The 72,089-nt window shown below is 35.3% G+C and overlaps 5 protein-coding genes across 9 annotated transcripts; all 5 read left to right on the top strand.

The window, feature by feature from the left end:
- The first annotated feature begins 20,097 nt into the window (after positions 1 to 20,097).
- On the top strand, positions 20,098 to 37,433 carry LOC113698636 (putative late blight resistance protein homolog R1A-3). 5 transcript variants are annotated; one of them, XM_027218516.2, is made up of 7 exons: positions 20,098 to 20,426; positions 23,568 to 23,714; positions 23,802 to 23,842; positions 28,104 to 32,056; positions 36,233 to 36,649; positions 36,898 to 37,045; positions 37,172 to 37,433. In XM_027218516.2, exon 4 carries the CDS (start codon positions 28,109 to 28,111, stop codon positions 31,928 to 31,930), a length of 3,822 nt encoding a protein of 1,273 aa, XP_027074317.2. In that variant the 5' UTR covers positions 20,098 to 20,426; positions 23,568 to 23,714; positions 23,802 to 23,842; positions 28,104 to 28,108; the 3' UTR covers positions 31,931 to 32,056; positions 36,233 to 36,649; positions 36,898 to 37,045; positions 37,172 to 37,433. The 5 variants fall into 5 exon arrangements, with proteins under 5 accessions (XP_027074317.2, XP_027074316.2, XP_071912700.1 ...); XM_027218515.2 differs by having other exon boundaries at positions 37,146 to 37,433; XM_072056599.1 differs by having other exon boundaries at positions 36,898 to 37,433.
- Positions 37,434 to 41,171: 3,738 nt separating this feature from the next.
- Positions 41,172 to 41,699, top strand: LOC140010616 (uncharacterized). The gene has a single exon (XM_072057920.1). It carries the CDS (start codon positions 41,172 to 41,174, stop codon positions 41,697 to 41,699), a length of 528 nt encoding a protein of 175 aa, XP_071914021.1.
- A 1,896-nt stretch (positions 41,700 to 43,595) lies between these two features.
- Positions 43,596 to 44,465, top strand: LOC140010615 (uncharacterized). The gene has a single exon (XM_072057919.1). The coding sequence runs from the start codon at positions 43,596 to 43,598 to the stop codon at positions 44,463 to 44,465; it is 870 nt and encodes a 289-aa protein (XP_071914020.1).
- Positions 44,466 to 51,638: 7,173 nt separating this feature from the next.
- On the top strand, positions 51,639 to 52,940 carry LOC140010614 (uncharacterized). Its single transcript, XM_072057918.1, has one exon. It carries the CDS (start codon positions 51,639 to 51,641, stop codon positions 52,938 to 52,940), a length of 1,302 nt encoding a protein of 433 aa, XP_071914019.1.
- Positions 52,941 to 53,277: 337 nt separating this feature from the next.
- On the top strand, positions 53,278 to 53,847 carry LOC113699770 (putative late blight resistance protein homolog R1A-3). The gene is made up of 2 exons (XM_027220117.1): positions 53,278 to 53,638; positions 53,750 to 53,847. Exons 1-2 carry the CDS (start codon positions 53,278 to 53,280, stop codon positions 53,845 to 53,847), a joined length of 459 nt encoding a protein of 152 aa, XP_027075918.1.
- Positions 53,848 to 72,089: the final 18,242 nt, after the last annotated feature.

The raw sequence follows: 72,089 nt of genomic DNA, 5'->3' as shown, positions 1-72,089 counted from the left end.
CAATGTTTAGGCGTACCTGCTCGTGTAATCAGTCCTAGTGGGACTTGAACCTTATCCAATGGCATAGCTTAAATCGTATCATTCCCCTCCTCTTGAAAGCAATTTGCCCACAAATTGAAGCATGAATGATGATAAGAAAAGTTACATGCCGTCGAGTCAATTTTGTTATGATTACCACAAGTTTCATCCAATGCATAACCCACTTGCTAAGCTGGAAAGTAAACCTTGTTGAACTTTGAATCTCACGAACCAGTTTCAATGTATGCCCAACTTGATCGCTTATGATCATGAGGTAAGGATCCTCAAAGTGATGCGATGTAGATCCTATGAAATCAGACTCCTCAAACTTGAATAAGCTTGCAAAGTATGGAAGCTGACTTGGTGAAGTTGGAGCTTCAAGTGGACTAGGTACAAGATGAGCATAGGTATTGTAGTGACCATTGAAGACCTCGCTCCTTTTGTAAACTCGTGGAACGTGGTCGATTCTAATGTCTTGAGGGTACACATAGTTTGATCCTCCAAAGACGTGAACAGCGTTGAAATCATCCGATTCCATGAATGGGAACCAAATTGATCTAACTCCTAGAAGACAAACTCCATGGAAACTCGCAAATTGTACAAGTGACTTTGGGATAGAACATTGTAAGATCAAAGCGATTGCACTTTGCTTAACCTGCACAAAACAAGGAACACTAGACAGAGCAATGTTAAGGTGGCAATAAACCCCCTCACTCTCATTTTTGTTGAAACTTAAAATCTCAGTCAATACTTTGGATGTTTCAATCTCTTTCTCATGCTCAATAGCTGTCTTTTTCCTCTCATTATTTTCAACCTCTTTCTCCTTTTCAACTCCCTCGGATTTTACCTCATCAGTCACAATTTCCTCATCTAGCTCTTTTTTCATACTATAATGCTCATGCTCACTTTTCATGTATGCTAGATCAGTACAAAGTTGGTCATAAATAAGTGGTACAAGTGCAGAACGACGACCATTAAATAAGAAGGAATACTTATTAGTATGTCCATCATATTTAACTTCTCGCCTCAACATCCACGCCTTGCCCAGCAACACATGTGTCATTTGAATTGGGACTACATCACACAACACCTCATCCACATACTTGCCAATTTGAATAGGTACAAGTGTGTGCTTAGTAACCCAAACATCACCATGAGCACTCGGCAACTTATACGGTTGAAGATGATCAATAGTTGGAAGATTTAATTTGTGAACCATGATAGCGCTTGCAAGATTGATTTCACAACTCTTATCAATGGCCAAGCTGCATGTTTTATCTTTGACACCACAACGAGTATAAAACCAATCATGCAACTGAGATTTGACGATATCCAATTGCTCATCTACACCACGTAATGCTACTTCTTTGACTCCCTTAGGATCAAGAAGAAGATGTTGTAAGCTAGCTTTTAAATGCCTCGTATTCGCCATGATGTATGAGGAAACCTGCAAAAAATTAGTGAAACAAAAGATATTTTTCCTCGCCACACAAGCTCACATGTTTACACTCGTCACTCGTGTATCACTCAAGTGTTTAAAACACTCTAATTTTCTCAAGGTTCTGCTTGCTCTCGTGTTTGAACACTCTAATGAACTCACCAAGGTATTTTCAAGGCTCCTCGGTCAACTCCTCGAACAAGTTAGAACTCCTTCTAGTGTTGATCGACTTACCAACCAGGGTCACAAGATTGTAGCACTTTGAACGAAAAAAAAAAATAAAAGATGAAGGGACTGACCACGACTCAAAGAATGACTCAAAGTTGAATTTTAAGGATCCTAGACAAAACTCTATCCAAAACTGGAATTTTGAGCTGCTGGTTGCTGCATTTGTGGTCAGTGTTTTGGTAGGTAAATGGACACTTAGAGGATTCAGAATGACACTTAAAACTGACCTAATGATGCACGAAAATTTTCAGAATTAATGATTGGACAGAAATCCCCAATGGTTGCAAAGATGGAATCCGAATGGAAGATGAATTTGTGTTGCGGTAGGATTGTTTTGGAAACCCAAGGCTGGCTTTTCTTCCTTAATCCTTTGGAAATGAGGATTAGTCTTCCTATTTACTGGTTCCCATGAATTCTAAGGTCAAGTTCAAGATTGGAATTGATTTGGTTGTTTTTGGGGACAAGGGTGAAAAATTTGACTTGAACAGGTTGGAAATTTTGACTTGAATAGGCTGAATGTTCTTAGTCAAGAAAGAAGATTGTTATGGTGAAGACAAGGATTTTGGCAGCTGGAATTTTGCAGCCTTGTTGTTTACCAAGATTTGGTTCCCAAAACCCAGAAACTTCAAGATTCTTTCAAGAATTCAAGATGTTAATTTCCAGAATTCAAAAAAACACGAAATTGAAGATGATTTCCTCCCCAAACAATCCAAGATTTCACGATTTGATCAAGACAGATTTTGGTTGTCTTCAAGAATCCCAACTAAAGTTCCAAGAACTTCAAGATTGTGGTTTTAAACAATCAGGAACTTCAAAAAAAACCCAAGTTTTGATCAAGACAGATTTCCAGGAATTTTTGTAAGGTTAGCCAGCTATTTTTTTTTTTTTTTTTTTTTGTATGTAAACAAGAACACAAGGTAATAACTAGATAGGACTCTAAAACCCTTGCTACAAACTGATTTTTTTTTCGGATGAACAGTAACCTCGAATGATCAAATAGAACAAAAGATTGGAATTGAATGGATATAACAGGATAGAAACAAGACTCAAACAAAGAATCAAGAATAAGACACAAAAAGAAAGGCTGGACCAAACAAGGCTAACCACGGCAATTAACAACTAGACACAAGTTCATGTCGTAACAAATCTGGAAAAATAACGCAAGAACACGAAGTAACAAATCTGGAAATTGCGGATAGCAACTTAGAACACGAAAACAGAATTTTCGACAACTTGACTCGAAAAGCAAATAAAAAAAAGGATATAACGTGATACCTCTTAATTAGCTCTGATACCAACTGATACGAACGTCGCCAACCTTGTGACGAAACCCGTAAAAGATTAGATTCAGGATCGACAAGAGGACACCAAGTTTGAAGCGGATGACCTCAACCCGTTAATCACGTGGTTAACGAACCTTGGTATAATGGTAGAAGACGCCACAACCTAGTGCGATTCTAGATTGATAAGTCACGAACACCTAGAGAAATTCTAAGGTATGCAAGAAGCTTTGGAGAAACCAAGAAAACTCTCAAAATCTGATTTATTGATTGAATGCCTAAACCATTGGAAGTGTGGGCTATTTATAGCCTTACATAGAGATGAACAACTAAATGTGGAACTAGTCTAGAGTTGTGGTCTTGACTAAGACTAACAATTGTAGGCTTGACTATTTCCATAAGACTAAGAATTGTGGGCTTGATCAAACCTTATGAGGTCATCCCTTAGGTAAACAACCTTATGAGGTCATTGCTTAGGTAAATAACCTTATGAGATCATCGCTTAGGTAAATAAAGCAAGGCTATGGACCATTAAGCCCTTATTACAATGACTTAACTAAAACAGCAAATGTGACTAGAGAAGGGTCACACATGGTTCTCTTTGGCGTGCACTACATGGATGACTTTCATTCCTTCATGCTCAAGCCCCTCCATGACCTTGGGAACAATTTCTTGGCCTTGTATCTCATGAACAAGTCCTTGGAGTTCCTCCCTCATCTTCTTAGCTCGTGCTCGAGTTACGGGTCCTAGGGGAACTCGAATAGTTCGCAATGGTGTCTCTTGGTTCGTATCAAAGTAGGGTTTCACTTTTCGTTTTCAAGTTGGAGCAAGTTAGGGTTTTCACGTGTATCCGTAGTGTAATTATCCGGTACGGAGCGAGGATCAAATTTGATAGGTAAAAGTGACTTTTGGATGAGGAAATACTATATGACTAGAAGTGATAATAATAAGTTAGTGATTATAAGCTAAAAACCCTAGTATACGCGATTTAAGAGAAATCGCGTCAAACCGACGGGTATCGATCACTACCGATTGAACCCACCACTTGACCACTACTTCCTTACCACCACATACCCTTGATATTTTTACAAAATATCCCCCTCTCATACTCATCCTTATGGTCGAAATTTGTGGCCAAAAATGCAAGGGAGAGAGAGAAAAATTTGCATGGCTTTGGTGGTGACAAGTGTCACTACCCTATGGCTCTTTGATTAATTTTTTTTCCTTGTTCTTTTATCCCTCATTTTAGCTCATTTTCCTTCATTTCTTTCTGTCTTGGCCGAGTTTAAGGGAGAGAGAGAGAGCAAGAGAGAAAAAACTTTCAATCCATCTTGAATCCAACCATTTGAGTGAAGGAAACAAGATTCTAAACCGATTAACTTGTGAGTTGTGAACTTGGGAAGCTAAGGGAACCAAAAATTTCAAGAGGAGGTGAAGTATTACTCTTGCAAGCCCTTTTGTTGAGGTATAAGGTCTGACCCATGGCTTTGGTTCTTTTATTTTTGTTTAAGATGTTATATAACTCATGTTTTGGTTAGATTAGTGGCTATACAAGTTGTTGTGATGATTTTGGGGTGATGTATGTAAGCTAGGGTTTGACTGATTTCCTTCTTATACTTGTTGTAGGAGTGGTATAAGATGTATATAGGCTTGTATAAGAGGTTGTGGTAGTGATTGAATCAAGAAATGAAGAGATTGCCCTTGAAATCCCAAAATTCCAGATTTCTGGAATTGTATGCTTCAATTCTGTCCGGTTTCAGTACCCTATGTTAGAGATCGAATTAGGCTTAGTATAAAACATGAAAGTTGTAGAGAATAATGTTTTATAGTTGCGTACAAAATTTCATCCCAATCGGAGCAACGTAACCTGTGAAAAGATCAAAATACCCTCACTGCCCTAGGATGCATCCAGTGATCCGTTTTAGACAGTTCATCCAATTGACCGTGTCTATTCACTATGATCCGTGCTGATTTAGCCATTTACAAAACATGAAAGTTTTAGTACTCTGTCTTAGCTTTTTAACTCCTCTAAGAATGCCTTAAACGGACTTTGGTAGCCTGAGATATGGCCATTTAAAGGTAGTATGGTTAACTGACCGGTTAGTTGGGATTTGGTTCTGTGAATTGGAAATTTGACTAGGTTACACTGGAATTTGGACTAAGTAGTTTTCATCAAAATTGTAGGCCTTTGTGTTAGATTCGAAACGGTATAAGTTTCATCCCAATTCGATAAACGTAGCTTCGGTTGTGACCGTTACGGAAAAACACATCAAATCTGTCTTTTGTTAAATTTCATTTCCGCACTTGTTATTAGCTTAATTTTTGTCCTTGTATTGTCTTGAGCCTTTTGAACGACTACTGAAATGAATGAATTGGTGTTGTGGGTGACTTTGGGATTGGCTGAGGAAAATAATGAAGTCATAAATGGTTGGAAAATTTGGTAAACACAAAGGGCGTGCTGCCCAAATTTACGCTCGAGAACTAGAGAACTATACTTGCAACTTGAGTAAGGGTTAAGAGTGAATATCACTTGAACCATCTAGGATATTTGCATCTTCTTTTACCGAGGTGTATAAGTAAGGACTTGGCCGAACTTATACCGTTGAGAAATAAAATAATGACTGCTCGGAGTACGTTTCTTTGTCACTTCGACTTAAATGGAGATTTCAAAGTTTTACGAGCAAGCATAAGTTTTACAAATATTTTACTCATAACCTTTGGTTTAAATGTACTCTTTTCACTTCCAAAACTATACTTATACTTTGTACTAGTAGTTATTTGGATTTTCTTTGGTCCACTTAAACTTTGGAGGGATTTAACTGTAATATTTTCTCTTGGCTATTATTAGGGTTTCTTGGCGATTGAGAGTGTTATCCGGGAGGATACTTTGGACATTATTTTGCTTAAATAGGTGAGTGTTCTATATACGTTTTGTTTCTATGACTATGTGGATTGTTGTGACTATGTGATTATTTATGAATATTTGATTAAATGTTAATTGTTTTCTATGATTTCTAAAATGAACTTTTGTTAGGTGAGTGTGTACTTTATCGCACTCGACCTAAATAAATATGAAATTTTCGGTGATTAAATGTTGAAATACTAGTTGCGCATGAATGTAAGCTTTTTGACTGAATTGGGCCCTTGCCCTTGTTACTGATCAACTCGAGCCAAAAGCGGACTCGGTCGGGCGATTTGGTGACCTGGGTGAACGTTTGGTATACTCGAGTATTACCTCGTTGTCGAGTGGAGTCCGGCCAGCGTCCGGATGGGGGTGAAAAGCCTGGCCAACGTCCAGGAGGAGGTGAATGAGAATGAACAAACGAACGTAAAAAACGACGGGTTTTACTTCCAAAAATGCATTTTTTAAATAATTGGAGGAATAAGGGAATGAATGGGGAACGAACGAACGAATTGCTCCTTGTGAGCCTGTATCCTTTTAATGAATGTATTATCATTACTTTATATTGGACATGTTTTCTGGATTATTTGTTATTACATGATTAATGTCCTTGTTTAATTATTTGTTTCTGTGTATAGAATCTCGCTGAGCTTTTATCTCATTCCTTTAGTTTTGTTTTCCTTAGTAGGGAAAGGCGAGCAAGGACGAGAGCCCGTATAGACTAGCTTGGTCTAGCTCTTGGTTTTTTTTTTTGTAATGGTTCTCGCCCTAGTGCTTGGCACGGGCTGGTTGTATGGTGAATTGAAAACTTTTGTATATTCGACGGTTGTATTTCCTTTTGAGATAACAAGGTATATAAGTTTCGCTTAAGTTTTGGATTGTTGTTATGTTATTCTTATGGTTGTATTCCGGATTTGATTGAAGTGAACGACTGAGTCCCGGCGAGAGCTGGGCAGGCGGTCCGCCGAACCCTTTGGTTCGCCTTAGGAGGAGGTGGGGTTGTCACATAGGAAGACCATTAATATTGCATCAGAGATCTAAGGACTTCTAAATCTGCCAGGCAGCACAACAAATATAAATTTAAACCAAAACAAAAAAGCTCTTTAGAGATTGATAGATGCAAAAGACCCAACAGTGGTGACTAAAATTTTTAGAAAACTTTAAAGAAAAGTTGCATTTGTCGATGAAATAAAATAGCTACACTTATAGATAATAGCCATACAAGTTTTGAAAATGTGATTATTATAGATTGCCTACATCATCTTAAGATCAAGGTCCTTTAAGTCCTCGTTGTCAATGAAGTTGCATGCTGTGGCAAGAAAACAGTGCAGCAGTGAAGCGGTGCAGCAATGATTTAAGTCCTTTAAGTCCTCTACATGTTGCAAGAAAACAGCAGTGCAGCAGATCATGATTTAAATCCTCACTCTCTATGAAGTTGCATGCTTTTCAAGGATTTTTCTTTTGATATAAAACTTTTCTGGTCCTTTAAGTCCAGGTTCACTAGATTACCTCTACCACCTACAAAAATGGCAAGATAGAAGCAGCCAAATATGCCACATGGATACTGGTTTGAATGTCTTGGCGACAACGACAACAACAACAACATGCCTACACATAGTATTATATGTTTAAAGGACAAAAGACGAACTCTAATGACATTGCACATAGACACTAGTTGTTAATGAAGATTATAATAGCAGTAACATGTTTTTGGACAAATTGACAAGCTTTAATATAATTAGAAAGCAGGATCAATGTAGCCTGAACTCAATTATTGAAGAGGAAGCAATGATCGAAACAATGGAGTTTAACTTAAACAGATCAGTAGATGAGCGATTAATGAAGGTTGGGCTGATGCCTTAAGGTGGTCCCCTCAATCCTCATTCATTGTTAATTTTGAAGATAATGATATCAAAATGTTAATCATGCCCGCAAGACATCCTTCATTGTCGATGCTAAATCAGTACTGATGAACTTCCACTTCCAATACTAATATATAACAAATTTACATATAAAAGCTTTGATGAAGAAATGGCAGCTTGCCACTCGGGCTGGGCCCTAGCTTAGGTACTTCTCACCTTATACTTCAGAATCAGAGTTCATTACAGATGGAGACAGGCATCTGTTTCTGAATTGTAATTCATTTATTAGTATCAGACTGCATTATTAAGGCAAATTTTTTTCATTAAAAGTAGTGGATGGTAGTGATTTTTGTTTGGATAGCTTGGAATCTTATATCACAAACCACGCTGATAAACCTGTGTCTCAACTTCCAACTATAATGTTTAAAATGTTTTGTATTGTTTAAATGGATTTTTTTTTGGAATACAATATATAAGGGGAACTTCAATGCAGGACCCTTAAGATCATTTCTCGCTGGTGTACAGTCATTTATTGGCCTAGCAACCTGAACTTGTAAGAGAATGCTGAACTGTGAAATTCATGAACTATAACATGGCAGTGGGTTAACTATGGGGATAATAGCAGAGATCAACTCGAGTTATTACTGATATGAGCAGGATTAATTGACATACATACAGCATGATTAAATATAGCCCACCATTTCACTAATCAAAATCTTAGTGAAAGCTAATGAACATTCAAAGTGGGTCTGGACGCAAACGTATGGTTGCAAGGGATAGCTTGCTAGAGACCCTCCCTTCCAAGATTCAACTCAAGATTCAGCTCACAACCCTCCCTTGCCCTTCATTTCACTCTCACAACTCAACATTTAGCTCACACGACCAACGTTGGACAGAAAATATAAAAAATAGATGGAAAATATTGAGATTATTTACCTATGCAGTAACAACCTTAGGATTTTTTTTTCCTCAAGATTCATCTTTGAACTCTAGCTTTTCCCCAAAATTCATGGACTGATTTCCATGCTCTTGCTAGCAAGCAACTATGACGAACTAGGGATTTTTGCTATCTGCTACTCTACTAAGGCTGCCCAAATCCTTTGGCTAGCTCAATTTAGGGATGAAAATGGTGGCTTAAAGTAATTTTCTCCATAATTTCAGCAAGATCACAGTGGAGAGAAGGAGAAAATAATGGTCTCCGAAGGCAAAGAAAGAGGGAAATAAGTTTTGTCTGAAATTTGGCTAAGTGTTGTTGAGTGTTGTTCTTCCAAATCTAGGGCTGCAAACGAGTCGAGCCGAGTCGAGGTTTGAGCTAATCGAGCCGAGTCTCGACTAAATTTTACCAAGCTCGAGCTCGAGCTCGACGAGCTGGCAATTTTCGAGCTCGAGCTCGACTCGAATCAAGTCGAGCCGAGCTCGAGCTCGAAAAAAAAAATTTATTTTTAAAAAAAATAAATAAAATAATATTTTTTTCTGAATAAATAATAAAATATTAAGGATATATACGTAATTTCACTATGAAAATAAAAAATAAAAAATATATATAATATACGTAATTTTATTATTAAATTATATATATATATATATATATATATATATATATATATATATATATATACTCAAGCTTGCGAGCCGGCTCGCGAGCTAACGAGCTTAATATTCTGAGCTCGAGTTCGAGCTCGACTCGAGCTGCTCGCGAGCGGCTCGATTCGTTTGCAACCCTATCCAAATCAACTTCAAATGACGTCGTTTCTGCTTCTTTTAAAACCTTGTCTCTAGTCCTTCAATTTTCAGCTTCCCAACTATTGCACACTAAAAAGTAACGCCTTCTCTCTCTCTTTTTCTTTATAAAAGTAATGCCTTCTCCCTCTTTTTCTTTTTCTTTTCCCAATTGTTTATTATTTTGAGCTTTTTTAGCTCACAAGTTGTATTAAAACTTTATTTTTTGTATTAAAACTTTGGACTATCAAAATTTAGTGTTTTTGGATATTTTTTTTTACTAACATGTTTTTTAGGATCTCTACAAAAAATAATGTTCAAAATCTAAAAGGCTTATTGAAAATATGTTTATGATTCAAAAAAAGATCTTTTAATGCAAATATTTTTGGTATCAATTTAATAATTTTATCGGTTATGCACAAATTGTGGTCTGACAAGACCTAACAATCTGTTTACTTGATCAAATAACCAAAATAGTTTGCTAATACATACATGAAACACTAAATGTATTTGGTACAAGCACCGATTCATAAACCATAAATAATTTGACTATTGTAAATTCTAATTAATAATAAAATCCAGTCAGTAATGGTCAAGATTTTTACTTAATTTCATATTAAATTTTATTATTCTTTGCCATTATTTTCACACTATATTAATCAGCAATTTCCCATATGTTGTCAAGAGAACTAAATAATGAATCCATGATATTTTTTAACTTTATAACAAGTTATTAGCCAAGTTTGGAACAATTAAAAAATAGGTATATATTTTTTATTACAATACCTTCCTCATTTTGGCAATGATAAACGCAGCCTAAAGTGTAAAGCATCGGGTGCCATAATAGAATTAATGAAATCAATTTATCACATATGAAGCAAAATTGCAAAAGATAAGGTGTCATGGTAGAGTTAATGAGATTTTTTTATCACATACGAGGCTAAAATGTAAAAGTCAAGGTGTCATAACATAATTAATAAAATTTATTTACAACATATGGGCCATATTGAAAAAATTAGGGTGACATATGGGGCTAAAATATAACAGTTAGGGTGTCATAGTAGAATTAATAACATTTAATTACAACATACGGGTCATATAGAAAAAATTAGGGTGGCATATGGGGCTAAAATGTAACAATTAGGGTGTCATAGTAGAATTGATAAAATTTATTTAGGATATGGGCCATATTGAAAAAATTAGGATGGCATATAGGGCTAAAATGTAAAAGTTAGGGTATCATAATAGAATTAAAATAATTTATTTACAACATATGGGTCGTATTAAAAAAATTAGGGTGGCATAGTAGAATTAATGAAAGTGAGTTAGGAACAAGCACTTTAGATAGTGACGACTAATTGTTGTCACTAATTCTGAACCAGCAACCCTATTGTGACGACATAGTAAGTTGTCACTATAGCGCACATTTCAATGACAACTCTTTCCCAAGTCGTCACAAAGCGAACCTAAATTGCAAAAGATAGTGTGTCATGGTACCGTTAATGAGATTAGTTACCACATACGGGTTTCAAATGTAAAAGTTTTAGAATTAATAAAATTTATTTACAATATATGGGTCATATTAAAAAAATTAGGGTGGCATAGTAAAATTAGTGAAAGTGAGTTAGGAGCAAACACTTTGGACAATGATGACTAGTTGTTGTCACTAATTCTTAATAGGCAACCATTTTGTGATGACATTTTAAATTGTCATTGTAAGACCTATTTCAGTGGCAACCAATTTTCTGGTCATCACAATGGTAATCTCCTGTCACACTAGCTAGTTGCGCGCCATTCATATTGTGACGACTTATCCCGTGTTGCCATTGTTAACGAGTGTGCTCACGGTCAACTATGACAACATCAAACGTCGTCACTGAATTTTCTCAGTTGTAACAAGTTTCTTTGTTATCACTGAGAATGTTGTCACAAAAGATCAAATTTCTTGTAGTGAGGTTCATTTTCAAATGCAAGTCCAATTTACATCACCTAACCATTGTTGGCATAACCATTGTTGACATTTTCAACTATCAAGTAAGCAGGACATAAATTTCTTGGAGGTTGAAGCCCTCCTCTCTATGCTTGTTAGGCAAGAACTAGTTACTAGTCTTTAGCAAAAGTAACAAGGAAAATAAAAAGGATATGTAGATTATAAAAAAAAAAATTCTTGAAAAGATGCACTCTGTAAATCTCACAAAAATCCCAAGATTTGGAGAACAAGCCAATATATTGTTAATGGAACTCAAGATTCAGAGTTACAGCAATTGATAACAATAAAAAGAGAAGGCAGAAAAGCTCATCAGCCAACAAATTAGTTTTAATAGAAATAAGTAGATCGGACTACAACTCATTAGTTTTTGTAGAAATAGGTAGATTGGAACATGTCAATATAGTTGACAGTACAAGGTTTGCTTTGGGAAACAAAAAAAATTTGATGCAGAACGGTTTCATATTTTCATCTTGTAATGCCACCTAAATGTATGGTAGACGAAGCAAAGGCATCTGAAGTAGTCAAAGAAAGCAGAATCAAGAATTGAAGAAAAACGATAGAAGACTCAAATTTACTACCAAACGGGTTAAAGTTTAAATTTTTTTAAAATTTTTTTTAAAAGAGGAGGGATGCAATTTAAGAAGCGGTGAGGAACAAAGGCATTTAAACCTTGGACCTCTATTTCTGGGAGATTTGAAGTTTGATAAAGTTTGTTTACAACACATGAAATGCGATTCAGATTTTGTGTAGCATCACGTAGAATCTTTTTTGTGGTTAAGGTTTATTTATCCAATAATTCGTGAAATTGGAGGAAAAGGATTGAAGAAACGAAGAAAGTGACAAAATTGGCTGTGCTTCTTTTTTCTTTTTGTCAAAATGTCAGTTGTATTTGTATTAACATCATAATCAGCTTTACTTATCATTTACAAAAGAGGGGTAACTACCCCATCAATGTTCTGTGCCTCTCTTGCAAGCCAAAGGGGGAATCATTTTCCCACTTTACCTCTCTGCTCAGTTTGATGGCAAAGCTTGCCAAGCTGGTGCTAACACTATTAGAGTTCTTACAAGCAAAGACAAACTGGCAGCTCCAAAAGGCTTCCGGTAGTTACCAAATGTCCCTAAGTATTAAAGATAAAAATGATTCATCATCTATCCTACTATTAGACACTACTAGTCTCTAACAGTCTGCAAATATCACCTATTGCAGCCCATCTTTTTTCTATTCCTAACAATAAGCCTGCTCTAATTGACATGGCTGTGTTTCTGCTACATATTCTAATTGAACCAGATTTCCACAAATTTCTGTGCAAAAAATAAAAAATAAAAAAAGCACCAGATGCATACCATGCACTAATGACTTTCTCTATGTTTGAATAGAGTATTATTTGAAATATTATTTAAAATAATTATTGTAACACTTTTTGTTATGTAATACATATAAAATAAAAGCATAATTAGATATATAAAAAAATGGATTGAAAAATGTGTTTATAATACAAGTCAAATATTATGTGATATAATTTAATAATCGAAACACTCTTGATAGAGTGATTCCTTGATGAGAAACACAGTTTAGACCAAAAACGCAAGTTGCCTTGGTCTTGGTAGTCGGTACTTGTTTGCCACAATGGTACTTGCTGGGAAAGCGTACTTTTATTTATTGAACTTTTTATTATTACTATAATGCACCTTATCTTTTGTGACACAAAAAAAAATGATTAAAAAAGAGTTTAACCTGTAGTATTGGGCTTTTGGCTATTGTTAGATGAGAGACTTGTAATCTAATTTCTAATACAGTTGGACCGTAATCAACTCTTGCTTCAAAAAGGACAAAAGAAAAATAATTCTTATGGTTGAGGACGCAGTTTTCAGTAATTGAAGCCATCCACTCTATGGTTGTTAAGCAAGATTTACAAGAACTAATTACTATTTTTAAAATTATAAAGGATAATAAAAAAGGCTCCATTACAAGCTGTAATGTGAATTTTTTAGTATCAGTTAAATTATGTAAAGTATGACAACGTTAGGCATTAATTTAACCAATGAACAATTATCTCAAGCTACAAGCGATTTGAGTCAAGAGATCACGAATTAGAGTCATCAGAAGGTAAGTGAAGAATCACTATTGATACTCTTTTTAAAAAACAAAGTTTATCCCAAAACAAATTAAAGATTTCAAAAAATAGAAGCAAGTAGATCATACTAGAACTCACTACTTTCTATAGAAAGGATTTTTACTAAATATTTTAAAACACTTGGACCTCAGAATCAACTTTTTGCTTGACCAAAAAGAAAAAAACACGAAAATCTTTGTACCAAAATGCCCTTTTTGTGTTAAGCTAATCCTTTTTTTTTTTTTTTCCAAAGTTCAAACACTAATTTCCTTTCTACATTTATAGTTTGTACAAAAATGCCCTTTTTGTGTTAAGCTAATCCTTTTTTTTTTTTTTCCAAAGTTCAAACACTAATTTCCTTTCTACATTTATAGTTTGTACAAAGATCATATTCAAATTGTTAAGTACAATCAATGCATTGAGTCGGAAAACACAGAAATTTCACTCAAAATGGCTAAACATATGCATCTTCTTTTTAATTTTTTTAATAAGAAAATAAAATTAAACAAATAACAGGAACAGGAAATTTTTGTGTATTTACCCAAATGCAAAATAAAAAAAAGCATAAACTAATTCATTAGATTACAAAGAAAAGATAAATTAGTTTTGTGTGCCATGGTGCCTAGGATAAGTAGTGCATATCGCCATAAGATATATATAGTAGCATTTCTTCATAAAAATTGTTAATCTAATCGAACCAAATGGCTTACACAAATCACTGGAAAGTGATTGCTCTAAGTTACAAAGCCTTTTAACATAAGAACTTCAATCACAAGATCCTGAGCATGAGAACTTCAATAACAGGAATTATGCAATAGGAAGTTTTCAATGAACAAAATAAAAGAAAAAGCTGCATAAACCCAAGGAAAAGACGCTGGCAAATCAACAAAGTTATTAGCAAAATAGCTGTACTTTACTGACAAGGGGGTAAAATTACAGACTAATTGTTGGCAAGATAAACGATCCCAGGAAGCAGCGTCAATTGGTCTTCTCTGCTGTAAAAGCAAATAGAGAAGAAGGCAGCGTCACATGGCCTTCTCTGCTGTAAAATTAAAGAGACAAAACACAAAAGTTTACAGGCTCATTTTCAGATGCAATCCAATTTCCATCACCTAACCCTTTTTGATATTTTCAACCATCAAGTAAGCTGGACATTATTTTTCTTTCAACATCATATTGAAGAAAAGATAAAAGGCTATATCAAGAAAAGATAAAAGGCCTAAATTGATGGAATAGATTATCAAAAATCTCTCAAAAAGATGCATTCAGTAGATGTCACACGAGTTGGCCGAGATGATAGTGTTGGTGTCATGCCTCCCTACTAACCCGATTTTCATCCTCTCTTGGGACATCCGCCAATCACATAGGACTTGTCCAAAGTGTGTTACCCCTCCATGTGGTTGGTAGACTATTGCACGTAATAGGGTTTATCCGAAGCGTATTTTCAGATAGTGGCTGCAGGGTTCCTTGTCAAAAAAAAAAAAAAAAAAAAAAAAACCTGTGTATTGTTAATGGAACTCAAAATTCAGAGCTATAGCAGCTGGTAACAATAAAAAGAGAAGTTAAAGAAGCTCATTAGCAGATAAATTCGTTTTACAGAAATAGGTAGATTGGACTAAAACTCATTAGCTTTTGTTAAAAAGATTTTAATTAAAAAAATTAAAACACTTTGACTTCAAAATCAACTCTGTCTAAACACCACCACCCGAACCCCCCCCCCCCCAATAAAAGTTCAAACTTCGTACATTGTCGTTGTCAAATGCAAATGCAAAAGAATTTTTTGGATAAAAAGGCTATGTTAATTCAATCAATTGATAACGACAATTTACATTATCAAATGCAAATGCAACTTCCTTCAGATAATCATTGTCGTTATTTTCAACTATCAAGGAATTAGTTGGAGTGCTGGACACTAATTTTCTTTAGGCATCATTTTGAAGATGATGTTGAAGCTATCTGCTCTGTGCTTGTTAAGCAAGAACCAGTTACAAGTCCTTCGTCAAATTAATGGGGAAATAGAAAGGCTATGTTAATTCAAGCCAAAAAGAAAAAAAAGCCTAAATTAATTCAATTGGTTACCAAAATTTTCTCAAAAGGATGCATTCTATAATTGTCATGAAATTTGCTAGGGGACTTTTCGAAAAGTTTATACCTCTTCCCTCTTTTTCTAAAGAAATATTTGGATATTTCAGTATAGTTAAAAGTACGATATTTGGCTTAATTATTACTGCTTGTGGGAATACCCTACCTTCCTCTTCCCTGCCTCCCAAAACACCATAGGCAAAAATTATGCAACAAGTAGGCATAACCACGTTGTCTTTCAGCATAGAAACTATCCTATTAATTTTTAGAAATTTAAAATAATCGATCTACCACTGTACATATAAATATGAAATTGATCTACATTTTAAAGTGTTTTAACACAAAAAAATACAAGGGCAGAATATGAGATTCAATTAATAGTGGAACATGAATTTCTTCTTCAACTAAAAGATGATTCATGAGAACGATGCAAGTCAAATTACACATTTAGTTTGAACACCGGAAACCATGATCAGGTGCTTGTGATTAATAAAGTTTGTGATATACAAGAATTTGTTGATTAAATATGCCTTGTAATACAAGTAACATATATTGTATTATACTATGAAGCTTAGTTTTCTTAATTTTTGCTGCCTCGTTCTTTTGTTCTGTGAAAGGCCTTTTGTTTAATTTTCATCATCAATAATTATTTGCGGACTGCAAATGGTAATTTTTGTGTAGGTTGAAGTTAATTTTTCGCTTGTATTACGAAACATACATGGTTAGAAATTAAAAGATATATAGAAACATATATAAACCTTAGAGTTCTTGATTAATCAATTGTTAATAATGGTTACAATAGCTTAGAGGGAAAATACACTTTACCCTCCCCAATGGTTAGCAATTTTTCACATAACCCCTTTGTGATTTTAAAAACTATATATAATTCTCTCATAGTTTGAACTAAAATATCAAAGTGACAGAAATGATTTTCTGTAACGGAACCCACTGAAATATCGAGATTATCCTTGTCTAAAAATTAAAATGACTAAAGTGACCAAAATATATAAATATAATATGCATGACACTTTTAACTCCTTATACTTTTGTGTTTTACTATATAACTCCCTTATAATTTGGTGCTTTACCATATAACTCCGTTATGATTTTTAAAATATATACATAACCCCCCTATACTTAATAAATAATTTCCACCATTATATGAGGGCACTTTTGGCATTTTAATTGACTCTATTATAGGATGCAAATTCTGTCATTTTGACATTTTAATGCAAATCATGACGGGGTTATATATAATTTTTGAAACTGTAGGGGAGGCATACAAAAATATGCTAAACCACAAGAGGGTAAAGTATATTTTACCCTAACTTAGAAGTATCAAGAGGAAATGAAGGAAAAAGTAATACAGAGACAAATAAATAAAAGAGAAAATGGGAGGGATAGATTATATATAATACAAATTGTAGATAAAATGCCTATAAAATTTGATAGCGGGCAAAATGCATATAGGATCATAGTTCATGGAGGTAAACTGCATACTGATGTTTTGTGATTGTCAGTAATGAGAGTCAAACTGAATTTTGACTAATGCATGGGGCAAGGTGGTTAAAAACATTAATAGGCAAACTGAAAATCCCCACAAAAGGTAAAGGGGTTTAATGCTATCATCCATATGTTATTTTTGAAGAATGGTGGGCACGTATGGTTCAATTTACTGTTATTTTTGTATAAAACTTTATAGTTAGTAAGATTTGTTAATGATACAGTAAATAGTGGTAAGATTTGTTAATGAAGTCATAAATTTTTCTTGGAAATGTAGTAAGTTCTACATAAAAAATTGTGAGTTTTGAAGAAAAACGTGATAATTTTTGCAAAAAAAATCCACTAATTTGTTATTTACAGAGTAAGTTACATAAACTATATGGAACTTCCTTTATACAAAAACTTACTATTGACTGTACCAAATTTACTACCATAATTTTATCTCTTGTGAAACTTGTAATAGCAAGTTAAAACCTATACATGGCATCATATCAGCTGTTTTGTGGCAACCTTTTGTCACTTTAGACTTTTCCTTTGAGTAGCTCGATATATAAAAAAAAAAAAAAAAGAAAATTGAACACTTTAGGAAATGTTTTCTCTTCTTTGCCCAATTCAAGGTTCGAATCTTGGATTTGTCAAATTGGCAATTGAAGGTTGGAGGGTTAGAAAAAAGTACAAAATTTTCATTCTTCAACTTTGGAATATCTTCTTGAAGTCTAACGAAAGTTATTTTTTCTTAAACATTTTAGTTTGCCGTTTAGTCCTTTATTTTTCCAGTTCAAGTGATTAAGTGTTGCAAGGTGATGAAAATTACAAGTAAACGAAAATACTGTTCCACCCTCTAGAGAGATTAATTACAAGCGCAGTAAAAATCTCAACAAACAGAAACAAGAATCTTGATCACGTGCAGATTCACTGTCCTTGAAGCACTACAGGTGATCAGCAAACTGTTACCATTTATGAAGTCTGCAAATCTACTCTTCTTTCCAAAGAATGGCACCTGAAGATATTTCGACGTGCTTAAAGGATTGGTTCTATGAAGAAACCTTGGTTCACATCGTCCAGGTTACTGTTAAAATATCTTTTAGAGTTATCCCATATGAAGGTGAGAAAATTGGCTGTCCTTGTGCTATATATTCTAATTGAACCAGCATGTGCTTCTCATATATTTCCTCAATTTCCTATCAAAGTTGTCGAGAAAAAAAAAATTAGCACCACATCGAAAATTATCTCGGATCCGGGTCGAGTTTACCCAAAAAAATTATCAAAAACTTACAATTTCTAATAAAAATTAGAAAAAAAATATATTTGTAAACTAATTTCTAACTAATACAAAAAAAAAAACTAAATAAGAAAAGAAATCAAATTGACTTTACTCAAACACATCACCGTAATCTAATTATATTAATAAATATATATATTTTTTAAATTATTAATCCATTTATATCCGGATTCGGATCTAATACGGGTCGGAATACTATATTTCCGTATCCGACCCGTTTTTTTGGTTTGACAAAACGGATTCGAATCCGGATTCGGGTAACGGAATTAAAACTCTACCCGTACCCGCAAAAAATTCACGAATCCAGTCCAAGTCTAGGTCTAAACGCGGACCGTTAACAGGCCTGTATAAATTGATATGAAAAAAGACGATGACATACAACTTCGGCGGCTGAGTTCGGCACAGGCAGCTGTTGTGGTCCAAAACAGTTTTGTGCTACCAACTAGTTCGGAAAAAAGACTGGCGACCGGTCCGGTCCTGATCTAACAATACTGTGGGCAGTAGTGGTGTCTTGTGAAGGAGAAAGACGAATAAAATGACACAAAACAATACAAAAAAATTTAAAAAAATAATATAAAAAAAGAAACTTTTGTAATTCTTAAAACTCATTGCTATAAAGTTATCAAATACTCGTTGGGTTTTCATCAGAACCCATTACTATTACCCAGTTTCTTATACCCATAGTAATAGTGATTATAGAATTCGAATCAAACAGCTCCTTAATTTGTTGTTGTTCAGCTTTTTTTTTTTTTCTTTTTCTTTGCCCTTTTGTATTGATTAGGAATATGCATAGAATAAATTACATTTCACCCTTGTTAGCATATTTAACATCATAATCTCCTACAGCAATAAAATTGTCCCCTGTTTTTCAATGTAAAGTATCGTGATTAAGTTTAACATTCATCGAAATGAAAAAATTAACCCTTAAATTATCTAACCAAAAAAAAGACAAAAAGAAAAGAACCAAAAGGATTACTACTCCACATAAGCATGAGTTAATTGCTATTAATCTAGCAAAATTGAACAAGCAAAAAATGGTTATTAAAGTAAAAAAAATTCAACGGTCCAAACTACAAGCAATATGATGCACAATTGGAAAAAAGAAGATAGGAATGTTACAAATGTTGTGATGCCACTAAAATTTTTAAATCTTTCAATATCATTTCTCTTTACCTCGATACTTTCACGAGTATTTAACATAGACTAAGCAATACAAGCGATATTGAGGTCGACGATCAATCAATAGCTATAATAAGCGATACAAGCAACATTGAGGTCCACGATCACTCAATAGATTTTTTTTTTTTTTTTTTGTCAAATCATAAATCTAATTCCAGAACAGTCCTCAAAAGCCGGCAACTCTTGAGGGTGTCCCAAGGACTTATAACCTAACCCAAACCCAACCCCAACCCCGATGTGGGATAATCAACCTCCACAAAGGAGCCTGCCCTTCGGCGCGGATCTTTTCGCCCGTAACTATTCGGACCCTCAATAGATTAATTGGCTCTAAAATTATGATAGGTCCCACCCAATTAGCACTAATTAACAATGATGCAAGAAACTTAAAGATTTGAAAACCTCAAAGCGACCACAAAACGACACGTGTTTCTGCCTTGGTGGATGCGACAAATGTTTGTTGAGAAAGCACCACAACCTGGTGTGAAATGTGGAGAGCATCTTTGTCATAATACCTTTGTTTATTTGGGAAAAGCCAAAGCCAGCATTATTGTGGACAAGAAACTGAAGAAAGTGAAGGCCTGCTGCTGTGAACCTTCTCGTTTCGGATGCTCATTGACTCTCACAAATCTGATTGTATCACAGTATACTTTTCAAAGAAATCCCAGGAAAAAATTTGCATTTTTCTGATGAATTAGCTGAGTTTTAAGTTTTTACTACTGAAGTGGAGTAAGAGGCGGTTGTTAGGAGGTGGCGAAGCTGGTGCCGCTCGCCGGAGCTTCTGCAATCGATTTCTTCAAATAGAGCTGAGTACGGTGCTCATCAACAACAGGTAATTTTTAAATTCAAGGAAATTGAAAGCGAAAAAAAAAAAAAGAATAAGTTGATTAATTGTTCCATTTCCTCAGCTGTTTATACGTTCTGTAAGTTGGAAGGAAAAATATAAACAAGGGAACGAAAGAGGAGGAAAACAAGGGAAACATGATTGGCTTTTTATTTATTTGTCAATTTCTTAGTTTTTGAAATATATTTAGTTTTTGACAATGAGAAAAGGAAAAATAGGAAAAAATGAAAACATCTGTTACTAATTGCTGGATAGATGGTTATTTATTTTTCTTTGGAATCCCTTTCGACCCTTTTTTTTTTAACTAAAAACATTTGTTGCTCCACAAAGACTAATCTGCTGGGAACTCTTTCTATTGGGTCGGGCTTTATTTTTTCTTTTCTTTTTTTTGGTGAGCTCTGGGTTAATTAGAGAGTCAACCTTAGCAATTTCCAGTTTCAACTCTTCTTAAAAGGGAAATTATTTCAATGAAATTTTGTTGCTGTAATGACGCGTAGAAGTTCTCCAAAAAAACCAATGTATTGCTCCAAATCAAATTCTTTAAGCTCTAGTTCAGTTCTAGAAAGTCAACCTTAGGTAATTACCAAATTGAGCTCTTCCTAGAGGCCAACACGTAGAAGCTCGATTTCGTAATTATGCCTTGCCAGTATGAGACTCCGAGAACCGCATCACTTTGTGTAATTGGAGAGATAGATCAATTCCTTGGCCAAACGATCACAATATTAGATTCTTTTAGTAAATGCGGGTAATGTCAATTTGGCTTTTCTTTTCCTGAAAGCTTTTAAATTTCATCTCCAAGAACCTAAAAAGGATTAGTTCATTTTTATATTACAGTATTTTTTTATATATAAAACAGAAGACAATATTATTAATAAACTAACTCGAAATCGTTCAACACAGTTTGGTTGACAAAGTAATGTGCGCTAATGTCAATTTGGCTTTTCTTTTGCCGAATGCTTTAATTTCATCTCCAAGAACCTCAAAAGGATTAGTTCATTTGCTATATTACATTTTTTTTTGATAAAATAGAAGAGAATATTATTAATAAACTAACTTGAAATCGTTCAACACAATTTGGCTGACAAAGTAATGTGTGCTAATAACAGAAAATATATAAAACACGTCACAAATATATTTGAACTAAAAAATTATTAGAATTAATAGAGTTACAAAGGATAAAACTTACACTGTGAATAAAAAATCATCGGATCTGACTAATTGCATAAGCTGCTCTGTAGATATCTATGCATGACTATTTCCTCAAATCTGCTATTCAACTAGTTGAAATTTAACATTGATGTTGAGATCTAACGAGAAGATTCAAAAAATTTCAAATCTAATGTTGAGATTTGACCAAAAGACACAAGAAATTTTAGATCTAGCACATAGATATAAAAAAATTCACTGAGCAACAAAAACTAAACAAAACTGCCATTAGGATAGTTTAGAAGAGAAGAAACTCTTACTAGTAAAATGTTAGGAGAGACAAAATTTTCACTAGAATACCCTATAAGAGAGTTTATTAGACATAAACTAGAAATAGAGGATGAGGAAGGGAGGCTTTGGCTTGAATCCCAGATATCCTACAAAGGAAGGATGGTTGAGAGAATTTGGGAGACGTTATATTTCATTACTTCTCAATTTTGTATGCATTACATTATTACTATACAACATTTCATTACTTCTCAATTTTGTATTTACTAATTTTGCAATATCATAGCAAAAAACACCGTGCCAATGTGCAACGCATGTTCTCATATATTAGTATTAATTAAAGATACAAATTATTGTAGGCGTATTGAACCAAATAGTTATAGATTCACTATCAATTTAGTAACTTGATCAAATTTTAGTTATTCATTAAGGACTCATTTTATTGTACTATTTCTTGGCAATTAAAGCAAGAAATTTTGAAAAATACCTACATGATCTTTTTAGGGAAATTTACAACTAATCTTCTAATGTATATCCTAATTCTCACTTTAACCTCTAAGTCCCTTTTTTCTTGTAATAAAGCCATCTTGTTATTTGTTTTTACCACTAGAATACACATTTGGCCCAAAATCTAAATTTTGGAAAATGTATCTATAATATACATTATTTTTTAGTCAATGTGAGTTTTTTTATCTGTCTCTTTCTCATTTTACACCCATATTCCCAATTCTAGAACTTTCTGTTAATCTATAGCATATGTTAAGAAAATCCCTACTTTTAATTGAAGGAAATTGTGTGATGACGGCCACGAATCATGGAAAGTATCTCTTTTTTGGATTAGTAAATCAGCTCATAATTTTTATTTGGAAATCATGGATTTAGACTAGGTTGATTGCATTTTTATCTCTGGTTTTGTCTTGTCAATCATTTATTTTGAATTCTGATTGATGTTTAATCTAGTTTTGTTCATTTTTTGTGATTGAATATTATTTTTCCGAGTTTCATACTATGATAACATAGTGAAGTTGCTCTTTTTCTCCTTGGGATTATCGTCTCAGCTTAGAGCTTTCGCATCCTAAGCTAATTTGGTAAAACCAAAAAAGGTTTTCCATGATCCATGGCTACCAGTTTCCCTGTTACTATTTTTAATTTTTTCAGATTTGGCAAATTGCCATTAGCAATATACAAGCAATCATATGATTACTAATCTATTATTTGGAAAAAAAAAAAAAAAAGGAGAGAGAGAAAAATTAATTTGTAGTACCAATGGTGGAGCCAGGATCTTTAGTTCAGGTGGTGAATTTATATATATAGAAAATTGACAGTTTACTAGTGCAATTTTAAAATCTTGATTTGCATTTTTTTCTAAGACAACATTATGTCTAATTGCAACTCAAAGCAAAATGTTCCTAATTAAATTTCTATTTTTTTTGTGAGTAGATATATTTTAACAAAATATCAGTAAACTTAAATGCATGAAATATAATAAGTAAACTATATATATTATTATTATATGCATATACACTAATGTCCTTTTTAAAATGACTATTTATTTCTCTATATTCTCATTCTTAATGGATTTTAATGGGAGTATGTTTAGTGCTTAATGGTTTAAAATAAATTTTATCCTATTCATTACTCTATGTGGTCAAGCTGTAATTTCAGTCCGCTTTCTTATACTATTCTAATCTATAGGTCCACACGTTCAATAATTGTACTACTACACGGCCACGAAACTTATGAGCAGTTTTACTCTACTCTTCTTTTCATCAATGACAAGATAGGAACTTTCGCATGCTCACAAGATCACCAACTATTGCCAGAGGTTTCATTTTCTCACAAGTGAGTGCTGGCTTTTGTATTTTTTCCCTTATATATAAAGTTTTTTTTTTTTAACGTAGCTTCACCACATAAATGGAATTTCTGCAGATTCACCTGTTGCCAGAGTATTCATTCTCTCCAAATCCAAAGTAAGTGCTGAATTTCTTTTTTCTTTTTTTTTTTCATACATTAGTTTTGGTTGAAATATATATGGCTTCCATGAGTTCTTGACATTGCATACTTGCATATGATCGCTTCACTTATGCGATTTTTCTCTCAACCTCATTGTACAGAAAGAAACCCAAGGAAATTAAGGATGAAATAGGAGGAAATTCCAGCTTTTTTATTTGACTTAGGATTAGATAAATCAATCTTCAGTATGAATACATGTATTGCTAAAACTAGTGAAGCAATTATGTGAGCATATTTCATGTGATATGATATGATGAGTAACTATGAACTTAATATGTTTCTTCACCTCCACAAGATCTATCTTACAAGTATGTTGTTGTCATTTCTTGGTGGATGTAGAAAAAAAAAATTGATTTAGATGGTCTACTGGATCAAATTATCTCACACGAAAAAGGAAGTAAATTTGTTAGTCTTGTTATACAACCTTTAGAATTTGGAGAAGTTGCTAAATTAATAAATTTAAAAAAACCAAAAAAAAAAAAACAACAGTAGCATTAAAACGTTAGCACTTACATACATTAGCAATTATGAAACAACTGTCGCCAAAATCCATAAATGAGTTTAGTTATACATTCTTAAACAATAGCCATGAATAATTTTTTTCTGATTTTTCTACTGTTTATTTTGACTGCTAATCTAATTGCTATTTCTCATTTTGTTCGTTTTTGGTGCTGCCCATATTCATATTTGATTGAAACTGCAATCATCTTTTTTTTTTCCCCTTCACATTTTATAATCTATTGCTAATGGCAATTTGGCCATCTGGGAAGAAAAAAAAAATCACTACTTAAAAAAAATGGATGTGGCAAATTACAAAGCCATGAGGCCCTCAGCTGAATGCATCTCTAATTTGTTCATCATTGGTGCTATCTTCCCTCGATAAAGTTTTAAAAGGATGAAGGTAAAGTCTTGCAATATTACCACCACTCTACCCTCAGCTGAATGCATCTCTATTTTTTTACTCATTTCTTCACTAAAATTTCTGGGATTGATTTACACAATATGCAACATGTACTCAAATAGTCAGTCAACAAATTTTCACAAAATCGCTGCAACGTATAATTGTGCTTCTGAGATCCATTATGAGAAAAACAAATATGTGCCTACTGATATTGCATAGCATAACAGGGTTAAAAAACAAATTAAACTATTTAGTACTCGAATTGAGTTCAATTCGATAAGAGCTTGTTCGAGTTTGGTTTCCTAATTAATCACATTAAATTTGAACAGCATTTTATAGTTGATAAACATTATAGGTCAAACTTGGCTCGATTAGTATAAAATTAAGCTTTATAGATAAAATACTCAAATTACTCGAGCTCGACTCGAGTTACACTCAATGAAAACTCATTCGAGTTTGGTTCGATACTAGGATGTTCGATTTAATTAGACTCATTTAGACCCCTAGTATAGCATGCTTGTTCTACGTTAGAGTAACCTGTAATTACATAAGTATGCAAAGGAAAATTTAAGAGCAAACTACAATGTAGCAATCTGCAAGTTCAAACGTAGTCTTCTATCCACTTTTGATTTATAGGTCCACCAAATATAATGGCAGAGGCTCATTTGTATCGTATGGGTCACCAGCAGCATCTTCCCTGATAAAGTTTCAAGTGGAAAAAGGAAAAGCAGTGTGATATTAACACGGGCATGCCCCATTATCTTTCCTTACCACACATGCAAAAAAAAAAAAAAAACAAAGAAAACAGAGTATTGCCAGAAAATAAATAAATAAATAAATAAAAGAGAGAGGGAGAGAGAGAGAGAGAGTCTTAATAGCAACATATTGCTGTTGTGGGATCATAAGAAAGGTCCATATCATAAGAAAAACGTAGAAATTTGACATTTGGTGTATGTATGTGTGTGTGTGTGTTCTGTGAATTTTTTAATTGTGATGGATACCCATTAACACATCTAAATTACCCTTTTAGGGTTGCAATAACTTATCAAAAAGTACTTCACCTAATAAGCCTTTTAATAAAAGCGCTTTCTTATTAAGTATTTAAGTGGTTTTGAGTATATTGTTTGAATATATAATTCAATAAGTACTTATTGTATTGAATAATATGTAATTTGAAATTTTTTTAAATGCATTTATCTCTTTCTTTAGATCATAATATAGGATAACATGATTAAATTTAATCTTTTATTTTTTAAAATATAAAAGTTAATATAAAAGTATCAAATTTGAACTTTTTCAAAAAAGTGTTCTATAAGTGCTTTTAATACCAAAAACTTCACTTCTAATTTTATGAGATGATATTCATTAAATGTTCCAAAGTACTTTTAATACCCAAAAGTGCATTTTAACTAAAAGTACCGCAATCTCAAATGAGCCCTTAGCGTGTGAGTACACACAATTATAATTCTTATACTCCTATATTTAGACACTTTTCCAAATTAATTACATGTTTTAAAAAAACAAGAACGTGAGGCCCCTTTTAACGAGAGCCCACTAGGTATCAATTAGCCAAACTGCACTATCATATATAATTACATAGCTAGCCAACCAGATGGATACATACAAAAAAAAAAAAAGTTATAGCACCTTGTAGTTGCTCAATTGATCTTCACCAATTAATGTTGTAGAAAATAGTCAATGTGACAAATTCTCTTATGCTCATACCTCAAGCTCTTCTCTCTCTCTCTCTCTCCTTTTTCTCTAGGAAGTTTTATTGCAATTATGTCTCTTTTATTTAGTGTAAGAAATTTATTTTTCTTTTTCATCACCTTTAATACCATAAGGTCTATTCCAAAGATGTAAAGAAGTTGGGGAAGATTTTTTAAGGTTATATTTTTTTCAAAAATAATTAGTTCTATTCAATTTTTTTCCGAACTTGTCTTCACAATCGACTTATTTGGGATGCAGTCTTGTACCATAACATCTTTAAGGAAGTTGGGAAAGTTGTCAAATACTTATTATCCTTGTGTTTGTTGTGTTGTAGAAGGATGAAATGTGTGAAAATGGTGATGTACTCAAAATTATTATGAAGCTTCGTTTTGTCCATTAGATATTATAATTCTAATATGTACTAAATTTATGAGATCGATTTGATTGTTGGATGAGATGTGTGAGAATGGTGATGGACTTTAATTACAATATCTCTACCAATATTAATTGGAAAAGCATGTTTTTTTTTAATTGAAAAACATGTTGATATTAAGTGGAAAATAATTTTTTTTATTGAAAAATAGTTTTTTTTTAGGGGCGGGTACCCTATGACCCGGCCCTTTTTTTCGGGTACTCGAAAACATTAGAAGCAGGTTAAAGTCGTAAAATGGCTGATCCAATATATTAGAGTCGGATCAACCAAATCATGTTAGAGGCGGGTACCTGACCCGTGCGCACCCCTAAATCTAACGCACTAATTCAGTATTGCAAACTTGCCCTTATATAGTATAGATATAGCTGGATAGATGTATTCCAATTCATGGAACTTTCTGTTCATCTATATTGTTTGTTAAAAAAATCACTGATTTTAATTGAAGAAAATTGTGTAATGGCAGCCATGGATCATGCAAAATGTCCCTTTTTAGTTTTGCAAATCAGCTCAGGATCTTTATTTGAAAAGACTTAAATGAAAATCAGGTTGATTGGATTTTGATCTCTGGTGCCCATTTGCTTCCGACTTATTCTACTATTTACTTTGAACCCCAAGCCAGCTAATCTCATTGATGTTTAATCTGGTTTTATTCATTTTTTGTCCTGCACATTGATTGAATATTGTAGTGCTGTAGATTGATTTTCTCTCTCTTTCTTTTCCTTTCAAAATAACATATTGGCAATAATATGATTGCTAATGTCAATATGCCCATCTTAAAATACATTATACTCTTTGAATTGCTCGTTCAAATTTCCTCTGTTTTTCCACCAAAAAACAGAGAAAAGAAAACAAAAAACGAGTGTAAGCCTACTCATATAGTATGCACATGACGAAAGCTCATTGGTACTATGGACTGGGGAGTCACCAACAGCATATGCCTGTTGGTACGATCTTTCATTGATAAAGTATCAGAAGGAAAAGTCTCGTAATATTCTTCACCACCACGCCCCACCACCCCTGCCACACACACACACACACACACACACAGAGAAAAAAATAGAGTCTTGACCCTTGACACCAATGTGTGACTATTGTTGTTAGATCATAAGAAAGTTGTAGATCTTGAATATCAATAGCTAAACGGACAGAAATCTGATATCAAAGTAAAAAGCAGGTACCATGATGAACATCTCCTCAGGCTGTAGCACTAGTTGCTTCGATTTTGCTTTAGATCATCTAGACTGGATTGACAAGACGCTCGACTCTGAGCTTGATGATTATATTTGGAAACTGAAGATGGGGATACGCATATTGAAACCCTTTGATCTGTATATTAGAAAGTGTAGGAGGTGGAGGAGCAATCAATTTACGTGTTTGGAATACGGTAAGGAGGAAAATGGTGATGCTAAATCTGACAATTTGAGACTTAGCAGTATTTCGTTTAGGATTCAAGATCTGGTTAGGGGGATAACACATGGACTTGACTCTGCCTTTTTTAGATATATTCAGTCTAGTGCATCAAATCATAGTGACATCAGACCTGAGCTTGCCAGATTCGAGGAAAATATGTGGTTGTTTTTTGATTCAGATATCAAGGAATTCAACATCATCAGTTTGTTGCTCTACCACTCGCTGGGAGATTTACAACTTGTTATGGATTTCATTGATTCCATTTCAGAGAATCTGACGCATCTTTGCAGCAAAAATTGCAATGTTGATGTAGGTCTGAAAATTGTAATGCAAACCCTTCAAAAGAAGCTAATGCACTTGAAGAGTTTCATAGGCTTTGCGACACTACAAGGTGTTGAGGGGGTGCAATTAAAAGATCTGTTGGTTCACGTTGAAGTTGTGGCTGTCAATGCTGCAAGCTTGATCTGTAGATTATGGTTTCAAAGACATAATGAACAAGTGTGCAATGAGATAAACACTGAAATTTCTCAAGCAATACGGCAGATGATTGTTCCCGTTGATCCCCAAGTCCAAGAAACTTATAAGCATGTTTTGACAGCTTCCAAGTTATCAAGGTCATCCTGCACTTTTGCTATGAAGGAGAATAAACATCTGGTGGCTGACTTTATTGATTATCTCCTGCATAGTCTTATGGAGATATTAGAATCTTATACCAGTTTCCTAGTTCCAGTGAAGGAACAAATGCTAAAACTCCACGAGGGAGTAAGATTCCTGATCATCCTTCTTAGCCGGCAGCAGAAGAAGTTTGATGAGCTAAATGAGGAGATAAAGGATCTCATTGGAGTTGTGGTCTCTGATGCAGGAATTGTGATTTTCTCCCTTTCTGTGAATGAAATGAAAGAATGCTTGTGCAAGGAAACAGATCTAGCGCTTTCTCATTTGCTTGTAGTGCTCAAGTTGGTCATTGCAGAAGTTGGACACATTTATCCACTATCATCATCATCACTTAGTTTCCCTAAGACTAATGAGCTTGGTTCTCTTGATTTTCTTCTAAAAATTCTCAAGGAACTAGCAGGTTCTACAGCTGATTCAATTGCTTTTCCAAACAATCAAATATGCACAATCCTAGAAGATCTTGTATTCTTAAGAGCTTTCCTAGGAAATATTGGGGAGCAGTGCTGCCAAAATGGAAAACTCCAAACTCTTTGGAGTCGTGTCATGAAGGTTGCATACTGTGTGGAAATAGAAATTGACTCTGCACTGCTTGGTGATAAATATGAACATTGTCTAGATGCTCTTGCTAGAGATATTGAGCTTTTGAAGATTGAGGCTGAAGAGCTCTATGATAGCATAAAATATGGTAGTGAAACCCGGAGAGTTACGAAGACTACAATTCGCATGCCATCACAAATTGTTGCTCCAATATTTAATGAAGCTCTAGTAGGTCTCAACGATGAGGTGGAAAGCATAATTGATAGACTTACAAGAGGATCAAACCAGTTCGATGTTGTTGCTATTGTGGGTATGGCTGGGCTTGGTAAGACAACTTTAGCCAAGAATATCTACAGTGATCCTTCAATAAAGTTTCACTTCCATATTTGTGCTTGGTGTACTGTTTCTCAAGTATATAGCAAGCACAATTTGTTACTGCAGATTTTGTGTGTAATTGATTCTAGGAGTTGTGACCAATATCATAAGATGAATGAAGATGATTTGGCTGCAAAGCTGTACCAGCAATTGAAAGGGAAGAGGTATGTCATCGTTTTGGATGATGTTTGGGACATTGAGGGCTGGAATTTGTTGAAACACTCATTGCCAGATGATCGCATTGGAAGCAGGGTACTCTTAACCAGCAGATTTCATAACTTGTCTTTGGAAATTAAACCTGATAGCAAGCCTCTCCATCTTCGCCCACTTACTGATAAAGAGAGTTTGGAATTGCTGCAGAAGAAGCTATTTGCCAAAGAAGATTGTCCTCCAACATTAAGTGAAGGTGTACTGAATGTAGCAAAATGCTGTAAGGGCCTACCTCTTGCAGTTGTCCTTGTTGCTGGAATTCTTGCTACTACTCAGCAAGATTGCTGGGAACAAGTCACAAGACGTCTAACTTCCACCGTTTTAGTGGAAAATGAACACTGCATGAAGACATTGGAGTATAGTTATAATTATTTGCCTGATTATTTGAAACCATGCCTTCTTTACTTGGGTGCATTTCAGGAAGACCAAGACATTCCTGTCCGAAAGTTGTTACGGCTTTGGATCTCTGAAGGATTGGTGCAAAAGATTGAAGGAAAGAGTTTAGAGGATGTGGCGGACAACTATTTGATGGATCTGATTGGGAGAAGTTTAGTTATGCCTGCACATCGAAGATCTTTAGGTGGGATCAAAGTTTGCCAAATTCATGATTTGGTACATCAGTTTTGTGTGACGAAAGCAAAAGAAGAAAATTTTCTACGGATTTTACATGGGGATGACCTTCTTACTTTTACTGGACCGTATAACGCCCACCGGCTATCCATTTTCCCTACCACTAGTGAGGAACCTATAAAGTCAAGGCTATTTTTTCCCAATTTGCGTTGTTTGCTCTTCTTTGATTGTGATTATAGGCAGCAGCTGGACAGAAGCTCACTCAAATTTCTGTTATCCGGACTTCTTAGAGTGTTGGATTTGGGGACGACAGTTGGTCCATATTTTCTAAGGGAAGTATTATTCCTTGTTCACTTGAGATACTTGAGTATTAGAATATTGGGCTCCGGGGAAATCCCATCTGCAATAGCCAACCTCTCAAGGTTAGAAACTTTGGCTGTAGGAGGACCTTTTATTAATTTTCTGTTACCGAACACTATCTGGAACATTCAAACATTAAAGCATCTTGTCGTTTTCCCAAATGATAGTGGTTTCAAATTTCCCATCAACGATCTTGAAGGCTCCCCAGATTTAGAACACTTAGAAACTTTATCCCTTGCAATCGATCCCTCTTCTGAAAGGCAAAGCTTGCAAAAGATACTCTCAAAGTTACCGAGCATCCGCAGGCTAAAATGCGTGAATGGGCATGACAATTGGAATTCTAGATACCACGCGTCTGCTGGAGATCACGATGGGATTCTCATGCTGAACTACTTGAGTCGTTTAGAATCACTTAAGATGGGTCGATTTGCCGGATATGAGTTTGAATTCCCATTTAATTTGAGAAAGTTGACTCTTTTACAGAATCGTCAACCATGGAGTAAAATTTCAGCAATTGGAAAGCTGCCCAACCTTGAAGTGCTTAAATTATGCCCTGTTTCCTTTGTGGGGGAAAAATGGGAAATGCAAGAAGGGGAGTTCCAAAACCTCCGATACTTGAAATTGTTTGGCTTGGACATTCGCTGGTGGACTGCATCTTGTGATAATTTTTGCTGTCTTGAGAAATTGGTTTTGGAGAATTGTTTTAGCCTGGAAGAGGTCCCCTCTTGTTTAGGGGAAACCCTTACTCTTGACATGATTAAGGTGAAATGGTGTCATGAGTCTGCCGTAAATTCTGTGAAGCAAATTCAGCAAGAGCAGATGGATATGGGAAACAAGGATCTGAAGATGGTTATTGTTGAATGAAAACATTGGTGATGGTCCACGTCTTCTTCTTAGTGCCAACTCACACATTTTTCGCAGCGGGTGCTGTTAATCTGCCTTCCTTGAGTGGGCAGAGACACACAAAGCAGGGCGGGTTCCACTTGTCAGGTTAGATATACTATCGCTTTTCTACTTGTATATGTTCAATCAGTTCAATTCTATAACTTTTCATGTTTGTCAATCCTGTTTCTAGAGCTTCCCAAACATGTTTTGAAACTATTGCACTGTTCTTATTTCCTTCAATATTTCATAACGTTTTTGGTCAATGAATTTCTAAAATTTTTCTTCAACATGGCTACAGATTTGAGTGATCCTTATAACCAGCTGAGCACAAGCATATATATATATATATATATATATATATATTTATATATATATTCGAGGTACACTTCTTTACTCCTGTTATGTATTCCAGTGAGAGAACTCATTTTCTTTTTTTGAAATCAAATAGAGGATTGACCTGACATTTTCTTTTTCCTTTTGTTTTCTATTTATTTTGTAATGCCAAGAATGCGGTATGCTATTGCAACCTTTTTGTATAGAATATGTGTGTATTAACTACTCCGAGCTTGGTAAACATAAGGATTTTGGCTTTTGTGGTTCTTTTTTTTATTTTTTGACCCAGACACTAGATGTGTGAGTCTGTTCCTCCTTGTCACTGTTTTTCTAGAGTTTTGTTATGGTATGACTCTATAACTTCACCATAATTCTCCACAAAAATTAACAAGGTCGATTGATCCCGCTAAATTAGCACTCTTTTTTTAGGATAAAATACAAAAAAAAAAAAAAAAACCCTTGTAGTTTGTCGAATATTCAATTTAATTTTCTCTGATTTGGAAACCTACACTAAAACTCCCTACAGTTTTATCTAATTGAAAATTGAACGGAAAACATCAAATCTAACAATTGTACGTGAAATATCAATATTGCCATGTTATACATGAAATGTTTTCCGTTTAATTTTCAATTTAGTCGAATCGAAGGGAACTATAGTGTAGTTTTTCAAATTAGAGGAGTTAAATTGAGCATTCGGCAAACTACAGGGAGTTCATTTATGTTGGAACAATATTGATATTTCATATATAACCGTTAAATTAGATGCCTTCGGTCCAATTTTCAATTTAGATGAAACCACAGGGAGTTGTAGAGTAAGTTTTCAAATTAGAGGAAGTTAAATTAAACATCTGACAAATCACAGGGAGTTTTTTAGTATATTACCTTTTTTAATATATATATTCCTTGCACAAATCCTAAATGTTCCCAACCTTGAGCCTTGCTTATGAATAATTATGTTTCTCTTTTGCCTTCCATTTTACCTCCACCTTCTCCCTGTACCCATGCCAACCGAAATTAGTACTAATATGGCCATTAACAGATATTACTAGTGCAATGGTCCGAATTACTCCAGGACAAAGTGAATCTATGTTTTTATCCTTGTCTTGCTGATTCACAAATGTCTAGTCCAAAATTGTGGAATTTTCTGCTTATATGTACTGGCTTTCTTAAGAAGATCCTTGTTTTAATTCAAAGAAATTGTAATGGGTGTAGCCATCAACCATGCAAATTACCTGCTTTCTTCTATCCCGTCTATCGTTTACATTGACCTGTCTACTCATTTGATTGAAGTTTAATTTTGTTCATTTTTGGTATTTCTCAGATTTAGATCTGTTGAATACTGAGATTACAGTTCTAGCAAAAGGTTAATCATTTATTTTTTCTCTTAAGTTGCAGATTGCTAAAACATTGCAATGGGCCTTGAATATATTTCACATTTTCGAAAATGCTTATTCAAAATTGTAGCCATATGGAACTACTAAATTTGTACAATTAAAAGTGGCTGGGAAAGGATCAAAGAAAAACTACTACTAACCTTGTTTTGAATTTGTCATTATCCCAAATTACAGAGCTAAAGTGCATCAAAAGTTTTTGAACAAGCAGTCTGTTTGTTTTGTTGCAAAAAATTTTTTCAGAAAATGTTTCTGGTGTTTGGAGAGAATTTTATAAACTAGGGTCCGTTTGTTTCAGGTGAAAATGTTTTCCAGAAAAATATTTTTCTAATTTCCCGTGTTTGGTTGCACAAAAGTTACTGAAAATATTTTCCTATGTAAAATATTTTCACTCATTTTATGGAAAACAACTTCCTTTCCAAACTTACTGAAGTTGTTTTCCGAAATGCATGCATCCCGCCTGTAGTATGTTCCAAACTTACTGAGAACATCTTGTAGTATGTTTTTTTTTTTTTTTTAGTATAAACAGGAGAACTCGAACCTAAGACTTCTTTCTTACACTCCCTCCCCCGTACCACCCAACCCAACCCCCCTAGTATATTCAAAATAAAAAAAAACTCATTTTGCTCATCCTATGCTAATAATTAATTATGTATAATAGAGACATTCTTTTTTAGAGAAACTTTTAGCTGTGAGAGTGCAAGATATATGTCACAATAAGCATTGCATGTAATTGATATTTGACACTAAATTGCTAGCAATTTGTTTATTGTTTAAGGAGATATTTTTTATTCATATATACATTTCTCCAAGATTTTTTAAAGTTAAACAATGAGATAAATTTTCTTATTTTGCATGGGAAGAAGTATGTAGTTATAATGTGTAGAAAGTAAAGATAGAGATAAAAGTGAAAATATTTCAAAAGTTAAACAAACACCAGAAAAATGAAGCAAGAAAATATTTTCAATAAGCTAACCAAACACCTAAAAATGATGAAAAGGAAATGATTTTCATGGAAAATTACTTTCACGGAAAATATTTTTCCAAGGAAAACATTTTACTTCCAACCAAACAGACCCTAAAATGTTTTACCCCAACGTATGGAAAATAACTTACCTTCAAGCATTACTAATTTTTTTTTTTTTTTGGTGAATTCGCAATTTTTTTATTGATCAAAGAGTTGAATGAGATTTGCCACCTGTACAAAGCCAAAAGATTTACAGGGAAGTATAGGTCTATCAGCATCAAAAATTAGGAACCACTGATCTATTGAATTACTATCTACAATTTTAGGGGTTGGTAACCTAAGCTCTGTTGTAAATTGTCGATTGCTAGGAGTAGTAGCCACATTTCTTCAGCCAGAGATGATTCCTCTCATATTGCCAAGTATTTGATCACGTACAGGATTTGGTGTTGACATAACACCTTGAAATAGCTTCTTGTTTCTGCTTTGCCAAACGAAGTAAAATGATGCAGCAAAAGCAATTCTTCTGACTATATTAGGAAGCATTATTGAAGTTGTTCTCCTTAAAAACACGCAGCTTCTCCCTGTAAAAATCTTTTAACGAAACAAACTAAAGAAACAAGCCTAAGAAACAAATCTGTTCGGACCATCAGTTTATTGGGGAAGATTTTTAAAATATTCCCTCCACACATTTCCAATGTAATCCTAACTACCTTACTATCTCGCATCCTTTGAGCGCTATGAATTCTGAATTTGGGTATGATTGATTTGCCGGGGGAGGGGGTGTTAGAGGCACAAATGTGGTTGAAACATTTGAAAGTTGTTTGCTGGATATTAACAACATAGATTTATGCGAGACAGAAAGTTTCCTTATTTGCCTGTTGAAAAATCGACAAGTTCTTTTGTGTGCTTTTTTGAGTTCTTTTTCTGTGGCAAATTTGTATTTTGCCCCCAAAATTGGAGAGTCTAGGCGTAATATGTACTCTTGAATGTCTCGCTATAGTGTTAAAAATTTGATTTCTGTTGAGCTGGGTGGAAGTAAATTTGTGGAGAGGTGGGAAACCAGAGAGGATGAAAAGGGAATGTTTTGGATTGAATGAAAAGAGTAATCTTGAGGACTGGTTAGCTACGGTCTCTTCGGCTTGCTTTCATCCCACAATCTATTGTAGACTACTATTTGAGCATCCAGCATAAAGTGCACTAAAGTTTGTTTTGGAGTGACTGATTTTTTGGAAGTAAATAGTTCTTTATGTGATCAAATTAAGTTGTTGCCAAGATTATTTAGTTTTGCTTTTCCTATATCTATGGTAACTGATGATACAAAAAATCTATGAGAAGGATCCTTAACTGGTAAGATACAGGGCAGATTGTGGTAGCAAGTAATGATTCAAAAACTTAGTCTTAACAGGGGGAAAGATGTAGTAGTGAAAGTCATTTGGTTGAGGTTGATCCTGGTTACTGTGATAGGTGAAGTATGCATACCAATATGTGAAAACATATTTTGGCTCTCTGCATCCCTGTGATGAAATCTTGTTTTATTTTATATATTTTTAAGAAATCCTGATTCTCATTTTTTTTCCCTTTTCCTTCTAGCTCCTTAATTTGAAGTACCTAAAGGAGCAGAATATATACAGAAGATTGAAGGGACAATAAAAACAAATCAACAAACTTTTGGAGTGATAGTCTTCTTGGATTGCTGGCCTGCATCAAATTCCTCAGTGGGGAAAGCCCTCAAGTTGCTGGGATGGTTCTTGAACTGAAACTTCCCTGTGGGCGGATCATCTAGTGCTATCTCACTCATTGGAGGCTTAGCATGAGCTGTTTATCCTTTCTGCTTTTTCTTCTTCTGATCCGGTTCTAAGCAGAGACGCCCCAGATTCAAGTGTCGTAGTTTACCAGCCTGCCATCGCTGTTCTCGATTTCCTCTCATCACATTTTGCAATGGGTGCTGTTAATGTATCTTCTTGAGTGGGCAGAGACTCAAAAGCAGAGCTATGTTCCACTTATTAGGTTAGATATACTGCACTGTTCTATTCGTCTTTGTTCAATCAGTTCAATGCTAGTATAACTTTTCATGTTTCTCAGTGCAATTTCTGGAGCTTCCCAATTTTTTGATTGATAAGTCATGCATTTATGAATTCAACGTTGTCTATCAAACATGTTTCTGTAATATTCTGATGTTCTTATTTCCTTCAATATTTCATAATGTTTATTATCAATCATCCCAATTTCTGAAATTTTATTTGATATGGCTACAGATATGTGTGATCCTTACAACCAGCTGAGCACGAAAACGGTTAGAGGAGGCAAATACCACATGCCAACAGATGGACATAGTGGAGCTAAGAGGAAAGAGAAGCTATTGCCGGACCTACAGATACACAAGCAAACCTGTGATTCAATGTGGTTAGTGTCACATTGCAGAATACTTTTGTGCCTCTTGAGAATGTCATTGGATTTGTTGTTTTTCCTAATTTCTTGTGTTTCTTCGAATTCTATCCTAAAGTCTGTTGCTGTTCTGATCAAATTCAGCCTAAAGAGCCTTGCAACTTCAATCTGAAAAATCCCATGCTTGTCTTGCAAGTTTTTGACGTCTGAATGCACTCAAATGCCGTCGCTACACTAAGTGCTCTGCGAATATCAAGTAGGTCAAGATGCACGTCCTTAAATTCAGCTTGAAATAGAAGTAATCATGTACAATTTGCTTGATAAAGTTGTCGTAAGGAGTTCTCCTGCTGTTACTTGTAATGATTTTCAACTATTGATTGATAAGAGTTCTCCGTACGTTTATCTCCTTTTAAAGCCAACAATGACTAAAGCTTCTTATCCCTGTGGTCCCCTGCTGAAATTGAGAATCAAACCAAAAGTGGGGCTCTACCGAATTCCTTGCTTTTAGTTTCCTATTGCCTGTAGGACTCCAATCTCCTAATCAGGAAAGGAAATGCAATCTCTTTGTAGCACCATGTGGGCCCGGTTGTTTGAAATCCCAATTATCTCCAAAAAGTCCCTCATTTTTGTAGTTTTCTGTTTCACTTCCTGAAATTGAGTCCAATACCAAATATAAGTAAATATTAATAATTAAAACAATATTTGGCAAGGATAAAGGGGAAAATTAACAATTAATACCCTATCACGTCGCCATAGAGTTATCTTTGGTTGAATTAAAATGTTGTATGGATCGGAATAAAAATTTTCTGGCATCAAAAGTAGTATAAAACCTCCTTTTTGTTATTAGTCATTGAAGTTCTACCGTAAAAATTGGATTAGGAAATGGAATTTTTTAGGAGTGACTTCGGAAATTGAACAAGACAATGTAAGACACTGAAAAATATCCCGAAACAATTGTTTGAGAATTAATCTTAAGAACCCTATCAAATAATCTTAAGATGCTGCAATAAAAAATTTTATTTAGAGATGCCTATAGGTTTCATCTATTGAAGGATGAATAATTTAGTTGGCGACAGAGTTGACAGTGCCTTAGTTGATTACATATTAACCCGACAGATAACATCCTTAAATGACTTTAGATGGATTAATTGTTGGTCCCACTGTAGACTTTGTAATGCATGGGTGTAAAAATTCGCAGCATTAGCATTGATCAAGAATTCAAGACATTGCAAAGTTTCCAAAACTACCTTGAACACACTTAAGGTCTATAGTTTTTTTTTTAATCAGCAAATGAATTTTTCAACACAGAATAACAATTTGACTTAGGTAAACGTCAAGAAAGCTTGGAGCTGGTTCAGGACGTATATGTTACTTTGTAAATTTTATTTGAAAGAAAGTCAAATTTTGGATGACAATGAAGTGCAATTTACATGTCAAGACACTTTACTTGTAGTCGAGACATGACAAGTGGGAGCTTCTTTCTCTAGTGTGAGCTTTTCTCTCCAAGGTGGGAGCTTTTACACACCCTTTACACCGTCTAACTTTTTGAACACTTTGTACCTTTCAACCTTCAACCTTCAACTTTCAAATCTTCAACTGTTCTTCAAATTTCAAACACAGAAATTTCAACATCTTAGCAAAATTATACCAGCAGCTTCCAAACATGGCTCCAAGAACATCCAACACTACAAGCCAAAATGCAAGGCAGACATTTAACATTGTTAGCAATCAACAGTGTCAGTTAGCTTAGATGCAAATTATCACCAAAGACCCATAGCGGCGAGATGAAGACCTTTGAAAGACAATAAAAGCTAGTCCTTAAGCTGTGGTTTGATGCCAGACAAAGTGCAGAAATGGAAGGAGTCACTCAGTAGGTGGTAACATATTAGTTTTAATGTCTTACATTCTATAAACCCGTTGCATGCTGAACCAACTTTTTTCAAACCCACTCACCTTTGTGTCTGCTCTTATTTTCTCTCTCTTCTACTTTATAACTAAACAGCTTAAGACTCTTTTTTAGGTTTCTGTTTTTCCTTGAATGTAGTTAAAAGTTGTACTGCCTCCAAATGTATGCTGTCCTAGTTTAACTCTCACATCAGAAAGGTTAGATCTTGTGCATTGAAAGTGATTAAAAAAGGAATCCCCGCAAGTATACAGTTTGCAAGTCATGGAGGATGATTTGGCAGAGATAATCCAGAGATTTGCTCTATCTATGCCTGAAATGAAGGTGGCTGAAATTGACCCGGAGGATCTAGGTAATGGGGTGCAGGAATGTCAAAAGAGCATAATTGGGAGAATTAAGGGGGAAAAAGTAGCAAATTTCATAGGAGTTAAGAATTTCGTTACTACAGCATGGGGCTATCCAAAGGATTTGAGGACAACGGAACTAGGACCTAACCTGTTTCAGTTCCTTATCCCAAGAGAGGATGAGAGGGAGAAAATCCTGAATGGTGGGCCTTGGATACTGGATAACCAGATACTTATCCTTAGATCGTGGGAAAAAGGGATTGAAGAGGATGAGAAAGCCTTTAGGCTAGCCCCCTTGTGGGTACAGATTTGGAACCTTCCCCTACACTGGATAGCTAAGGAAGTTGGCAGGAAAATAGGAAATGCTTTTGAAGAAGTGAAGGAGGTAATCATTCCCCAAGGGGGAGGGAAGGAAGGTAAGCATCTAAAGCTGTGGGTAAAAATGGACACAACCCAACCTCTCCCAAGAGGAACAGCCGTGAAAGTGGATGGAGTATATAAGTGGGTGCAATTTAAATATGAGAGATGCCCTAACTTATGCTACAAATGTGGAAAGATTGGTCATAGTGATAGGACCTGCAAGACGCATATAGTATTAAGCAAAGGACAGAGTAAGAACCAATATGGTCCATGGATGAGGGCAGGGGAGGAAAGCTGTCACCACAAAAGGAAGCAACAGTTCTCATAGGAAGGAGAATGAGAAGCAACACTGGCTGTACAGGAATGGAGAACTAGTTCCCAAGTACCCAAGTCCATCACTTCAACAGAGGGATCTGATGGAAAAATGGACGGCAGCAAACATGGTGAAGCAAAATAGTGAAGGAAGTAGACACCAGGAATTAGCTACAATATAGGAACAATCAGTGAAGGACAGGGAGAAATGTATAGTAAAGGACCAAGCGGAAGGAAAAGAATAAATGGAAAAGGAACAGGAGGATAACCGAAACAATGCTCCTGCAATTGATAACATTAACTTGAAGGAACAGGTAGGGAACACTGCACCAGGAAGTGAGACAGTGAAGTCAGTTTCTAATGGAATAGGAAAAAAAATGCTTGACCATAACCTGAAGGAAGGAGTTACAAGAAAGGAAATGGATGAAATGTTGGTAGACTCAGAAACATAGGTAACTCTAGAAACTAAGAGGTCAACTGGAGGAGGAAAGCAAAAAAGAGGAGTCAAAAGCCAACTCAGGAAAAGACAACCCCTCAGGGACATTACAGATCAACAAAATGAAACATAAGCAATGGGGAAAAGGAAATTCCATCTTGTTGATGAGGAAATAGAAGAAGCTTATGAACAGGAGCAAGCAGGGAAAAAAATCAGAATGGAGATTAACAAAGAGCAAAGTGAGATGCAGGGGGAAGGGATGGGGATCAACCTTACCTGGTCCCCCAATAATCCATGAAGGTTATGGTGTGGAGCTGCCAAGGAGTAGGGAGCCCCTTGACAGTTCCCCAGCTGAGGGAGTTCAACACACTCCTCTCCCCTGATATGATCTTGATGAGTGAAACTAAAAACAAGCAGGCAGTGATGCACCAAATACAAAAGAAGGTGGGGATGGAAAACAGTTATGTAGTGGATGCTGTTAACAAGGCAAGTGGAATGGCATTTTTCTGGACAAACTCAGTCCAAGTGAAGGAGTTGCAACACACAGATTTCAACATTGAAGTATTGATAGAAGATGGTAAAGCAAGAATTAATTGGTGGTTAGTTGGTATATATGCCAGCTGTGAAAAACAAGTGAGGAAAAATTAATAGGACATAGTTACTGAAAGGAAAAAGGCCTGGGGTGATAAGGTGATAATAATAGGGGACTTCAATGACATAAAATGCAAAGAGGAGAAGTGGGGTGGAAGGAGCAGGGATGAGTAGACATTTACTGATTTCCGAGAGCTCATGAGAAGGAATACACTGGTGGACATTGGATATGAAGGATTGCCCTGGACCTGGAGGAATAGCTGGGACGAAGAACTAGAAATAAAAGAAAGACTTGACAGAGGACTATGTACACATGAATGGCTAGAAGTTTTTGCTAATGTGAAGCGTACACATGTGGAAAATTGGGCTTCTGATCACAGTATATTGTTACTGGACACTTGCCCTGCAAACAGAAGAAGGAAAAGGAGGTTCTACTTTGATAAACGGTGGGTACAGCATGAGGAAGCCCATCAACTGATCAATGAAGCTTGGAATGTAACATATGAAGGATCCAGGATGTACAAGGTTACCAAGAGTATAACAAGTTGCAGGGTAAGACTCCTAAAGTGGCACAATAGCAAGATTGGCAATGTAAAAAAGAAGATTGCAGAGGTCAAAGAGGAACTAGAAAGGAAAAAGGAGCAACACAGGAAAACAGCAAAGGAGGAGATTGCTAATCTAAAAAAACGATTGGCAGAGGCATATCAAGAGGAAGAAATGTTCTAGAGTCAAAAAGCTAGATTGCAATGGCTGAGGGAAGGGGACAAAAACTCCAAATATTTCCATGCAGTGGTGAATGGGAGGAGAAAGGCAAACAGAATGAACCAACTTTAGAAAGGTGATGGAAGCTGGACAAAATCAGAACAAGAAGTTGGACAAGAAATAGCCAAATACTATAGGCAACTCTTCACTGCCTCAACAACTGCAACAAGGGAGGATAGCATTCATGAGATACTCAAAGGGATTCCAACCACAATCACTGAACAAATGAATAAGATATTAATCAAATCTGTGGACGAGGAGGAAATTAAGACATCAGTTTTTCCCATGAATCCTAATAAGGCCCCTGGAAGTGATGGTATGACTCCTCTATTCTTCCAAACTTATTAGGACATCATTAGAAAAGATATAGTAGAGGCAGTTCAAGCTTTTTTTCATTCAAGTTACATGCTTAAATCCATTAACCACACACTCGTCTCCTTAATTCCCAAAATTCCTGTTCCTACTAGCTTAATGCACTTTAGACCCATAAGTTTATGCTCTGTTCTTTACAAAATCATTTCCAAAATCTTAGTGAACAGACTCAAACCTATGTTAGATAAGTGCATAAGCAAAAATCAGTCTGCCTTTGTTGCGGGTAGACAAATTCTGGACAATGTCATATTAGCTCATGAATTTCTTCATCATCTGAAAAATAAAAGAAACGGGCAAATTGGATGCATGGCAGTTAAACTTGATATGTCTAAAGCCTATGATAGACTGGAATGGAATTACTTGAAAGCTATGATGAATAAAATGGGTTTTTGTGACACCTAGATTGAGTGGATAATGAACTGTATAACTACTGTGTCCTACTTTTTCAGTGTGAATGGAGAAGCAAGAGAACTTGTAAAGCTAGAGAGAGGATTAAGACAAGGCGACCCCCTTTCACCATACCTATTCCTAATATGTTCAGAAGGGTTCTCCAGCCTACTCAGAAAAGCAGAAACCAGCAAGAAGATTGAAGGAATGAAGATCAGCTGGAATGGTCCTGCACTAACCCATCTCTTTTTTGCAGATGATTCGTTGATACTGAGCAAAGCTGATCAAAAAGAAGCAAAAGAATTGAAGGCAATTTTAAACAAATATGAAGCAGCATCAGGTCAACTAATCAATTTAGAGAAACCCTCAGTATTCTTCAGTAAGAACATTGATCAGAGGGTGAAGGAAGCAATAAGGGAAGAACTACGAGGAATCCGGGCTATACATCAAGGGAAGTATCTAGGGCTACCAATGATAATTACACGATCAAAAGAACAGATTTTTGAGTTTATAAGGGACAACATAAGGAAAAAGATGGAGCATTGGAAGACAAAGCTACTCAGCCAAGCAGGCAAGGAAACTCTATTGAAGTCAATAACAATGGCTATGCCAACATACGCCATGTCCTGCTACAAGCTTACCCAAAAGCTATGCAAGGAAATTTGTTCACTGATGGCTAAATGCTGGTGGGGATAAAACAAGAAAAAAGATAAGAAGCATTGGATTGCTTGGGAGAGATGCACCAGAATTAAAGAAGAAGGAGGAATGGGCTTCAAAAATATTCAGCTATTCAACAAAGCCTTACTTGCAAAACAAGTATGGAGAATAATGACCCAACCCAATCTTCTGGTAAGCAAGTTTTTGAAAAGTAAATATTTCCAAGAAGATCCAATGCTTGAGAGCAAGATCCCCAAAAACGCATCTTGGATTTGGCAAAGTCTAATGAGTGCCAGAGAGGTAATTAGAGAATGGTGCAAAAAAAGGATAGGAAATGGAAGGGGGACCAACATTTAGGAAGACAACTGGATCAACAACGATAGTGGAGGAAGGATTAAAACTCAGAAACTAGAGAGATGCAGCTTGCAAAAGGTCTCCCAACTCATGGTCCAGCATAGATGGAATAGAGTGTTAATCTTTAAAGTTTTTAATAGAGAAGATGCAGAACACATCCTCAACATCCCAATAAGCCTGGCGGAAAGAGGAGATAGCTTGGTATGGAAACACTGCAAAACAGGTCAATACACTGTAGCATCTGGCTACAAACATCTGCAGCAAGAGAAGAGGAAACGAAGGGAAGAAAGTAACAAAAGAGAAGGATGTAGCTATCAACAAACAGACAGGAAATTATGGAAGGCACTTTGGAAGTTACCTATCAAATATGAGTTGAAATTTTTTGTGTGGAAATGCATCAATAACGGGATACCAACAAAGGCTCAAATCTTCCATAGGAGACAAAGAGGAGACTCGATATGCTGTGGATGTGGAGAAAAGGAGGAATCAATTGAGCACACGCTGCTGCAATGCAAGACAGCAAAAGGAATATGGAAATTTGCATTAGTTAACTGGGATGGACTGGAAGATCAAACAGGCTGTTTCAAACAATGGTGGACCTCTATGATGACGCATGCAAGAACCAAGAAAGAAGGTGATGATCACATAGCGCTAACTGTCAACGTGCTATGGCGAATTTGGAATTCGAGAAATGCCAGAATGTTCAACTCAATACAACAACATCCCCTTAAAGTGAGTGAAAAAGCTGCTAAAGAATGGAAAGAATACCAGGAAGCAATCCAGCAAAGACCAAGAAGAAGCACAACAGAAACAATAAGGCAAGAAGAGAACAATCAAAGAGAGCAAACTGACTCTGAAGTGGTAACACTAAAGCTGGCGACCCAACACCAGAATGGAAACAAATCCTTTGGTATAGGCATCACAGCTGTGAATGACGCACGCCAAGGAATTGCAGCCTAGTCGCTAAAGGAAAGGCAAGCAGGGAACAAAGCTCAGGACACTACAGAGGCTGTGAGGCTCTGTATGATCAAAGCAGCAACAAAGGGATGGCAAGACATCAAGATACGAATTGAGGATAGGAAGCTGCTAGACCAAATACGAGCTAGAAAAGCCAGGAGTTTGGAGTCAGCCACTATAATAGAGGACATACAAAAAATGACCTCATGGTTTCGAATGTGTTTTTTTGATAGGTTAAATGAGGACGTTGATAGCCTATGCTATAGTTTGAGCAAAATTGCTCTTTTAAACTTTTGTGACATGGAGTGGAATTACTCCACCCCAGAGTGCTAACTACACTGATGTAAAATAGGAGCCCTTGCTCCAACAGTGTATAGTTTGTTGTGATATAAAATTTCTAACGTTTCGGAAATCAAAAAAAGACTCGAGAGATTACAATCTAGAGTGGTCAAAGGGATAAGCATGAAACTATTGCCGATCCCCTTTAATTGAAAAAAAAAAGATAAAAGAAAAATTGGATTTATTTGTAATGCAGACTATTTCGCTCCTAGAGTTAGGCCAAAAATAATTAGGACGCAAAAATTTATGAGAATGATTACAACCCAAAAAATTCCAGTAACCAACGGGATAAGTATGGAACTACTGCCGATCCTCTTTGATAGAAAAAAAATGATAAAATAAATATTGGATTTATTTGTAATGCGGACTATTTCGGTCCTAGAGTTAAACCAAAAATAATTAGGGCATAAAAATTTGTGAGAATGTAAGTCATGAATAATTAGAACCCAAAAAATTCCAAAAATAAACTATAGAAGATAAATTTCATAAAACCATTAAAATTTGAATTTCAAATTCAGATTAGTTAGTGTACTAATATATGTATGAGAGAAAAGGAATAAATCAATAATATAATATCAATAACACCGTAAGAACAAGCCTAAATTACCTAATAATAGCAATTCCTAAATAATAAAACTGCCATAATTTGACTCCAATAAACTACTAAAAACTTGATTTTACTAAAATACTGCCATTAAACAATTACAAATTTTACTAAAATACTGCTACTAAACAATAACATAGAAACTTCTATATTTTCAGTTTTGATTTAATATACCAGCATTACCTCCCTTAAATCAAACTTTCTCAGATCAATTCAAACACAATCACGATTAACAATCTCCTTGCAAATTCTAATATCACTTTGTACTAGTTCTTCATCTTCAAACATTTTTCTCAATGCAATAATCCATGCACCTAGAAAGATTGTTTTCATCGCACAATTTGATGTCAATTTATGGACAATTCACTTTGTAATTTTAATAATTACAACTTAACATATAGGCTTCTTCTCTGATCTTTGTCTTTACAATAATTTTTAGACCAATTTTATGGTCTAATCTTCACCGACTGGATATTTCATGACTTAACTTGTGGTCTAACTTGATCAAATAACTTCTTCCAGGCAAATCTTGTGTCCCAACTCTATGACAGTGGAAAAGTCTAGGACTAATTTGTAGTCAGATCAATTCTTCAATATTCACAGGTACCCTATGATCAATTTTTTTAACCTAAAGCTCTGATACCATATGTAAAACCCAAAAAAAAATCTGCCAAAAAAGTTAGAAGAGATAAATTTTATAAAACTAATATATAAGGGGAGATAATTTACATACATAAAAATATGTTATGTGGAAGAAGAGGAATATATTAATAACACCATAAGAAAAGCCTATCAAACTTTACTCTTTACTCTTCTCAACTAACAACAATAATAATAAGACTTTTATTTTTAGACTAGTTGATTTAGGAAACAAGTTTTGATAACCACAATAAACTACCTAATATACCAATTTTTAAGCAGTAAAACTACCATATTTTGACTCTAATAAACTACTAAAAACTTAAATTTCACTGAAATACCACTACTATACAATAACATAAAAACTTCTAGTTTTCTAGACTTATTTAATCTGCCAATAGTTCAAAGTCTGCAAATTGAAGTCAGTGGTTCTAGCTAATGAACAATATTTTAAACGAAAACTTAGAAAATCACATAAGAATTAATGTTTTAGGTGCCACGATTTAAAATATGTTCTTATGCTGTATATCGACTTCTAAATTATTTAATGTGTAGGTATTCCCTCTTAAGTGCATTGTGATGACTTCACGGCATCTTGTCTATTTATGCTGATGGGTTAATTCTATTTTGCAAGCTTGAGATATACTCAATTCTCACTTTGGTCTTTGAACTTTAGTTTGGAACACTTTTCCCCCTCAAGTCTTAAAGTCATCTAAGTTTTGTCCAATAGTTAACAAAATGCACAAAAACTAACAAAAGAATTAGTACCCTGGGTTACCTTATAGCTAAAACTAGAATATTTTATTAACGAAGAGTGGCCCTCGATTACCTTAAAATTAATGGGACTAGAATATTCTCTTGACAGAGAGTGACTGTCATTTTATTTGTTTCACATATTCCTGAATGATTGTATGACAGTAGGACGAGTTTAAAACTTTAGAGAACAAAAAATCCTAAACTTTAATTCAAAGGACCAAAATGAGAGTTGTGTATGCTTCAAAGGTGTAAAATGAAATGAAATGAACTCTTAGATATTACTTCGAGGAGTAAGAAATGAAATTTAAATTTGAAATTTGAATTCACTGCAGGTACACCTATTCTCCCATTTCACCGCGTATCAAAATGCACCAACCACTTGGTTGGTGTCAATATGTGCAAATTATAACCTTCTAAGGAAATGCGGACTGAACATCATGCGGGCAAAGTTGGGGATCCAGACTTCCTGAAAATTGAAGGACATACATCCTACCACGATCAACAGCAAGGTTCGCATACTTATTATGAAACAACTCAATAGCTATGGCATTATCAGTCCAATTACTATTGAACTAGCATGTAATTCATTACCCACTGTAAAAGTGTTTCTTTTGAATTTTAACACATTCTGTTCCAAGAAAAATGCATTAATATTTTATTCAAATATTGGATATTGAATACATGTGGCATTATTACATTGAATTTCTATATACATATAAGTACATTACATTTATCTCCTAAACTACGGGCTCATCGTATAGAATACTTATCGAGCCCACTTCTTCCACTGAATGCACATACGCATGTCGATAGTAGATTCAATTGCTTCCCACCGAGGCTCATATTCATTCTCTCTGGCCTCCATCAAGGTTTCCTTTAGATTCTCAGCTACTATAAATAGCAAATAGAGTTCTTCAATGAATCCATGCATGTCCATATTAAGAACTACACACATCCCTAAGAACACGACGTGCTCCATGCCACAATCCTTTAGAATCCTAAAAATTTTTGCCATATCTCCCCTATTTGCCATTTTGATGGAACACTTGCTCTCATCACTAGGTGTTTATACTCCTCCAAAATGCAGTGTATCTAATACTCTCCAGCCAACTAGGCATCTTGTAAGAGGTTTACTAGATGAAGGCTTGATCAGGAGAATTGGATACCAGAGACACTCACGTGGAAGCCAGCTTTGTGCAGAACCAGAGATGAAGCACGAGAATCTGGGACCACAAATGGATACCAGAGACACTCACGTGGAAGCCAGCTTTGTGCAGAACAAGTAACTATGAGCTGGAAATGGTGGATGAGCTAATATGCCAGCAGAGATGGAACAAGAATATCATATTCAGCAACTTCAACAAAGAAGATGCTGAGAAGATCCTACGTATCCCCCTAAGCCTATCTGGGAGGGAAGATAGCTTCTACTGGAAACCAAAAGTGGGAGGGGAGTATAGAGTTGACTCAGGATATAAAATGCTGATGGAGAAGGGTAGAAGCAAAAGGAGGTGCAAATTGGAGGGAGCTGGATCAAGCATTTCAGAGGAAAGCCAACAAATGACTCAGATGTGGAATACACTGTGGAGGCTTAATGTTAAGCATAAAATCAAACACTTCATTTGGAAGTGTATTCAAGGAGCCTTTCCAGTCAGGGAGGCAGTGTGGAGACGAACAGGAATAGGTGATCCTATATGCTCAACTTGTGGTGAGGCACAGGAAACCATAGAACGTCTGCTGCTCAACTGTTCCCATGCTATGGATATCTGGAAATCAGCTCCCATTCAATGGGATGGAGCAACAGACCAGAAGGGACATTTCAAGAGATGGTGGCTGCGAATTTCAGAAGCAATGAGTAGACCAGAAGGGAGGGATCGTATTGGACTGACAGCAAATATACTGTGGCAGGTATGGAAAGATAGGAATAAGAAGGAATTTGAGAGCTCAGATAGATCAACACCAATGAGAATAGTAGACCGTGCGCATAAAGAATGGCTGGAACAAGGTATAGAGCTTCAACAGGGAGATAGGAAGAGTACAGAAAAAATAGTCCCTGTAAATGAACAACAAAGCCAGAGCACTGGAAATAAAGGGGCTATAATTTTAGCAGTGACAACAGCAAAGGAGCAAGAACAGAATGGCCTTGGAATAGGAGTCACAGTAAGAACAATAGCAAACACTAAAATTGCAGACTGGGTACTGAAAGAGAGAAGCTTGGGGAGCAAAATTTTGGATGAAGCATTGGCTTTAAAACTGGCTCTGTGTAAAGCTGTGCACCAATAGTAGAGAAAGGTATGACTCAACTTTTGTAACAAAGAGTTATGGAAAAAAACTAACATAGCAACAACCATCAAATAGCAAGATGGCTACATTGCTGGAGGATATTCTGAATCTGAAAAGACTGTTTTGCATGTGCTCTTTTAGGTTGGAAAAGGAAGAAAATATGTTAGATAGTAGAAAACTGAGTGCAGACGCTTTAAGCGTAATTGTGGATGAGGAATGAACTTTCCTCAGTGTTCTTTGAACACTTTTTGTACAGTTCCCTTGAGCCGTTGCTTGTACATGTAACTTGTTTTTATGATAATGAAATTTCCTATCGTTTCGACAAAATATATATATATATATATATATATATATTCTTCACAAAACCCTTTTTTAGTGGGCAAGAAAGTGAAGCCCTGCTACTATGAACTATCTCGTTGCAGACATGCAGTGACTCTCACAAATCTGCTTGTATGGTAGTATACTTTTCAAAGAAATCCTACAAAAAGATTGCATTTTTTAAAATAAATTTACTGAGTTTTAACTATTGGAGTGGAGTAGGAGACGATTGTCAGGGAGGTGGTGAAGGTGGTGCCGGTTGCTGGAGCTCCTGCAGTCAATTTCTTCAAAAAGAGTTGAGGCGATTGCTGGTGCTCATCAACGACAGGTACTTTTAATTACCGAATTGAGCTCTTCCTAAAGGCTGACAATAGAAGCTCAATTTTTGTAATTATGCCTTGCCAGTACGAGACTCGAAGAACCATATCCCTTGGTGTAATCCCTTCAATTAGTTGATTTCAAATCTCACGTTGATTTATCATACGTAGAAATTTTCTTCTAAATATAACTTCACTTGATTTCTAAAATTCATTTGCAATAATATATATGTATGTTTTGTATTTTATTTAATGTTTGATTTTAAACACTTTCCTTAAATATTTTCTTCAACTTATTACTTTATTCCTAAAAGTTAATTGATATTCTTCTTTAGTTTCGAAAAGTGCTTCCAGGAAAGTTTCCCTACAATCATAACAAGCATAAGAAATTGATATGCTATTCGTGTTTAGTTTCCAAATGTATATTGCCAAAGAAGTTTCTAAAACTTTTCTCCAAATAATTTATTTTCACATTATTGCTCAAGAAAATTAAGGAAATCTCCATATTTGTTTATGCAATTAGTTGTCTGCTTAAAGAAATTTGTAAAAATTCTTTCCAAACATTTTCTTTCCATACTATTGCTTGAGAAATTTTAGGAGATCTCCATATTTGTTTATGCAATTAATTGACTGCCAATGTAATCTCTAAAACTTCTTTCCGAACATTTTCTTTCTACACTACTCCTCAAGAAAATTAAGAAAATCTACTTCAATAGAACTTATATTTCTAAGCTGAAAACTCATTGTTGGTGTTTCATAAATAGCCTTAACAATCTAAGAAAGGATATTCATATTTGGAAGCAAAACAAAGATATTAAAATTTATAGCGAGTGTATTTTCGGAATATGAAATCTAACGCACCAATTCAGTATTGCAAACTTGCCCTTATATAGTACAGATATAGATGGATAGATGTATTCTAATTCAATGAACTTTCTGTTCATCTATACTGTATGTTAAAAAAATCACTGATTTTAATTGAAGAAAATTGTGTAATGGAAGCCATGGATCATGCAAAATGTCCTCTTTTAGTTTAGCAAATCAGCTCAGGATGTTTATTTGGAAAGACTTTTTTTTTTTTGAAAAAGATTTGGAAAGACTGTTGTGGTTCAGAACCAGAAATGTTGCTGGAATGGAAAGTTGAAATTAGCAGGAATTTAATTAACACTCAAACTTGACTAGATTCAATCAAACATTTCCAATTTCATTCATGAACTTCAAAATTGGATACAGAAAGAGAATTGGCGGGAAAAGAGAAGAAGGAGAAAAGAGTGCAGGAAACTTGAGGAAAAAGATAAACAGAGGGGATATTCCCTCTCTAATTAAAATCGCAAAATCTTAACCATAATGCCTAACAATTACATGATCGTATCATTTATAGAAAGCTACTCTAACAAACTCCTTCCACTAGCTAATGAGTGATTGACACGTGTAAGGAGAATCTTCAAGCTCAACTGGTCCCAGCTTCGGCAAGAACATCATGAACCCAGCAAAGGCGTGATCCCTTGGTCGCGCCTTCACTCTCCTGCTGCGCCTTCCCCTTTCCTGACTTCACGCTTTCCCTCTTCTGTGTATTGCTAGTTGTTGATTTTCCTCGGATCATGTCTTCTTTTGACATCTCCCAGCCACTGCCACGCCTTCCCTTAATTCATCTTCACGTTTTCTTTCCTTTTTGCACAATCTAGCTACATTAGAAAGTGTAAGACGAGGAGGAGCAATCTATTTACGTGTTTGGAATATGATAAGGAGGAAAATGGTGATGATAAATCTAATAGTTTGAGACTTAGTAGTATTTCATTCAGGATTGAAGATCTGGTTAGGGGGATAACACATGGACTTGACTCTGCTTTTTTTAGATATATTCAGTCCGATGCATCAGATCATAGTCATATCAGACCTGAGCTCGCCAGATTCGAGGATAATATGTCATTGTTTTTTGATTTAGATATCAAGGAATTTAACATCAATAGTTTGTTGCTCTACTACTCATTGGGAGATTTACTATTTCTTGTAGATTTCATTGATTCCATTTTAGAGAATCTGAGGCATCTTTATGGCACGTATTATATATTTGATGAAGATCTGAAAATTGTAATGCGAACCCTTCAAGACAAGCTAATGCACTTGAAGAGTTTCATTGGCTTTGTGACACTACAAGGTGTTGAGGGTATGCAATTAAAAGATCTGCTGGTTCACGTTGAAGTTGTGGCTGTCAATGCTGCAAGCTTGATTTGTAGATCTTTGTTTCAAAGAGATGATGAGCAAGTGTCCAATGAGATAAACACTGAAATTTCTCAAGTGATACAGCAGATGATTGATCCCGCTGATCCCCATGTCCAAGAAACTTATAAGCATGTTTTGACAGCTTCCCAGTTATCAAGATCATCCTACACTTTTGCTATGGAGGAGAATAAGCATCTAGTGGTTGAATTTATTGACTATCTCCTGCATAGTCTTATGGAGCTATTAGTATATTATACTAGTTTCATAGTTTTAGTGAAGGATCAAATGCTAAAACTCCGTGAAAGTGTAAAGTTCCTTATTACCCTTCTTAGTCGGCAGCAAGAGAAGTTCGATGAGCTAAACGATAAGATGAAGGATCTCATTGGAGTTATGGTCTCTGACATAGGAATTGTGATTTTCTCCCTTTCTGTGAATGAAATGAAAGAAGGCTTGTCCAAGGAAATAGATTTGGCGCTTTCTCATTTACTCGAAGTGCTCAAGTTGATCACAGCAGAAGTTGGACATATTTATCCACTACCATCATCATTACTTAGTTTCCCTAAGACTAATGAGCTTGCCTTGCTTGATTTTCTTCTAGAAGCTCTCAAGGAACTAGCAAGTTCTACAGTTGATTCAATTGTTTTCCCAAACAATCAAATATGCACAATCCTAAAAGACCTTGTATTCTTAAGATCTTTCTTAGGAAATATTGTGGAGCAGTGCAACCGAAATGAAAAACTCCAAACTCTTTGGAGTCAGGTCATGAAGGTTGCATACAGTGTAGAGTTAAAAATTGACTCTACACTGCTTGGTGATAAACATGAACATTGTTTGAATGCTTTTGCTAGAGATATCAAGCTTATGAAAATTGAGGCTGAAGAGATCTATGACAGCATAAGATATGATGGTGAAACCTTGGGAGTTACCAAGACTACCATTCACATGCCATCACAAATTGTTGCTCCAATATTTAATGAAGTTCTAGTAGGTCTCAATGATTAGGTGGAAAGTATAATTGATAGACTTATGAGAGGATCAAGCCAGTTAGATGTTGTTGCTATTGTGGGTATGCCTGGGCTTGGTAAGACCACATTAGCCAGTAAAGTTTACAGTGATCGTTCAATAAAGTTCCACTTCCACATTCGTGCTTGGTGTACTATTTCTCAAGCATATAGCAAGCACAATTTGTTGCTACAGATTTTGTGTGTTATTGATTCTAGAAGTAGTGACCATATCATAAGATGAATGAAGATGATTGGCTACAAGGCTATACCAGCAATTGAAAGGGAAGAGGTATGTCATTGTTTTGGATGATGTTTGGGACATTAACGGTTCGAATATGTTGAAACACTCATTGCCAAATGATTACAATGGAAGCAGGGTACTCTTAACCAGCAGATTTCAGAATTTGTCTTTGCAAATTAAACCTGATTGCAAGCCTCACCATCTTCGCCCACTTACTGATGAAGAGAGTTTGAAATTGCTGCAAAAGAAGCTATTTGCCAAAGAAAATTGTCCTCCAACTTTAAGTGAAGTTGTACAGCACGTAGCAAAATACTGTAAGGGCCTACCTCTTGCAGTTGTCCTTGTTGCTGGAATTCTTGCTACTATACAGCAAGATTACTGGGAAGAAGTCACAAGATGTCTAAGTTCCACCATTTTTATGGACAATGAACACTGCATGGAGACGCTTGAGCATAGTTATAATTATTTACCCGATTATTTGAAACCATGTCTTCTTTACTTGGGTGCATTTCAAGAAGACCAAGACATTCCTGTCTGAAAGTTGTTACGGCTTTGGATCTCTGAAGGATTCGTGCAAAAGATTGCAGGAAAGAGTTTAGAGGATGTGGTAGATGGCTATTTGATGGATCTGATTGGGAGAAGTTTAGTTATGCCTACACAATGAAGATCTTTAGGTGGGATCAAAGTTTGCCGAATTCATGATTTGGTACATGAGTTTTGTGTGGCGAAAGCAAAAGAAGAAAATTTTCTACAGATTTTACATGGGGATGACCTTCATGCTTTTACTGGACCCTGTAACTCCCACCGGCTGTCCATTTTCCCTACCACCAGTTGGAGACGTATAAAGTCAAGGCTATTTTTTCCCAATTTACGTTGTTTGCTCTTCTTTGATCGTAATTATGTACAGAAGCTAGACGGAAGCTCACTCAAATTTGTGTTATCTAAACTTCTTAGAGAGTTGGATTTTGGAGAGATTGCTTGTCCATTTTTTCCAAGGAAAGTTTTATTCCTTGTTCACTTGAGGTACTTGAGTATTAACTTGCGCAGTCAGGAAATCCCATCTGCAATAGCCGACCTCTCAAGGTTAGAAACTTTTGTGGTAGGAGGAAACTTTCGTAATTTTTTGTTACCGAACACTATCTGGAACATTAAAACATTAAAGCATCTTGTCGTTTCTCCAAATAACGAATGTGGTTTCAAATTTTCCATGGACAATCTTGAAGGCTTCCCAGATTTAGAACACTTGGAAACTTTATCCCTTGCAATGGATGTCTCTTCTCAAAGTCAAAGCTTGCAAAAGATACTCTCAAAGTTACCGAGCATCCAGAGGCTAACATGTGTGGGAGATGAAGAGAGAGCATTTATAGGAAATCACAATGGGGATGGGTTACTCGTGCTGGACTACTTGAGTCAATTAGAATCACTAAGAATGAGGAATTTTACCGGATCTGAGTTTGAATTCCCATTGAATTTGAGAAAGTTGACCCTCTCAGGTAATCGTCAGCCATGAAGTAAAATTTCAGTAATTGGAAAGCTACCCAACCTTGAAGTGCTCAAATTATGCGATGATTCCTTTGTGGGGGAAAAGTGGGAAATGGAAGAAGGGGAGTTTGGTAACCTCCGATTCTTGGAATTGTCAGAGTTGGACATTCGCTGGTGGGACCCTCTTCTGATAATTTTTGCTGTCTTGAGAAATTGGTTTTGTATGATTGTGGTTGGCTGGAAAAGGTACCTTCTTGTTGAGGGGAAATTCTCACTCTTGATATGATTGAGGTGAGATGGTGTCATGAGTCTGCCTTAAATTCTATGATGCAAATACAGCAAGAGCAGATAGATATGGGAAATGAGGATCTAAAGATCATTATTATTGAACCAGAAAATTGATGACAGTTCATGTTTTCTTCTTAGTGCAAACTCAGAAAGAGAGCCGATTTCCTCTCATCACATTTTGTAATGGGTGCTGTTAATGTATGTTCTTGAGTGGGCAGGGACTCAAAAGCAAAGTGGGTTCCACTTATTAGGTTAGATATACTACCATTGTTCTATTCGTATATGTTCAATCAGTTCAATGCTAGTACAACTTTTCATGTTTCTCAGTTCAATTTCTGGAGCTTTTCAATTCTTTGATTCTATAGGTCATGCATTTATGAATTCAACATTGTCTATCAAACATGTTTCTGTAATATTCTGATGTTCTTATTTCCTTCAATATTTCATAATGTTTATTATCAATCATCGCAATTTCTGAAATTTTCTTTAAGATGGCTACAGATTCGTGTGATCCTTACATCCGACTGGTACACTTTTCATCCCAATCAAATAACTGAATGACCCAACACTTGCTTTTCCCTTTTTTCCTGTTCATTTTGAGATGCCAAGAATGCAGTATGCTATTGCAACCTTGTTGTGTAGAATTTTGTTCCTTTTGTTCTTTTTCCCTTTTTTTTTTTGTTTTTTTACCATCTAGATATATGAGTTTGTTCCTGCTTGTCACTGTTTTTAATCTAACCATTGCTCTCTCTCTCTCTCTGTCTCTCTCTAAAAAGTTCCTTTTATTCAAATATATTGTATTAAAAGTGTTGGAAAAATCGGATAATTTTTCACTCAAAAATTCAACTAGTGATTTAAACCGATTCAGTAATTCCCAAGAGGATCGTTAAAACAATCTCCTTAGACAGAATTACCATTCCAAGTAAATTTCCAGGAAAGGTTGGAGGAGTCATAAGCGATCCCACTTAAAACCCAGTCTCCTAGACAAAATTTACGTATACGGTATATTATCACAACTAGACCCGTGTATACATAAATAATACGTACACACGAATAAAAAAATACACCCAAATGAACCGTATAAAACACTACAAATAAACCCGACAAATATATTGAATACTATATTACAATAGAAAAGAAACTACTAAATAAATGTAGAATAAATAAAAGAGATAAGGAAAAAACACACCCGAAAAATTGATAACGGAGTTCAGCCAATTTTCCTAATCTCCGAGCACCGCTCAAGTGACCCGCTCTTAGTAATTTTTGGGAGAAGAAAAGAATTACAAAATAATTTTTTTCAATATTTTTTGTACAATTGAATTGAGGAGAGGGAGTATTTATTTATAACTAACAAACACTTCCCTTTAAAGCTAAACCACCGATGTGGGATTAAATGTTTGTCAAAAATTTGTCAACAATTGTGGACTTGAATTACTGCCACAAAAGTCAACAAATCTCCATCTTGGCATAATTTCTAGTCTCACCAAAAAATACAAATTTTTTCACTCAAACAAAAATTCAAATGGTCCTTGCGGTGCTTCCAAATTTGCGCCTTTAGGTGTCAACTCAAATGTGCAGGATGTTAACCAAGTTTAGACAATGTTCAAACTTGACTCTTGTAACCACCTTGGTCAGCATATCTGCAAGATTCTCCGTAGTCCGAATTTTCTGAAGAAAAATCTCCTTTTCTTCGAAAATTTCTCACACGAAATAATAGCGAACATCAATGTGCTTCGTTCTTGCGTGAAAGACCTGGTTTTTCGCTAAGTGAATAGCACTCTGACCATCACAAAACACGTTAATATGTTTTGACCAACTCCCAAGTTTTCAAATAATCCTTGAAGCCAAATGGCCTCTTTCACAGTTTCAGTAATTGCCATATACCCTGCCTCCATTGTAGACAAAGCCACCGTTGACTGCAAAGTAGACTTCCAACTAACTGGCGCCTTAGCAAACGTGAACAAGTAGCCAGTTGTAGAGCGTCGCTTATCCAAATCACCTGCATAGTTAGAATCACAATATCCAACTATACATTGACTAAGTAATTTATCCTACTCAAATACTAATCCAATATCTACAGTATCTTGGATATACCGTAGAATCCATTTCACAGCTTGCCAATGACCCTTACCCGGATCATGCATAAACCTGCTTACCACACCAACTGCTTGTGAAATGTTGGGTCTAGTACACACCATTGCATACATCAAGCTACCAACTGCATTAGCATACGGGACTTTCGCCATGTATGCTCGCTCTTCATCCGTTTTGGAGATAATAGGCTACTAAGTTTCAAATGAGGAGCAAGCGGAGTACTTACAGGTTTTGAATCTCCATTCATGCCAAAATATTGTAGTACCTTTTTCAAATACTGCTTCTGTGTCAGATAAAACTTGCCTCTCGTTCTATTCCTGCTTATCTCCATGCCGAGAATCTTCTTGATTTCTCCCAAATTCTTCACATCGAACTCTTTACTCAATTGAACCTTCATTTTGTCAATTTCAACTTGGCTCTTTGACGCTATCAACATATCATCAACATACAAGAGTAAGTAGATATAGGAATCATCTCGTAGCTTGTGCAAATACGCACAATGATCGTATTTGCTTCTTGTGTACTTCTGACCGATCATGAACTGGTCAAATCATTTGTACCATCGCCTCGGTGATTGTTTCAATCCGTACAACGATTTACTCAGCTTACAAATCCAATCTTCTTTACCAGCAATTTTAAATCCATCTGGCTGAGACATATAGATTTCCTCCTTCAAATCACCGTGAAGGAATGCGGTCTTCACATCAAGTTGAGCTAGCTCCAAATTCAACTGTGCTACCAAGGCCAACAAAATTCTAATAGAGGAATGTTTAACAACTGAAGAAAATACCTCATTATAATCAACTCCCTCCTTCTGAGCGTATCCTTTAGCCACCAATCTTGCCTTGTAACGAACATCATTCTTGTCAGAAAATCCTTCTTTCTTTGCAAATATTCATTTGCATTCAATTGCCTTCTTGTCCTTCGGCAGTTGCATTAACTTCCACGTCTTGTTCTTCTAAAGAGATTGCATCTCTTCTTCCATAGTATCTTTCTATTTACCATTTTCTGTACTTCAAATTGTTTCAGAAAAGGTAGTTGAAACATCATCAACAACTGGAAGTGCATAGGTCCCCATATCAGCAAAACGAGCAGGTTTTTAAATTTCTCGTCTTGGCATATTGACGGCAATTGACTCTTGTTGCTGTTGAGCTTCTTGGGTTGAAACCTCTTCCTCATCTGACTCCTCTTCTGTCATGGGAGAGTCACTGATGGTGCTATTTGCTAAGCTCACTATTTGCTCAAACTCCACTTGTTTCGGCGCACACTCCACCTGTTGCGGAGTACCACTGGTCCCATCTTATGTTACCTTATTCAACATGGCAGATTCATCAAAAATAACATTCTTGCTGATAATGGTCTTCTTTGCTTCTAGACACCACAAACAGTATCATTTAACTCCCATATTAAAGCCCATAAAGAGAGTTTTCTTTGCACATGGATCCAACTTTGATTCATTTACATGATAATATGCAGTAGAACCCAAAAATACGCAAAGAATCATAATCAGTTGCAGGTTTTTTAGACCATACCTCTAACGGAGTCTTACCACCGATTGCAGATGATGGTAAGCGATTGACGAGATGTTGAGCGTACGTCACAGCCTTACCCCAAAATTTTCTGTCTAACCCAGCATTAGACAGCATACAACGAATTTTCTCCGCTAGTGTCTTGTTCATACGCTCTGACACCCCATTCTGTTACGATGTTCTTCTAACTGTGAAGTGCCGAACTATGCCACACTCTTGGCATATCTTTTGGAATGGATCACTCTTGTATTCTTCACCATTATCTGTTCGGAGAATCTTGATTTTTCTTCCCGTCTGGTTTTCAACCTGAGTTTTCCATTTAAGGAAAATCCCTTGCACTTCATCCTTATTCTTCATAGTAAATACCCAAACTCTTCTGGAAAAATCATCAACAAAAGTGACAAAATAGTACCTGCCACCAAGAGATAGAGTCTTGACAGGTCCCTACACATTTGAGTGCACATAATCTAAAATACACTTGGTATTATGGATGCCAGTGCTAAATTTCACTCTTCTTTATTTTTCCAAAACACAATACTCACAAAATTCTAATTTACAAACTTTCGTACCTTTTAACAATCCTTGCTTGACAAAATTTTGTAAGGATTTTTCACCAGCATGTCCCAATCGCATGTGTCACAATTTTGTTGCCTCCGCATCCTTCTTGCTACTGGAAGATGTTGCTGCTGCTGCTGTCCCAACAATTGTATTACTTTGATAGTAATACAGATTATTCTTTCTCACACCTTTTAACATTACAAGTGCTCCCGAAGTTACTTTAAGAATTCCATCTCGTATCTTCACTTTCAGGTCTTTTGACTCCAAGAGCCCCAAGGAGATGAGATTCCTTTTCAAATTCGGCACGTACCGAACATCCTTCAAGATTCTGGTGAATCCATCATGATTACGCAGTTTGATTGAACCTATCCCAACTGTTTTACATGGATTGTCATTTTTCATGTAAACAACTCCACCATCAAGTTCTTCAAATTCAAAGAACCACTCCCGCATGGGAGACATATGGTAGGTACAACTTGAATCCAAAATCCACTCATCAGGATGGGATGTTGAAGGTGATACAGCCAAAGAGAAATCTGATTCTGTATCACTTTTGCACTCTGCAACATTTACGTCTTGCGCAGCTTTCTCTTTCTTCTTCGACTTTGGACAGTCTTTCTTCCAGTGCCCTTTCTCACGACAAAAAGTACACTCATCTTTGGCAACTTTTTTTTCGATTTGGACCTTCCTCTTCTCCTCTTTGATTGGCTTTGTTGACGACCTCTTGTCACTAACACTTCATCTGCTGTAGCTCCTTTATTTTTCATTTTATGCTATTTTCTCAATTCATGACTATACGAAACAGAACATACAACATCTAAAGACATATTTTCCTTCCCATGAAGTAACGTAGTCTCCAAATGTTCAAATTCATTAGGAAGGGATGACAACAACATCAAAATCAAATCTTCATTTTCAAATTTACATCTAAATTTAACAGGTCTGCTACTAACTGATTAAACATAGTGATGTGTTCATTCATTTTAGTACCTGGTTGGTAATCGAATTGGAACAATCTTTTCTTCATTAGGAGTTTATTCTGACCACTGTTCTTCAGAAATTTCTCCTCCAATGCCTTCCGCAACTTTTATGCAGAAGTCTCGTTCTTGAAAGCATACTTTAACTCTTTGAAAAAACACGATCGAATAGTTCCGCATACCAACCGATTTATGGTACTCCACTCCTTCTCTTCTATGTCATTTGGTTTCTTTTCTTCAATGGCAATGTCAAGTCCCTGTTGAAAAAGGGAGTCTATGACCTCGCCTTGCCACATGCCGAAATGACTAGTACCGTCAAATATCTCCACGCCAGTTTCAAACTTGACATTGAAGTCATTGACCATGTGGACGAGGAAACCGATGCCTCAGATGTAACTCTTGATGTGGAATCGTTTGATTCCATTACAGACTCAAATAATAGTATTCAATATAAAAAAATACAAACAGGCCAAAGGACGAACCTTCGGCTCTGATACCACTTGTTGGGGAAATTGGGTAATTTTGCATTCAAAAATTCAACTAGTGATTTAAACCGATTCAGTAATTTTCAGAAAAAAATCGTTAAAATAAAATCTTTAGACAGAATTACCATTCCAAGTAAATTTCCAAGAAAGGTTGGAGGGGTCACAAGTGGTCCCATTTAAAACCCAGTCTTCTAGACAGAATTTACGTGCACGGTATTTATCACAATGAGACCCGTGTATACATAAATAATACATACACACGAATAAAAAAATACATCCAAATGAACCGTATAAAACATTACAAATAAATCCGACAAATATATTAAATACTATACTACAATAGAAAAGAAACTACTAAATAAATGCGGAATAAATAAAAGAGATAAGGAAATAACGCACTCGAAAAATTGATAACGGAGTTCGGCCAATTTTGCCTAATCTCCGAACACCGCTCAAGCGACTTTCAATATTTTTGGTACAATTGAATTGAGGAGAGGGAGTGTTTATTTATAGCTAACAAACACCTCCCTTCAAAGCTAAACCACCGATGTGGGATTAAATGTTTGTCAAAAATTTGTCAACAATTGTGGGCTTGAATTATTGCCACAAAAGTCAACAAAAAGTTCAATGGTCATTTCACATCTCTAGAATCTGATATTGTCTAACATTAAAAAGTTACAACAAAGAATCAAGGAACCATCTGCAAATTCTCTTTTGAAAGGCTTAACCAAAAGGCACTTTCCAATAAAAAAATACAAAGATTTCTGTATTAATTATTGTATGATAAATGCTGTGTAGAAATAAATTAGATCCCACTGCATATCATTTTAATTTATCACTACCAACAGCTATCGTCAAAAGGAAACTATAATTGGTACTACCACATCTCAGAAGACACTTTTTAGAGATTCAAATCACAAATAGGCCAAATATTCGATCCAAATCAAAAATTCATTTCCTGAAGGAGCAGGACATTCAAGAAGGACAGTCTATTTTAAGGAGTCAGGGACAGTAGTACACATGGAGGAAAAGCATGAAACTTTTACAAAAGAAAGGCTCATAAGTCTAGTTTCAAAAACCGCTGACGACACCTCAATTGGATTTTTCTACACCAAGATATAAGTATTTTACTGAGATTGGTCAGTGAAATCCGAAAATCTGAAAACTCATTTTTTTCACTTGGAAAAACTCATTTTTCTCTTTTAAAAACACAAGACTTTATTCATACCACCCATACACTTAAGTATGACACTCATACCAACAATTAAAACTCCAGATCTATTTTCAAATGCAACAAATGGAACTCAATTTGGACCTTTCTACATCAAGATACAACATTTCAAAGAAAATTGATTTTTAGGACCTGTTTTTACGAAATTTTAGTTCTGTCATACTTGACAGAGTTTAAGAATCTGATCATAACTAAAGCTACGCAACTCAAAATTTAGTGTGGTTGCGGCGTTGAAAACTAGATTCAAAATACTAAAAATCACTAGAAGGAACTATCATGAAATTCGTTTTGTAAGATAGACAAAATTGAGTTACAAACTGCAGCTTTGACTATTTCTCGGATGCAAGCGGTGAAGGATTTCAGTCATCTATGCCGGTTCACTACGGCTCATAGGAAACTAGTTAGGGGTCGCATTTTATACCAACGGAAAGCCCTTAGAGTTTAGTTTCAGATGCCATAAACGGCACTCGATTTCAACTCCCAGACAGAGAGTTATAACAAAAATGTGAACACTAGTTGGGGTTTCCTGCTTAGAAAATTTTTAGAATTCAACCTCACTTTAACCCTATTTTAACACAACCAAACGGAAAGCTTTTTAGGTGATATTTCATACACATAACCACCAACATGTATCAAGTATTACTGCACCAAAATAACATCGAAATTTTGAATTAACATGAAAACTTCAACAAGACAAAAATCGGACAGCATAACTTTCTTTCCTCTAGCTTTCTTTCCAACTTTTCCAACTCAAACTATATCATATCTCATCAAATCAAGTAACAACCAAGCAAATAAACACACAAAATCCTCAAGGCCTTTATCTATCAAGCCACCTCAAGTCCACTACCTAGTGTCAAGGTTCATAGAACCCATCAACAAGCCAACTTAACTAGTTACAACTAACTAAAAACTAACCATAAGATGGAAGGAAAAATAAGAGCTTTGAGAATTACCTTCCCTCACAAGAAATCAGGTTCTAAATCACCAAAAATCTCTCCCCCTTCAAGTCTCCTACTAAGCTTGAGAATGCTCTAAGAAAATAGGCTAGGTTAGAGCAAAATTTAGGGAGCAAAAGAAAGAAGATGAAGCTGAAATTTCCTTGGCAAATGGAGGAAGAAGATTCGGTCAAGTGAGGAGAAGAAGAGATTGTTTTTGTGAGCTTTTGTGGTGACGTATAGGCTGGAATGAAGCATAATAAACTCTAACTAATTACTAGTGGTAGACAAGAATAATTTGAATTGGTTTCTCTAGGCTCCACATAGAGAACAATCAGAAATGCTAGTAAGTGATATAGCATTTTTAATTCCTAATGGAAGACATAATAAGTAGTGATAATGAAAGTGCTAATAAGTGGTATAGCATTTTTAATTCCTAATGGAAGACATAATAAGTAGTCGTAATGAAAGTGCTAATAAGTTATACCATTATTGGTTCTAATGGCAACCAAAAACACATGTGATAGTTCAATCCTCTTTTGGTTCAATCATCCAATTATCTTCTCAAATTACTCCATTTTATGATTAAATCTTTAAACCTACAAAAAAAATGAAGTTTTCACCAATAAAATCCATAGAAATGTAATTTTTATACTTTAAATCATAAAATGTGCATTTTCACTAGAAACTTAATTAATTAGTTATAAAAGTAACTAAAACACACCAAAACTAATTAGTAAAATACATTAAAAATAAGTAAAATATATACTTATCACTAACTAAGACCAGTTGCGAGATTTAGTCAAAAATTCTCCTAATCTAACCTATAAACTTATCACATTAGGATGTTTCTATATAAATACAAATCTAAACCTAGGAGGTATCGGGAGAGTCGAAATGTCTCTTCAAAATTTAATTGGTGCAAATCACATTAATTGTAATATCCAAAAATGTTTCTTATAAGAGGTTACGAAAAATGCCAAAGATGGGACTCGAAGAAAAAAAAATTATAATATATAAATATACATGACCTAAGAGAAGGGTGCAACATAACGGGTACGAGATACTATAACTCGTGACTCAAATTTTCCTTCTTATAGAGAGGAAAGAAGTGTGCTAAGACTAAGAGGTCATACACGTTCATTCCCTATATTTGAAGGGTGACTCTCCTATTCGAATCAAGCAAATAGACTATTCTATTTCTAATTTTCTATATGGAATATGAGTCTAAATGCCATGTTTCGCGCACATAAGAGTAAGTACGATAATATATAGAAGAAAGACCATACAAGATGAGAAAAGATCTTAAAAATGAAAAACATGCATGAAATGTGATGAATGTCAAGCAAAAAATGTGATTTAGCGCGTAGGCGGCCCTAAGGGTCTAGCATTGGACTAACCCATGTCTATAAGTTCTTACTAGCGTTGGACTAGTGAGAAAATGGGTAAAAAGACCGCAACTAGCATTGGACTAGTGTGGTGACGTCATGCATTTATTGTAAATAAATAAATCATATAAAACGTAATTAAAACAAATAAACACATGAAGCACATAGAGCAAATAACACATAAGTATAATATCTAGATGCAAAGACCCTAAAGAAAGCGAATAAACACATAAGCACATAAGCATGCAAGCACACAAACAAATAAACATACATAAGGACCTAACTATTACATTTGAAAACCTAACTACAATCTAAAGGGGAAATTTAAAATAATAACCTAACTATTATATTTATCTAACTAATTATATTTTTGGCAAAGTTAAAACCTATCTATTATATGGTCTACCTAAATACATGTCTTGAACACCCATCTATTACAATTTGGCATTTAAATGCCCTCCAAATAACCATCAAAAATTAAATATAATAAATGAAAATTTAAAAATGAATAAAAGGAATAAATACAAGAAAAATCACTCAAAACATGCGATCACACATAAGAGAATTTAAAATAATACTAGAAGATACCTCCCTTGAAATAGTGGTTAATTAAGATTGGATTTGCCTTATTTATACTCCAAAATTAGCAAAATGGTCAAGGTGTGACGCCCCGAAAAAAAAGAGTTTGAGAACCCGTAAAAACCCTAATCTTTTCCGAGGGTTTTATTTCCTTTAATAGCATGTTTTCTGCATTTCCTGGCTTAGGAAATTTTCCTGAGGAATTTTTATGAGTAATTATAGTTTTTAGATGATTTTTCTAACCTTGGAGAGTTTTTGGAAAATTAAGAATATATAATGGACGTGGGACCCACTAGTGCGAAAAGTTCGGAAAATTCGGCCAATTAGGTTAAATTCCGGATACTGTGTAAAATTTATCGGGTGTTAAGGGATAAGTAGAGTGTGTGAAATGATTGATGTGAGAGAGAAAAGAAAGGATAGGAATGCATTAATGAAGTGCCACGTGTCACTTGGTGATTGGATTTAACTTATGGAACACTATTCATGTTTTTGACTTTTGACCCATTTGATTAAATATCTTGAAAATTCACAAAAAAATCACCATTTCTTCACCTTGGATGGCCGGCCCTCTTAGCTCAAGAAGGAAGAAAGCTTCTTCAATTTTCAAGCTCCCAATTAGCTCAAATCAACCAAAACAATTGCCTAAATTAGTTTCTACTCCATAAAATTCCTTCCTTGGGTGCTAGTAGGTAGTTTAGTGAAGTTTGTTTGAAGAGTTAAGGTGTCCAACATCTCTATCTCTTTTGGTTACTAGGTGAGTGGTGTGTGAATTCCCTCTTGCACTTAATGAAGTTTAAGTTATGCTTATTAGTGATTAAAGTGCTGAAATTTCTGGTTTTCATCTTGGTTTGAAGTGATTTGGTGAAGTTTTTATTTTATTGATGATTTTTCTGGTTTAATTGGATTATGATGGTGTGGTTGTTTATGATGATTGGCAATGGCTTATAATGACACTAGTAGGTGTGAATTGTTGATATTTGCAATCAATTTTGGGTTTGGAATGAATTGTGAAAAGTTAGGGTTCATAAACCCCTAATTTTGTCCGGTTTTAGATCATAGGGTTAGAGGCCGAATTGGACTTTGCTCAAAACATAAAAGTTGTAGGTATTGATGAGTTTGAAGTGCCTGCAAAATTTCAGGTCATTTGGATTAGTGTAGAGTGAGATATGTCGATTTTACTGTTGCTGTTCTGGGTTGATCAGAATGCGAAAACTGCGCTAGTAATTGGCCATTTTGACTGGAATTGGTTTGGATTTTGTTGTTGGTGTCTTCTGATGAAATGTAGATGAATGTCTTAGCTAACATATGCCTTTGGAATTTCGGCATTTGAACCTGTATAGACTGAGTTGTGTTCATTACAGCATTGTCCGATTTGTAAACCTGTTTTTGGTGGTTCTGGTGTAGTATTTGGCATATTTGACCTAGTTGTGCTAGGATTTGGATTGAGTGGCCTTCTACATTGTTGTATCCCTATTTCATAGCTTCGAAACGGTGGGTCTTACACCCCCATCCAATAATCATAGTGAAATTGACACCATTACCGCAAAATGACGTCAAAACTGTTTTTCTGGTTTTGAGCTTAACCTTCATTTCCGGACTTTTTCCTAGCTTGACTTGTACTTGTACTACTTGGAGCTTCCTGAATGGATATTAGATGAACTTATTTGTGTGACTTTGGGACTGGCTGAAGAAATAATGAAGCCATGATGGCTGGGAAAGTAAGCAAATTTAGGGGAAGTGCTGTCCGAAGTTTTAAAGGGTTTGATTGCTTTGAGTTTGTGATCTAAGACTTGGATTTGAGCAAGGCAATGTTATATGATGGATGATTTCTGAGCCGTGGAGGTGAGTGACCTCAAATTACTTCTAAAGTTATTTATGAACCGTTTCTTACATTATTTACTTTTGAACTGTTTCCAAAGTCACTTTTGAAATGTTTTCTTGCATATCATGTGTGCTGGCATTTGAGTGTGCCTTGTTTGCTATATTTCTTGATTTCATGACTTGTATTTTGGTTGATAACGTGTTAAGCGCTTATAATGATTTCCAAAATGAGTTTTCGAGGCGAGTGTGTACTTTATCGCACTCGACCTCGATAAATGTGAAATTTTCGATTGAAATGTTACTTGCGCATGAATGTAAGCCTTTTGGGCTGAACTGGCCATTGCCCCTTATTACCGGTCGTCTTGAGCCAGAAGCGGACTCGGTCAGGCAATTAGGAACTTGGGTGAACGTTTGGTATACTCGAGTATTACCTATGTAGGTTGGTGGAGCCTGGCCAAAAGCCAGGGACGGGGTGAATGAAATGAAATAAATGATCAAATGAGCGAGGAAATGTCAGGAGAATGAATGTATCCTTTAATGAATGTTACTATCGCTTTCCATTGTACATGTTTCTTGAATTATTGATGCTCCATATTTAATGTTTTGTAAATGCTGTAATTGTTTCTGGACTTATCATTTGATTTATGACATCATTGAAAAGAAATATTGTTAAACCGATTTGATTACTGATTTTCTGGTTACTCGCTGAGCTTCTAACTCACCCCAAAAATGTTTTATTTCCCCCCCCACAGGGCTCAAGGCGAAGAAAAGCTTGGAGTGCTTATTCACGTGATTGGATGGCTTATATCGTGTACAGTTTAAGTTTGGATCTATTTTATGTACGAGTTGGTCTTGTATAAATATTTGAAATTGATATGGATGTAAGTATACGTTCCACGATTGGAATCAGTTTCCGCTGCATTTGTAATATGTAATCATTGGAGAATTTGATGTAATTTTGAGATTTATATTGTAATTGGGTTAAGGACTGTAGTGAGCGACTGAGTCCCGGCGAGAGTTGGGCAGGCGGTCCGCCGAACCCTCTGGTACGCCCTAGGGGGAGGTGGGGCCGTTACACAAGGGACCAATAAATTATAAAGAAGTGAAAATAACCATGAAATCTATCAATTTAAGCATTTAAATAAAATATAATTAACAATTAAAGAAGATAAACAACTTATATTTAAGAAATCAAAGTTGTTAGGGATCTAACTGCAAAAATTGAGAAAATTTTTAGGTCAAAGTATAATTTTTACAAAGATCAGGTGTCAAAATCAAAGAAAATAAAGTTCAGGGATCAATTTGTAATTAAATTAGAGAACCAATTGAAATAAATTTAAAATTTTTAGGGTCGTAGTGCAATTAATCAAAAGTACAGGGACTAGATCGAAAAATACGTTTTCTACTTTGACCAGAAAATGGCATTGGGCCACTTTTCATTGTTTTTTTTTTTGTTGGATCCCATGCCCATCGAAAACCCAAGGAAAAAATACAGGCCAGCCTATTATTTTTTACCAAATAAACCAAAACAAAAAGGATGGCCCCTAGGACGTACTCTAAAAGTTAGCGGATCGCCTACCTGACTCTTGCCAGGGCTCATTCATTAACAGTAACTTCAGAGATAACATTTCTCATTAATCAACCAAACATTCATTTTTAAGTATGTAAGGATCGAAAACAACCTAAGAGAGGGGTGAATTAGGTTGATTAAGAAACTAATCAAGTTATGAGCACTTTTTGCTCAATATGAAATTTACCCTCTTTTCTAAGTGATCACACAATGAATCAATTAATGAATGAACAATATCACTTAAGAAAAGTAGAAGAGATAAGCAATTCAAGAATCACAATATAACAATAACTAAATGAGAAGAAAGGAATTGCAAACCAATTGACTACCAAGCTCCTCTTGAACTTGAAAATCAATTCAAACAAGTTTCTTCAAGTTGATGAAATACAACCAATCTTATGTACAAAGGAAGGCGCACTTCCTCCTTACCCGAATCTCCATTTGGTCAAGTTAGGAAGTTTTACTATCACTCAAGACAACCCTCACAGAGCTACACTACTGAAGTATTCACTCACAAATGAAAAGCTTACAATGAACTTCACACCACCAAGACTACAAATCTTCCTTGGAGAGTGTTTTCTCACTAAAACTACTCTATGTCTTTTGTATCTTCAGTGTGCAAAAATTATTTGAAGTTTCCTGCTTCATTAATGTTTCCAATGGATAGAAAGTAGTTGAAGAGTCAACTAGCCGTTGGGAGTATCGGACGTCCGGTACATCCGAAGCTTGCGCCCGATAGCAGGCAGTGAGTTTGAAAAATCTTCTTCAATTCTATCGGACGTTCGGTATTGTCTTTGTGAGCGTCCGACAGCTTCCGTCGAATTTGAAGGATCCTATCAGACGTCCGATGCTTGCGTCCGATCGAGGTCAGTGAGCTAGGGGGAATGTCTTATTTCGTTCGGACGTTCGGTGATGGAGTTCTTCATGCGTCCGAAGTTGCGCAATGATTATTGGACGTCCGATCCTATTTTCACAAGCGTCCGACAGCTTTCAGTAACCTTTGTTTCTTTCAATTGCACTTGATCTTTGAATCTGATTTGCTTCATAACTGAAAGTATATCTTGAAGAGATATTAGTATCATCCATTTGTTTTGTAAACATCAAAAGTTAGGGACTAAGATCAACAAAGTACATCACCAAGTATATTACTAACTAGTGCAAAATATAAATCTATTCATTAAGAAATACAAAATGCCACCTTGGACCTCCTAAAACAGTCTAACTCTACTTGATCGTTCTCCAAACTTCAACTCCTATAAGAAAAACAAAACTAAAAGGTTGAGCTAATACTCAGTGAGGTTCGAAAGTGTATAATCAATCATATTACAAAAACATTTATTAAACATAACCAATCAAGTAAGCAATTCAATAAGGTAAACATTCACTTAAAAGGATACAAGCTCCTTCTGAGAATCATTTCAATATCATTGCACACTCATTTCAAAATCATTGCACACTAAGCCAAAATCACCCCCTTATATCCTCCAAAATAATAAACAATTCCCTACATTCATTAAACGGTTCAATAAGCTCCAAACTCCGGGGTAATACTCGAGTATACCATTCAATTGCTCAAGGTAGCTAACATGGTCGACCAAGTCCTTTATCGGCCCAACTAGATCAACTAACCAAGGCTTAGGACCCAATTCGGTCGATGTGATAAAGTACACAACGGCCTACAATCATTCATGTACAATCCAATCAATAATCACTTCCATATACATTTCAGTTCATTAAGGCAATAGTGGTAAAGTACGCTCTAGCCTTTTTTCAGTAATTCAAAACCAAGTAAAATTTCATATCATTCATTCAAATCACTTCATTTACTAGTGCACAAGTAATCCTTCAAATAAACAAGTACAAACACTTTAGAACACTCACCCTAATCAATACAAGTTATGCTTGAAGGGTCGGAGTTGCTTCCTGGCTCACCGCTGTCCCCTGAGATAAGTTTATAAATACTATAATTATTTAACCATTCTTCTATACCTTTAGAATTTATATACTAAAACTCAAACATCTATTTTTAATAAGATAAATTTTAGAAGTAATTATTTTAAGGTATTTTATTGTCCCATAAGTCTCGTTTATTACTTAAAATCTTGAGCAAAACTAGCTTATTACCTTAACAGTGAACATATAATGCTTATAAAGCCGTTTAAATCATGTTTTATTTGTATATCTTTTCATATAAGTTTTATAGCCTTTTAGATCCCTATAGTTGATATAACAACTTTGATCATCTAATTATCCATTTATCTTTATGTCCTGCTGCTAATCACTCACCAATTTAAGGTTTAAATTACTAGAACTCAAGTCCCCTAGCTTATCACACAAGATGCAACAATTCCAGCAACCTTCCTCACATTTTCCTTCAAGATTCATCAAATTTATCTTCTCAAACAAGGGAAATATTCATGTATACCAAATTTAAGGTATTGTAAGGTGTTTAAACTAAAGTTAAACTATTTTCAACCCAAAATTCAAAGATTAATGCTAGTGAACTTTTCATTTCTTCCTTTTTGGCTAAACCAGATTCTAGTTTGCTTGTGGTTTAAACTTGCTCAAATTCACCCGCTTTCAAGTGTTACAAATCAATAATATATGCATGAAAGCAAGGACAAGATATTATAAAATGTTTTACTCAAGATTGTAGCCAATTATCATGAAATTTTCGAAAAATAACATAAGAGTTCCAACCCCTCTCTCTCTCGGCCATTAAAACAAGTTTCCAGCAACATTACTTCAAGATTTTCAACACGGTTTCCATCCTTTACTTGCTTAAAACACCAATCACGCAATATACACTCTATCCAGCATGAAATAAACAAATGACATGTAATTTCAGCAAATAATTCCACCAAAAGCTACAAATAAATCTGTCATCAGATAAAACATAACTTCCAGCAATTTGAGTTTAAATGTGAAACTTTCTCCACAAATTCTTCATTTTTCCACTCCAACTCAACATGCAAAGAATAGTTATCATGCTACTGGGTATCTTAAGCATTAATATGAAATTTACAGCGAAGAATTCGAAGGGAAAAGCTGGACCAAGCTCTATTTTTCCTCTCTTGGCCAGTGGAAAAGCTTTAGCAGCATCAATCTTTAAAAGCAAGAAATTTCTCCAATAATCTCTTCATTTCACACTTAAATCTAACATGCATGTTAAGACTAAAGTATTATGTAATGTAATAAACCTCAATATAAAAGTTTGGAACCAAAATTCATAGAGGAAGCTGGAAAATTCTTCATTTCTCTCTCTCGGCCAAAGCAGAGAAACTCCAACAGCCTTCTTTCAACATTTCTAGCCAAATCTTCCAACTTTTCATGAGTTTTCAGCTGAGCATCTTATAAAACTTAAGTTAAACATATTGCATGCATTCCTAACATCATTCTCCAAAGACAAACTCTGGTACAAGCTGCAATTCCAGCTTCATCCTCACGGTTAACACAGTTTTCCTTTCCAACTCTTAGTCAGTCACAAAACACAGCATTATTCTCAGCTAAAACTCATTTTTCCTACTAAGATTTAACATGTAGCTCAAGTATTCAGTTATACTAGATGAGTAAGAGTTTGTTGCAAAATTTTACCTCTTTTTTTTCCTTAGAATCTGTAATTGCAGACGGCTCTAGCATCCTGCTTCGTTTCCTCAAGAATTTTGGCACCAAACCCCCCTTTCTCTCTCTCTCTCTCGGTTGGGCTGGTAAGGAATAATGGAACCAGAGTTGATCTCTCTCTCTCTCTCTCTCTCTCTCTCTCTACGGTTTTGGTATGAAGAAGGAAGAAAGCTTCACACTCTGTTTTCTCTCTTTTATTCGCTCTCGGTGGAGGTTGTCTTAGAAATGGCAGAGTTCCTTCTCCTTCGGTTTTTTGCTCAATCAAGAATAGTCAATAGGTTGCATGGTAGATTCATTTAAGTTTTAGAGTTAAATGGTCATTTGGTTTTAGTTTATTTGTTT

Source organism: Coffea arabica, chromosome 7c (genome assembly GCF_036785885.1).
Source record: "Coffea arabica cultivar ET-39 chromosome 7c, Coffea Arabica ET-39 HiFi, whole genome shotgun sequence".
Taxonomy (NCBI): Eukaryota; Viridiplantae; Streptophyta; class Magnoliopsida; order Gentianales; family Rubiaceae; genus Coffea; species Coffea arabica.
This window is presented reverse-complemented; position numbering and strand designations above follow the sequence as displayed.

What these genes read in the sequence shown, in the direction of transcription:
- LOC113698636 (XM_027218516.2), top strand. Translation starts at nt 28,109, where the DNA reads ATGATGAACATCTCCTCAGGCTGTAGCACTAGTTGCTTCGATTTTGCT.
- LOC140010614 (XM_072057918.1), top strand. Translation starts at nt 51,639, where the DNA reads ATGTCATTGTTTTTTGATTTAGATATCAAGGAATTTAACATCAATAGT.
- LOC140010616 (XM_072057920.1), top strand. Translation starts at nt 41,172, where the DNA reads ATGAGAAGGAATACACTGGTGGACATTGGATATGAAGGATTGCCCTGG.
- LOC140010615 (XM_072057919.1), top strand. Translation starts at nt 43,596, where the DNA reads ATGGTCCAGCATAGATGGAATAGAGTGTTAATCTTTAAAGTTTTTAAT.
- LOC113699770 (XM_027220117.1), top strand. Translation starts at nt 53,278, where the DNA reads ATGTTGAAACACTCATTGCCAAATGATTACAATGGAAGCAGGGTACTC. An exon ending in CATGGAGACGCTTGAGCATA is followed by an intron (nt 53,639 to 53,749) that starts GTTATAATTATT and finishes GGATCTCTGAAG; the next exon opens with GATTCGTGCAAAAGATTGCA.